This window comes from Trichosurus vulpecula, chromosome 1 (assembly GCF_011100635.1).
Source record: "Trichosurus vulpecula isolate mTriVul1 chromosome 1, mTriVul1.pri, whole genome shotgun sequence".
NCBI lineage: Eukaryota > Metazoa > Chordata > Mammalia > Diprotodontia > Phalangeridae > Trichosurus > Trichosurus vulpecula.
This window is the reverse complement of record NC_050573.1, coordinates 468,807,171-468,879,259: the sequence shown is the minus strand read 5'-3', so window position 1 is coordinate 468,879,259 and position 72,089 is coordinate 468,807,171. Positions and strand designations below refer to the sequence as shown.

General features: G+C 39.3%; 1 long non-coding RNA gene and 1 pseudogene across 3 annotated transcripts; both read right to left on the bottom strand.

The window, feature by feature from the left end:
- Positions 1-35,096: 35,096 nt before the first annotated feature.
- LOC118828786 lies at positions 35,097-64,447 on the bottom strand. Of its 3 annotated transcripts, XR_005008973.1 has the most exons (5): positions 64,326-64,447; positions 54,983-55,327; positions 54,339-54,454; positions 50,116-50,231; positions 35,097-36,509 (listed from the first exon to the last, which is right to left on the bottom strand). It is a non-coding gene; the product is annotated as an uncharacterized LOC118828786 (long non-coding RNA). The 3 variants fall into 3 exon arrangements; XR_005008972.1 differs by lacking the exon at positions 35,097-36,509 and having other exon boundaries at positions 50,020-50,231; XR_005008971.1 differs by lacking the exons at positions 35,097-36,509; positions 50,116-50,231 and having other exon boundaries at positions 51,853-54,454.
- Positions 37,485-38,642, bottom strand: LOC118828779 (annotated as a pseudogene).
- Positions 64,448-72,089: the final 7,642 nt, after the last annotated feature.

Here is a 72,089-nt window from a genome sequence, read left to right as displayed (position 1 = left end):
CACACCTAGGAGGTGTGACTTCAAATCTTGTACTCCAGCATTAAAATACACACTACCTCTACAGAATAAATGAAGCGGTCTCTGGTCACTCAATAGCCCTCTCTATTTAACTCACCTAAAAAGATGACTACTAACACAAGTCTCCCTGCTTTAAAATGAGTATGTACTATCCTGTCCATTTCATTATCTCCCTCTCTTCCTTTTTCCTTTCTTCTCTCTCTCTCTCTCTCTCTCTCTCTCTCTCTCTCTCTCTCTCTCTCTCCCCCTCCTTCTTTCTTGACTTCTTTCCATCAAGTACTCATGTAACTAGGACATACACTGCCTTTATTTAAATGTGATTGAATTTCTTCTATTAACCAAAGATGAGTCCATTTTTACCACTTTGTCTAACTTACTGTGTAATTTTCTGGCAATTATTTGACTTTGTCTCCCATTTCTCATCTATAAAACAGAGATAGTGTAAGCAATAATTAGTTGATAATAATGCCTTGAATCTACAAAGTACCTTTCTTCCAGGAATTCAAAGCATTTTATAGGCATTATTTCATTTATCATTACCCAGTGGGCCAGGTGTTAGTTATTATTCCCCAATTATGAATTATTCCCATTTTATAGATATGAACATTAAAACAACTTAGAAAAGCTTAAGCAATTTACTTAGGATCATATGACACACTGATGGTTTAAGAATATGATGAGCCTATGACTGTACTGTCATGATACATGCTTAAATCATAGGATATGAAAGCTACATCAATCTGTCTGGCTTATATAGAAATCAAGAGTTCACTAATCACCAGTAAGACCAAACAGAACCTTATTATGTAGATTAGTCAATAGGAAAGAAGCTTTTATATCTTCCCATATAAGACAGGTGCCTCCATTTCGTGAAAGGAATGTCCATTGTTGTTTCTGAAGTTTTGCAGATGGCGGGTGTGTTGTACAACGTTGATAATGCACCCAGCTCTAAAATTACTTGCACTGGCACAATAGTGCTCAGACTGAAAAGTACTGTAGATCATAATAGTAAATCCATCAAGGCAGAAACATGAGAGGTAATTGATCATGCAAAGGTCCAAAGGTTTGTGTTGGAACTAAGAAAGCCAAGCATCCAGAATAAAAACAGCCAAGTGGAAAATCTCCTAGGAACAGACTGTCCTGCTGAATTTCCAGTTCATTCTATCTCTAGAAAACTCTTGCAGTTCTCCCCGTCAGTCCTCCCCAGGTTTGGTCTAGGATTCCATTTCTAGTCTCAGGAAAAGCAGAACTGCATACAGCTAACACACCCAAGTAGGGCTACAACAGTTTGTCTGATTTTTTTTTTAACTTAAAACCAAGTTGCTTTTGGTTGAACTACTACATCCTATTATAAGCCAATCTAGTTTTGTTTGCAAGAAGATTAATAAGGATAATTCTTTTTTCCCTTGAATTCTCAAAGCTTATCACCTTTTATGGTCTGAGTATACTTGGCATATAGTCTGTTATCTGTCTTGGGTCCCAACCCAGGGGGACTTTCAAGTCCTACCAGTAGGGTAGGGTTAGGAAAGTAGAGCAAAACACAAACTAAGCAGAACAGCATAAGATGGAATAGACATTGTCATAAACTGCAGAGGACTATGTCAACAAGCAAGGTTTTTGACCTTATCATCCACATACAGTAAATGAACTTTGAAGTCAAATTCCAAAGCCCAAGGCATGATAAAAATAGATCTGCATTATTGGTTTTTCCTCCTAACTTAATGACACACTTAAAAACACAAAAAGAAAGCTCTGAGGCAGTAATTCATAGCATATAAAAATACGGCTTTATCAAAGAAAATTTTCCACTTGCTATAATTTTAAATGTCTCTGAAAACTCTCACTCATTGTGATCCAATGACTGCTGTTCCAAGGAGAATTGTTTCTTCTTGGTAATATCTGTCCCCTCCCATCCTTTCTTATTTGAGAATACCAAGCACTAAGTCCATCTAATCCCAAAGGAAAGTGAAATACCTCTTCTTCTGGGAGGTCCAGGGTGAACTTAGAGAAGATACAAGGATCCCATAGGAGAAAAAGAAAAAAGGAAAAAACCAATGGGGATTTCAAAGAGTGGATCCCAAAGCTAAGAAAGAAAGTAGTTGAGGGGTGGGGGTGGACTTCAACTAAAAGAATTGTAGATGGAGGTCACTCTTGGCTGCAAGATGACTAGCTATTTTCTTGATAATTTCATTCTTCACAACGTGAAGAAATGGAAAATAGCAGCAGAGATGGGCCTAGAACCCAGATCACCATCATGCCACACGATTTCCTTTGAGTAATCTTCATATGTGTCTTTGTGAAATATTAGTGACAAATATTATAATCACTTTGTTAATAGGAAAACAGAAGCAGACAGCAATAAAATCCTGGCATCAGTTAATAAGTCAATGGTAAAGGTGGATTTAAAATCCATATCCAACAATAGTCAAGCCTGTATCTCTACTAGCTTGTCCTGCCTATGAGTCCTAGAGAAATTCAGTGTCCTGTGTTTACTGATTTCCTAACAGGAACACCAGGAGCACTTTGAACTTGGACAATATCTTTCATCTAAAGATGTCAAAGAAGACACTTAACATTACTCCCACGGAAACAAATACAGCCCCCACATTAAATGAATTAAAGAAAAGCTACACAGCTTCTTCAGTTTCCTCAAAGGAGGAATGGAGTCCCTGGCACCTCTACTTCTTGTCTCTAAATTAGGACACCCTAGACTTTGTTTCTTCCCTATCATTATGACTATGAACCTATAAATGATGTTTAATAGTTTCACCCATTCCCTAGTATTCTGGGAACTTCTCAGAAGCTGAAAGAAAATTATCATTGACCTATTATGATGTTATGAAAGCTACCCACTGTTGATCCACATTTAAGGCCCTGAAATTACACAGTGTATCTTATGTTTTAACAAATTATCTTATTTTTCTTTTTTAATTTGTATTCCGATTTGAAAACAAAAAGGAGCAGGAGTTCTGGGGACTTTTGTAGTTCTCTGGAAAATGAAATAATTGTTTACACATTGTGTTTTTTATCTGCATTTTTCTTGGCCCAGACTCCATGAAAATATATCAGTAAGTTTCATTTTTGTTCACAACAGTTTCATTTTCAAGACCTCACAGTAAGAGGGTTATTCACTATATGTGGATAATAGGTAGTATAGGAAATTTAGTTTTGAGCTCAAGAGATTGTACTTTATAAAATCCTCCCCTTGTCCCAAAACTCAATCCTTCTTAGCATGACAGAACAGAAAGAGATCTCAGAAATTAATAAGTGTGACCCCTTCATTCATAATTGAGTAAACTGAGGCCAGGAAGGTGAAGGGACTGGCCTGAGATCAGCCAACATTGGCAGAATTGAGACAGATTAGCTCAGAGCTCCGAATGCTCCTGAAGGATCTGTTCCACCATACCAAGCTCCTTCTCCTTTCCTCCCTAGTCTCGTCATAATTGTAGTGATGCATCATTTACCTGGCCCAGCACATTTAAGATATGTTGCAATCATAATGAATGGCCTGTCTGCAAAATTCACATCTGTTAGAAACCTGTTTCACAGCAGATTTTATAGTAAAGAATATACTTATGCCTTCTAATCTAGGTCAACTCTAGAGGGCAGTGCATGCTTGTTAACCACTCTTCTCTCAGGCTTAAATGAACCTCTTCTCAGGTTTCCACCTAAAATGTTCAACAAAGTTATTAAAAGGCTTAAATTCGCTGCGGCTGTCACAGACTCTCAGATCTTGTACCGTTCCTGGCTGGAATAGGGAGAAGAGACTTAGAGAGGAGGTATAACTAGCATCCTCGTTGCTGTTATTCCATCATTTTCAGTTGTGTCTGACTCTTTGGGACACCATTTGGGGTTTTCTTGGCAAAGGTATTGGAGTGGTTTGCCATTTCCTTCTTTAACTTATTTTACAGATGAGGAAACTGAGGCAAACAGGATTAAATGACTTGCCCAGGGCCATACAGCTAGAAAGTATCTGAGGCCAGATTTGAACTCAAGAAGATGAGTCTTCCTGGCTCCAGGCCCAGCATTCTATCCACTTTCCTACCTGCCCCAATAACTGACTACCTGATAACAATATATATTTTTTTATTTTCTTCTATTACATCTAATTATTATTATTATATATCTATATAGATAGATACTCTGTGTAGAGTATCTATCTATAGATTATGTAAATATATACTATATCTACCCTATCTCATATATCTCAAATATATCTGTATCTATTACAGCTCATTTATACAAGATGCACTAGAAACTTCAGTTATAGTACCAATTTTAACCTATCAACACCAAACTGTGGAGGGCTTATAATGGAATTAAAGTAATTCACTTTCTCTAAGAAATAGCTTAATGTATAACAAAGAAATTGCTCTTTAAAATCAGGCTACATAAAAGTGTCTTATTTCCTGAAATCACCTCAGTGGATCTTCTTACATCGCCCTTCTTCACTCTTGGATGCCACAAACCATGCTAGAAGTTGGATGAAAAAGAAGTCTGGATGGATTGTTCAAGGTGACATTAAAAAAAATGTTGAGACAGGATTCTTAGGAGCACAGAATTGTAGTTTTAATTTGGATGGAACTTCTGAGATCATCTAATCCCAACTCATCCTTTTACACGTGAGAAAATTAAGGCCTAGAGAGGTTACCCAAGGTCACACGAGATTTTACATTAGCACAGAATGAGAGGTGTCCTAGATGAAACCTGTTTCTTCTCATTCTGCCTTCAGTGAAGATGGAAGTGGGATGGAAGCAGTCTAATTTCCTATACCATAACTCAGGAAAGATAGTTATTCTCCTGAACTCTGATGCTAACCACCTCCAAGACACACTGAAACCCCATGGATTCCCTGGTCACACTACTAGGGATTACCAGTCATACTATTCATGTCCAAGGTATTAAATGAAAACTAATGGAAATTCCCACTCTTCTCAACATCCAACTTGTAGCAGAAATCAAGAAATTCAACCCCACCCAGGTCTACAGGAGTGAAGCATGGGGGAGGAGGGCCAGAAGTCACGTAATTATAATCATTTTTGGGTGAACACGCTTAGGCATAAAAGTGAGGGAGTTTACAATTTTCTCTTTAATGAGCTGAGCAAACAGTAATAGTCCTCCCACATCTCTGAGAACCTTGGAGCACTACCTCAAGACCCCTGACAATAAGTTTAGCAAATCAATGAGGCTATCAGGCTACATTCATATTACAAACTTTTCACCAAATGTGCCCTGAAATATGGACCTGGGATACCAAGGTCAAGATCAGGAATTCGACAATTTTGGCTGCACAGTGCAGTGTGTGTGTGTGTGTGTGTGTGTGTGATCACAGAATGTAAGAGCTGGAAAGTGCTTTAGCCAGCACTAAATCCAGTCCTTCCATTTTATAGACAAAGAACCTGAGGGTCAAAGAAACTAAATAATCTGCCTAAGAATGAAGAGCTAATGAATTTTAAAACAACGACAACAAAATCTTTGTGTCAATAGAAAATAAAGGTTTTGAGTGCTAGCTTTTCTCGCTTCAAAATTTATTATTCTAATAGGGCTCTATATCTGATCATATGGACTGTAACGATATCCTTCCCATCATAAAACTTGCATCAAGAATGTCTATAGGCCATTGGCTATTCCAACATGGGCATACACACTGAGGCCAGAAACTTCTGACAAGAACAAAAGAGGCCTGTGCTTCTGACTCCTACTGAGTCACTTCTTCAAAGTGATGAAAGAAGAAAAGGAAAAAAAAGCAAACAATTTGTAATTAAGTGAATGGGTTTTTAATGAGAATGTGGAATGGAAGGAGGAAAGGTCATAAAAGACCAGGGCTCTTCCTATAAAATTGGCAGCCTAGGCCAGGGGACTTCAGGAGAGCCTAGTCAGGGCTAACAGAAGCTGTGACCAAAGCTGGAATGAAAATGTTGAGTGATGGAGGCCAAAAGGAAATCATGTGAATGAAGCCAAAACATACAGCTGGGGCCAAAGTCAGGAAACCAAACTGTGCTTGGAAAATGAAAACAGAGACATGGGAGAGGTGAGAAGAAACCCAGTTCAGTTTGCTATATAGAAACTTTTAGAGCAAATGTAATATTTAGCAAGAAGCTTAAGGCAACCAGCTCATTTCTTCTCTGAGATCCATCAGAAGTTAGCCATGGGAGACTTAAAAAAAACAAAGTGCTTCCCTGAAGAGTGATCTGGACGATGTTTTGTTTTGTTTTTTCCCTGTCTCCATTTCAGCTATAATATGAGAGAGTTTGGAACTCTGGTGACCCTGTCACTGTATCCCAGCATTAAGGGAACCAGACAGAGTACAAGTTCTAAAGTCTTTTCCTTTTGGTTGGATCTGTTATCTTGTCAGTGTGGGTGCTCCCTTCTTTGGTACAACCCAGCCATGCCTGCCCATCTGGTGTGACTCAGAGGAGTTCAGACAGCTTGCTATATGGCTGTGAGTCATGGAATACTGCAATATTTGAAGAATTAAAATCACAGGTCACTCAAAAGGCATGCATCAATGTCCATAGAAGTGTTTTCCTCCATATCTCTTGACATTTCATTAATACCAATGGAACATGAGAGCTGTCCATTGGTTATCCTCACTCTACCAATATGATTGGCCCACCTCCTTTTTTAGTCACAGATCTCTCTGATAACAATCACTTCTCAGGCACAATTCTTTGTTGTTTATATGTTGCAGCCCACTTATGCCTACCATTACCCTCTCTGTTGCCCTCTGAGTGACCTAACAACTATTACAGTATGCCATGACTCAGCCATATAACATTATGGAAAGAACACTAACATTAAAAGGGAGGCCTTTGTTTTAAAGAGAAGCTTGGGGGTCATTAAAAGCACTGCATAGTTTCCCAAAGGAAATGTAGGCTCTGTTCATTTACAAAGTCTATCCAAGACATATGTATTGATTGGTTTTTTCTATGCTTCATCCATCCAACTGACTATCATAGTCTGTACATTCTTCATCCACTTTGTTTTTCCAATGTGGATGGTTAGATCAAATTCTTTTTGAGTTATTAGGATCTCACCTAGGAAGCTCTACGATGTTTGGGAAGTTGATGTAATCAGCAGCATGTCATCCACATATCAGAGCATCTGGAGGAACCCCCACTATCCATACAGAATTCTCCTTCCTTTTGGACTCTATATTGGACATTCTCCATGATGGCAGCAGTCATCTTCATATTAATATAATCGAGGGTTATTGAACAAAATTATCTTTGTTGTTATGTCTTTCAGGGAAATTTGTGTGATTTTGACATATATGTATATAAGATAACTTGTTGGAGGAGGACCTTTAACAGGGTATTTTGATCAACCCAATCAGATGTTTGTGTCATTGTCAACAAACATATACAGTGGGATCGTATGTTCCCTTTCAGCCAATTCAGTTACTGGAAAGATGTGATCTGCTGCTACTGACCTTCTGTGAAAGCTTATCTGTTCCTTTTTCAAACCTTCCTCAAGGATGTCCTTGATATGTTTGTAGATTATTTTCACAAATATTTTGTAGAGATGGGAAAATAGACATATGGGTTGGGAGTTTCATATTCACCGTTTTTCCCTAGAAAAATAAGATTCATGATTTTTTCCAAGCATTTGTTATTCTCCCTCTTTCAGATGTCTTGAGAACTGATTCCTCAAAGTTGTGCTGCCTCCAGCCCAAAACTAAAATCTACCTTACTCTTAGGTGATATGAATTCTATCACTTTTTAGGAATGTGTCATTTTCCCTCGTGAAGATTTCGAAGCACTTAATTGTCCCTAAACATCCCCATCAGACAGGCTGGGAGCAGGCATTTATATTTCCACTTTACAGTGGTGAAACCTAAGGCCCAGAATAATAAAGTGATAGGGAAGACAACAAACTCCACAGTCAAGGGACTTGGGTTCAAATCCTGGATCTACTCATTTGAGCAAATCACTTAACCACTCTGGTCCTCTGTTTCCTCGTCTGTAAAATGAGCTGGAGAAGGAAATGGCAAACCATTTCAGTACCTTTGCCAAGAAAACCTCAAATAGGGTCATGAAGAGTTAGACATGACTGAAATGACTAAACCACAACAACACTGTATTCACTTCTGATTGACACAATCTAGGAAGAATATTGATATGGTGGAAAATCGTATGAGAATCAGTTGAAGGAACTGAAGGTGTTTAGCACAAAGATGAGAAGATGGGGCAGGGGCGGGCGGGGGCTGGGGGGAATAGAACATGACTTTTGTGTTTGTATATTTGAAGGGGCATCATGAGTAAGCCAGATTAGACTTGTTCTTTTGACCTGAGGGCAGAACCAGAAGTAAAGAGTAGAATCTGCAAAGAGGTGAATTTAGACTCAGTTATCAGGAAAACCTTCCTAACAGTATGAGCTAATAATAAAAGGAATGGATTGATTTGGGAGGTAATGAGTTCTCTTTCCATGGAAGTATTCAAACACAGGCTGGATGACCACTTGTTTCATTTGTTTTAGTAGGAATTCATTTTCAGGTATAGATAGGACTGGATGTTTCTGAGGTAATTTTCAAGTCTAAAATCTGTGATTCTGTAAAGACAGATTTAGGCCTATTTGGGACAAGAAAAAAAAAAAAGAATAAGGGAATCATTAAGAACTATAAAATACCCAAACTATTTTAAGTACTGGAGGAAATAAAGTCTATAAACTGGTGATTTTATCACTAGGACACACCCTCCCTCAAACCTGGCTCATACTTTTAAAAGAAATTGATCCAAAAATTTCGTTTCTACATAAAAAAAGAAATTCCTCACTAGGTAACAAACTTACTATGACTATTTCACAGACAAGGCAATTAGGGATCAGACAGAATAAGTGACTTTTCTGTAGTCATACATACAAATAGTAATTGCCAGAACCAGAATTTGAACCAAGGTCTCCTGTTTGGTGGTCCAGGTGGTCCACTGTACTAACCACCTTGCATCTTATTCAGCGGAGAGAGAGGAAGCAGGCAAGCAGGGGCTCAGGGAAGCAGGCAAGCAAGCAGCTACCTGTGAATGTTTGTGGGAAGGTCCTAGCAAGGAGAGGGCTTGGGAATGGCGGTGCCCCCTGCATTGTTATTGTGTATGGATTTCTTTGTTGCTTTGATGGATTCAGTTTTCGTGTGTTGGGATTTGGCTTTCTGGTGTTCGAATAAATGTTTTGGTTCTGTCTTCCATATAGAGAGTCTGTTATATTTTGCAATTCAAAAGCATATTCATAGCTGCCATAGGCGCTGTGACGATCAAATTGGCGCTATATTGGGTAATGAACTTTACCCAAGGGTACCAGAATTAAAAGACTCTAATGACACTTTTACTCTTTCAAGAAGCAGAAAGAACTGAGATCAGCTAGGAGCTAGTAAGAATAATTAGCTAAAGCAGAAAGCTGACAGCATGCTTCTTGCCCCTTTAATTCCTACTTGGTTCGGCCCACCATGCTCTCTTCTATGAGGGTCATGTTCCCAGCAGCAACTTCCCAGTGTCTTAGGGCCTTGGCCATAGAGGGTAGGCATCTCAGTCTCTGTCTCTTCATTGTGAACTGGTGTCCTGGGCTCTCTTTCTCCACAAGACAGAGACTGCACCCTGAGGCTCAAGTTCTCTCCAAAGTCTCCTTTCCCCCAATTGAATTTGTCTTAAAAAGATGATTTGTTGTTGATTGCCAAGAATGTTTAAGGGCATACTTTTCCCAGTGCCAAAACTGCTCTGTTCTGACCAAGAGTCTTGACACAGTCTGCTTTGCCTAAATTTGGTCTTAACTTTAGCTCATAATATATAATATGAGAGTGGAGACCCCCATATCTCGTATTCTCCTGCTAGATGTAAACCCCATGAGAAAAAGGACTACATCTTATGCTTTGTCTTCTCTAGTACTTACGACAGTAACCCTCACAAATAGAGGCTTTCATATTTTTTGAATGAAATGACTGTGGCTCTGCTACTTCATACTTGTGTAAACTTGGACAAGTCACTTAACATCTGTGGGTCTTGATTTTCTCATCTCTCAAATGAGGGGGTTGGACTAGATGACCTCAAAGGTTCCTTCTAGCTCTAAATCTGATCCGTTAATAATAGTCTACCTCCCTTTACTTCCTTGTTTTCACTTCTGGTTTCATTTGTTTTTTATTTCTCCAATGTGTTATCTAGGAAATGAAAAAAGGATTTGTAATTGGCCTTTTCTATAAGATTGCACCCTCCTTTGTTGGATTAAAAACCCTGTGAGAGGAGAAGGTAGTTTTGTTTCTCTGTCTCCATCAGCACTTAGAACATTGCTTCGTACTCAATAGGTCCGTCATGAATGAGTGCTGAATAAGTGAATAGATAAATGGATAAATGAATGACCAGCCTAGAGAAGAATCAAAAGTGCACATTAACAAAGGTCAGAAGTAGAATAACAGATGAGTCATTTTCATTTTTCCATTTCTGATGGAGCCCATGGCTTCCCCAAAGGTAACCTGTAGGGTTCAGAAACCTTTATTCCTGTACCAGTGCTACTCAAAGGAAACGTACAACACAAACTTTTACCCTGATAAAATCATAGGCAACTTCTTTAAATTTCTCCATTTCAATGACCTCCTGCCCTTTCTGTATTGTTTTCATTCATCTTGGTGGAGAAACACCATTCTTACTATGTTGCCCAAATGTAGGATTAGAATAACTGGAATTGTGTGCTAAGGGGGTCTTCGCTTCTTTGGACTATTAGAAGGGTGACACTTGACCACGATGGGAAATTTTTATATAAATGTTATATATATTTTTATATAAATATGGAGATAATTAAAGTCAAAACCAGCCAAATCTGCCAACTGCAGACCTTTGGAAATGATACCCTGTTCCCTTTGCTCCAAACTAAGACAGAGACAATTATTAAGAGGGCAAAACTTAGTTTCTCCCTGAGCTCCCTCCAATGAGTTGAAAGATTCTGCTGTGGTCATCTCTTCTTCCTTTACTGAATCATGTAGCTTTACTCTACTCTACTATAAATGCAAAGAGAAAGGATATTTTGATGCTGTTTGCAAATGTTATGAAAAGTAGGGACTGTAAGTGAAAGCAAGGACAGCAAGGTGAGGTGGGGAGTCCTTAGAATCATAGATATTTAGGATTTGAAAGGGCCTTAGAAATCCCATTGATGCCACTTCCTCATCCCCCTCACTTTACCAGGAAGGAAGAAGAAAGCCAAAGAGGTAAAGTGATTTGCCCATGGTCATGTAGCTAATTAATGGCTGAGCTAGGATTAGAATCCAGTTCTTTTTGACTTCCAGGCCAGGGATCTTTCAGTGCACTTGTGCTACCTTCCTTGGCCCCCCTAATCTCTTCTACAGCCCTAAGCAGGGCTCAGGAGTGTGAAGACTTACAATAAAAAGAGGAAGCAGAACAAAACATCCTCCCTGTCCTCTATCATCGGGCAGGGCCTGACTCCATGTTTAATGACCACGGTCATTTCGGCAGCAAAGCTATTACTGGTTTCAACTGCCCACCAACAAGTATGGCTTGCAAAGTGATTGCTATTTTCTATTGGATTCTTGGGGCAAAGATTTAGCTATTTCTCTTAGAGAGATAAATGCAAGATTAAAGATTAAACTTGAAAATTGCCAGAGGCTTGGTATATGTTTTTTTGGGTCATCAAAACCATTGGTATATAGGTGTAGACAGAGATTATCTGCCTTCAAATTCTGCTCAGGTGAGTGTCAACAAGTTGGTTGGTTGTATTTTGTACTCAGAGAAGACCAAAATAACATCACTATTTCGGGGGTGCAGGCTCTGGGAGCCCCCTTGAACTCTCCTTGAATCTTCCCACTTGATGAGGTATTTGCCTGAGGCCATTTCATTATGGGTAGGCCCAAATCTCTTGTTATTTAACCTAGCCTAGCCCTCCATTGTCCAGCTATTTTCCACCCTTGATCCTATAAAAATATCTATACCCAAATCCTTTACCCTTAAACTAGCCTAGTCCTCCATTGTCTGTCATCTCTAGGTAGCCTTCAGCTATTTCCCACCCTTAATCCCATTCTCTTGGTTACAAGTCTGGCCTCTAGTCACCCCAGTCCCATCAAGATCCTCCTTAGACTCCTCCCCAAGACACTGGCTAAACCCCTCCTCCCATCACTCCCAAACCACCCCTAGATTCCTCCCACAATCTTTCTGTATATAAGATCCATCTTGCCTCCATGAAAGTGCTCAGATCCAATCTAGCTCAGCTCAGATTCATATGGCCCGCTGGCATTAGTGTCACAAATGCTCAGGCTCCCTAAGTGTCTACCCAATATGGTGAAATCTTTGGCTGAAAGAAACCTTGAGTCAAATTCCGGCAGGACCTGGCACATTCAGTATTTTGGGGTCCCTAGCACCCCTAACCCCAACATATGGTTGCCTGAACCTCAACAACTATGGTGCAGTCAAGGTACAATTGTGCCTAACTTTGGCTAATCAGATCAACATGAGTTTGGAAGGCTCTACCACAAGACAAGCACACACATCAAGTTAGAAACCATGAGCCATAACCAGCTCACCATGGAACAAAATGCTTTTGTTCTTGATGGCATGCCTACTATATGCTAGATGCATGAAATTCAAAGAGAAAAACAAAATAGCTCCAGACTTCAGAGAGCTTATATTCTTCTTTGATGATGATATGATGATGAAACAATATTTTCTAGAAGTCTTCAAAAACCAAGATAGGCTCTAATCAGATCCAGAGATTACAAATGACAGATGATATATAAAAGTTCACAGGATTACAGAATTAAAATTAGAAGGGGACCCTAGAGATTTTGAATCAACTTCCTCATTTTATAGCAGAAGAAACTCAAACCAGAGAAGTAAATCACTCAATGTTACCCAAGTAGCAGAACTGGAATCTGAAAGGCAGTCCAGGGACTTGGAATACAGCATTATTTTCAGTGTTCATGCTGCCCCAACAGTTCAACATGGGAGAGAGCCAACATGGCAAAGTGGTAGGGGAGAGCTGATCTCAGAGTCAGGAAAACTCTGAGTTCAAATCCTGCCCACCTCTGACATATTGGCTAGATGTAGGAGTGTGCCCACAAATATTTAACTCTCCTTGAAAAATAAATCAAGTCCCAATTTGTAGCATTTGCTGATTTCCAAAGTATAAATGCTCACACTGAATATTTAGCAGTCTGGCTCCAACACACCTTAGTGTGTTATTCCTAGGCAGATCTCCATCTATCCATCTATCGGTGCCCTAGGCAACTTTTCTAAGACTTAAAATGGCAGAATTGCATTGGTAAAGGGAGTTATTGGAAGTTCCCTCAAAAGACAAATTTATGGATCAAAAACAAACAAAAACAGTTTGATGCTCCCCTTTGAAGAAAATCTGGTGTGAAGGAAAAGAGAAAGTTTTTAAAGAAGATATTATGACCTCAAGAGTGACATAAGAAAATATTCTGGATCCCCAGCTATTTTCTGAAAGTTTCAGACTATGGAGACGACAAACCGACAGAGCGCTGCTAGTTGCTAGGAAGCAATCAGGAAGATCTGAATGTGAAAGAGCTCCAAGTAAAACTCAAAGTCGACTCCCATCCCTGATATAAATGCTATTAGTCTGGAGACTCAGCCCTGATAAGGGCTAGCTAATTTCCCTGAACTGAAGATCAGCTACTGTTGTGTTTTGTTACAGTCCCCAGATTCCCCTGGGAACAGGAGAGGTGAAGCATTGTCGCTAGAAGGGTCACCACTCAATTTTACCACCTCTGTCGGCAGTAATGAGGCTCTCGTTTATTGACTTTCAATGGGAGGCCCATCTGTTTACCCAGGCTTTTCCTGAGGGGCCCTAGGATAGGGGCTTCAGTTTAAAGCCAGCCTGATGCCTAGAACAGGAGACCCTGTGCTATTCATGTGTTCTTGAGCTACACAATTCAGAAAGCAATCCAAGTGGTGTGAGCTTTGTTACCATTTACATTTTAACCTTAAAACACGACATTTGACAAAACTAGCATATTATTTCACTGCTTGTTTTTTTATATGAAGGCCATGATGGCCCTTCTACACAAAGCTGAATTTGGGAAAGGACACATATTTTCAATTGGATTCAAGGAGATTTAATATTTAGTCAATACCAGTATTCTAACCAGCACTGGACTAGGGGCTACCGGGAATACAAAGAAACATAAGGCATATCCTCTGCCCTCAAGAAGTTGATAATCTAGCTGGGAAGACAAAACACAGATTTAAGAAAGTTCAATTAGTGTTACTAGGAATTGTGGAAATAAGTCCTAAAATGACACTGTGTTGGCTAAGTTTGGAGATGAGATTTTTGAAGACACATCAGGTCAAGGAAGTTTTCATTAAAAATGAAGGTTAAACTAGCCCTTAAAATCACACACAGGATTAACACAGGCCAGAAGAGGGAACATTCAGAAGGGGCATAGAGTAAGAAAATAGTGTTTAAGTTACAGAATCAGAGTCGGGTTCAGTTTTGCCTAGATTAAGTCTTTTTTGTATTAACTAATGTTTTAAATCAGAGGTGATGTCATGCTTGTTCCAATGATGGGAGTGGTAATAAAAATTGTTGATAACAAAAACCTTTCTGTTTATTAAAGTAATTGGTGTGAAATCCTTATTGGGTCTAATTACTCAAAGAAAGGGAAGAGCGGGCAAGTTTAATACAGAAACTAAAGGCCAAAGAGAAGCTTAGAGTTTTTGTAAAGCAGGTAAGCCAACATTTCATGGGCACAGGGAACCCCAATGAGGAAACTCCCTTCACTCCTGCACATCAGCCACTCCTAGTTGTAGAGAGTCCCCTAGGACGCTCAGAGGTTAAGTAATTTATCTGGGATCACACAGTCACGGTCAGAGCTAGGGCTTGAACCCGGATCTTCCTGAAGATAAGGCCAGCTCTTTCTAGTCATTACTCCATGCTGCCCGTTGATAGATTATAGATAGCACAGTGTTTAGCACATAGTAGGCACTTAATAAATGTTTATCAATGGATTGATGGTGGCTAGGTCTTCCCTTCTTTGTGCTTCTGGCTAGCAAAAGTAAATCACAAAAGAAAATAGGTATACATTGAGAAACACATCCAAACCCTTCTGTAATATTCCTTGAAGTCTGGGAATTTGCTGAGAGGCTTAACAGGATTGATGGATGCCTGAAGTTCTTCACATTTTACAGAAGAATTAGATATAGCGGTTGCAATCAGATGGATGAAACCCTCAAAGTGAGGACCAGAAAGAAAGAAGGGGGGAAAATGATTTGAAAAGATGATGCTAAGGGAACAAAAGCCATCTGGGACTCATTTAGGAACAGGCTGAGGTTTATGATTTCTGCCATTGATTCAAAAAAGGGTGTAGAATGGTTTTATGTTCAGTTACAAGTGAAACTTAGTGGTTCTTTAGGTCCACTCAGTGATTCTGAAATCTGCTACTATCCCTGGGGGAAGCAAGATGGCAATGAGATAGAACAATAAAAAGTAATGTAGCAACAATGATAAAATTGCCAATGATAATAACAATCAGAATACCCTATATTTGGAAAGTACTGTACATAGCATCTTACACCTATGATCGAAACAAAACTTTATGAGGTCACCTGGAAAGGAGATATTCTCACCTTATTGGTTAAGAAATTGAAAATCAGCGTGCTGAACTGATTTTTTTTTTTTTGTTCAACCTGGAAGTACCACAACCATTCGTGGGCCGAATCCTCCTGCTGTTTGACATGGAAATTTTGACCTACTCCATTTCTAACCCGGGCTAGTTTGACAGTCAGAGTGTCCCACTCTTGGGGGTTCATCATGATGGATTTACTGTAGACAGACAGTTAGTTCAGCCCACTGAAGCTCAGAACTCCTGAACTCCAGTGATCCTCCAGCCACAGTCTTCCCAGTAGCAGAGATTACAGGCATGCACCACTATACCCAGCTGAAGTGATTTTTCTCAAGGTCACACAGCAAGTATTATATTAAAGACCAGAATCCAACCCAATGCTCTTTCTGTTATAGGATAACTCCTTTACATTCTGAAAGTGTATTTTTTAAAATTTTTATTTTATTTTTCATTTATGGAATAAAACAAGAATTTCCATAACATAGTACAGGGTGTTCCTGAAGTCTGGACACATGGGCAATTGATGGCAATGTGGAGTTATTGCATCGAGTTCACATGAATCTTGCGAAGTGCATCAACTTTTGCATCACAAATGATGGAAATCATATTGAAGATATTATTTGTTAATATTTCAATTAAATAAAAATTTCATTCATTTCATTTCTCAAAAATATGCATTTTTGCCTTATGTGTCCAGGTTTGAGGCACACCCTGTATAATAATAAGATTGATTGCATGTGAAACTGTAAATCTGTTATGTAAAACTTGCTATTCCTTTTAAATATATAATGAAAGTGTAAAATCCCATAAGAAAGATGTACCAAAAACAAGGTTTGCTACCCTATTTTGAATAATGCTCAGATACTTAAAACTGTGTTCTGGCTTTAATTTAGTGATTGTGGTATTACATTTCAAAGTCAGTTCTCCCCCTGGGTTTAGGCCCCTGAGCAAAAGACCATGACAAAAGGTTCATAAGGAAGTGCAATGTCCATTCTTAAACTCTTTCTAGAGAGGAACATAGTGGTATGATGGTTTTCAATCCAGGGTAGGGACAAGAAAACGTTAACTGCTAATGAGCTTTCCAAAGTGTTCTAGTCTATATGTCAATGCTGTCTATGTTTGCTTTTAAGGATTTTGTAACTGCAAGGACTATTATCCTTCATTCCTCTGGGAAATATAAATTAATTGATATTACTTCATATGGAAAATATGCCTGTATGCAAACTTTTATATAGAACTATATCCATAAATTAGGCCTTACCCGGATCTGTGTGTATTGGAAGTTTATTCCTCCTCCACAGTGGAATCTGTTAGTATTTATAGTTAGAATCGTGAGGGTAAGAGCCAAAGAATCTCCATAAGGCTTCTGATCCTTTTTTTTTTTTGAGAGAACAGCCTAAGTCTGACACTTGCCAGATCATTTCAGAGGCAGAACTCCCCAGGACGATTCATGCCCAATATCAATTGGCCAGTGTCATCTAAGCATTCTTTCTGATGCTTTCATCACTAAAACCAGCTGAATAGTTCTGTCTTTTCTGTCTTATCTATAATTTATAGATAAGCATCCATGGAAGCCCAGATAAGCTCCTTACCCTTGATAAGAACCTCCACATCTCCCTTGTTAGCAAATCTTGAGTAAATTCCAATGGCATATAATCCCATACTCTCAGTTCCCCTTAACAACTTTTCTGCTCAAAGAACCCAAATTTTAGATCTGGAAGCAGAGGGAGTAGATAACACTTTGCTCTCTACCAATCACCATCCTAGAACCCTCCAAAAAGGAGGGTGTACCTCTAACTCACAGCCAAGATGAGACTTTTTCTATACGATAAGGCAATGCTAGGAGGCCATCTTCAATGCTATCTGTAATGTCCCAATCTAAAGAACGGCTACAGAATAAATCCCAACCTGAATCTCCATCTGTATGTAAAGAATACCCTTGAATAAATCTCTTTTATAGTCATATGGAACACTCATGGGTTTCCTTTTCCCTTCCTTAGTGGGGCTGCAGAGTTATCACAAAATCACTCATTTGTTGAAGCATCTGATGACAAACAAAGGAATTGAAATGGGCATGGAAAACTGATTTAGCTTCTTTTCTCATTTTCCTTGAATTCAAAGGGGTTATTCCAATTCCTATAGTTAGTGGTCATAATTCATCCATTAAGTTAGCTTATTCTTTATGAATCTCTTGTTCTTTTACATATCTTTGTGGAACCTATGAACTCCTTGGAAGAATTGGGTAAATGTCCTTTAGTGGCCAGAAGACTACTATTACTCTCTCAGTAAAATGCTTGCAACCTTTAAATCATATACCAAAACTAGCAGTGTAGAGAGATTGATCAAAGGAGCATTCCTGAAGGAGGCAGTGTGATCCATTGTAAAGATCATGAGCTCTGTAGTTAGAGAACCCAAGGCCAAATCCTACATCTATAACATATTATATGACCTTGGACAAGCTACTCATCCTCATTTGTAAAATTAGAAAATTGGACTAGAAGGCCTCCAAGGCCTCCTTTTGCTTGTAATCTATAATCAACTTGATGAGTTTAAATGAGGTTGGGCTTTGTTCGACATTTTTGAGAGTACCCTAATATGAAAGATGTGGATACGATCTATTGACCAGTCACTGAGAAGACTGCAGACATCTCCTGAGTAAGTCTCAGTGACCTGGGATGTTTTCTAAGATTAAGTGGTTGACTGGTACTTTTGAGTGGCAGACATTGTACAGAAGCCACCCCATTTGTGCTGGTCTATAAAAGTGGGCTGACAAATTGTGTTGGTATTTTTTTTCTGTTTTGCCTTTTAACAGAAGTAGGCACAAACTAGGATTGTAGTGGGGGGAATGAATCGCTGTCCCTCCCCCTCCCCCCCACCCCATATCCATTAATGACTGCCTTGTGATGAAGTGCCTGGAAAACACATGCTTACAACCATACGACAGCTGGGGAGAGGGAAGCCATGTGGCCAAATGTCTCCCAGAATGGCAGCTTTTTGACCCAAGAATTTGCAGCACCAAGGATAATGGGAGTATATTAAGTATATGTGGATCCAGTTCTAGAAAAAACATGTCAGTTCCACATGCTTTCAGTCACCTGACTACCATGTTGAGGGGAACAATGTGGATGTGGTCTGAGAAACTTCCTGAACCTCAAGATTTCCTAGGCACCCTTATTCTGGAATCTAGTGAGAGAAGGGGGATTTTCTTGGTGGTACAAGTCTCAGATGTTGCCTCTAGGGAAATCCCAAATTAGAGAATTCTGGAATCTACCCCTCCATCAAGAAAAGGGTAGTTCCTGGGCAGAGTTACCACCTTAAAGAGAAAAAAGTTATTATTCAAGTGGCTCCCTTGAAGTTGGAAGTGTGGGAAGGAAGGAACCTGGACTTTTTACCCTGCTATTAGGGGACAGGGATAGGAAACGAACTTGTGATTTTACCGGTAAAGGGACTTCCCAAATGAGGAAACCCCCTCTATTAATACAGGTCTATACCTTCTTTGAAACTTATTTAGTCCTAGAAATTTGTCTAGAGCATTGAGAAGTTAAGTGACCTGCCCTGGATAACACAAGCAGGTTATATCAGAAACAGGACTTGAATTCAGGTCTTCCTGGTTCCAAGGCTAGCTCTGTATAAACTATAATACTGTCTCTTATTCTTCTATAATCATGAATATTTTGTAAGGCAAGAAGGATGCATTTAGTTCATTTGTATATATTTGTCTAATAACTTTATATGTATGTTATAAACATTCATATAATTATTTATTGTCTTTCCCTACCTGTTAGAATATAATTTTATTTTTGGTAGGGATTGTTTTCATTCTTTGTGCTTCCTCCCCACCCCCAACACCTTACACAGCACCTGACACATAGCAGGCATTGAATAAACATGTATTGATTAATAATTTTACGTAGTAGAAGGAGGACAGTGATATGGTTGCTAGAGTGACATAGGACACAGGTTACCAACTTCGCCCAACTACTTTCAGCATTGTTTCTGAGGTAATTGGCTTGGGATCAGACTGGTGACTAGAAGTATGATGAGCATTGAAAGGAATCTCTTCTCCAGAAATCTGCCCATCTCCTTTTGCTAAGTGTAATAGCCAAGATTATTTTCAGGGACTCAGATTAGCAACTAGGAGTAGGATGGAAGGTAAAAGAAATATTTTGAGTATGATTTTCTAACCATGATGAACTGAGAGAATCCAAGTGGATATAGAGAGGTTGAATTCAAAAGACAGGCTTAAAAGCCCAAAGGATGCCCCAGTTAACTGTCTGGTAGGGCTGGCCAGAGGTTGGCATCACAAAAGAACTGAAGTAATCCTGAGGGGAGATGTATTAGCAAAAAGGACGGAGAAGCCAGAAGACACAGTTCAGGGAAGATACCAACAGATGGCAACAGAGAACAGCTTAGAAATGAATCATAGACTAGATCAATTAAGCAGAAATACTCACAGAGAGAAGCATGACGACACTGGTGTACTAGAGAAAGTATCTCACAGCCCTATGACATCACCAGAAGACATTAAATCTCTGCAGGGAAACAAACAACGGTAACTCAGGCTCCTTGGAAACATGAATTGCCTTAGGCATGTGTTGTTCCTACATGGGAGCCCTTTCACACATATTCCACGCGAGTTTCCCCTCTTCCCTGCATTTGTGGCAACCTGTGGAAGTGTGTTTCCTTGTATATGAGAGAGAATTTTTTCTGTCATTTATTTTATTCTGTTTATTTAAATATCTTTTTCTTTGACTAGTAAATGAAAAACATTGGTGGGAGTTCTTAAATGATAATTGAGTGGATGCTGACTCACAATATGACCTAAAGCTGTAGGAACTTACAGAAGACCCATATGTGGGGGGGGGCAGGGGGGGGATTCTTGAGCACTACACACATATTAATTCAATTGTCTTCAAAATCTCAAATGGCCACAAACACGAAGGAACTCCCCAACTCTTCTTAGCAGATTTTTATAGCAATCCTAGTTTCCACATTCAAGTTCCCGCTAATCACCAATGTCTTATGTCAACACACTTGTATTTCGCAATAACCACACAAAAGGCGGTTCTAAGGGTGACTCATTTACTCTGTCACCTCTTAACAGTAATACTTACCACAGGGCCAGAAGAGGGATTAGCAACAAGGTCCCTTGTTTGGACCAAAAAAAAAAGACTCCCTTCTTGCCCCCCCAAAAACACTTGCTCTAATACACCTTTAAAGGCTTTCTTTGTACACAGAAGCTCAACCAAAAAAAAAAAGTCTAATTGGACTTCAGGCCCCTAGGGTGCAGCTTACAATGAAACTTTTCAAGAACTGAGGCTCATCTGTGTTTACCCCTCATAATTTACCTGAATTGCCAAGAATTACCACAAAGGAAGTAATTTCTTCTGTTTTAATAGTGTAAACAGTGAAGGTAGGAGGCATATGAACTATTATCTTCTAGATGTGTGTGAACAAATGTGTCAGACTATGAATTGTTAAAGAACAATCTGGTTTGGATTTATAATAAAAACCAGGCCACCAAACATTCACAGCTGCTTCCAGGGTGTATCAGTCAGTATAATGGACAAACTTGAGTTGAAGGTTGGGAGATGTTAGGACTTCTTTGTGACTATTAATCATATTTCTTTGTTAAGTTAGGCTGTTAGAATGTCAGGGGGAGCAGTTTTAAAGTATTTACAATTAATAAGAGAATTCAGAAGTAGAGCCATCTTGAAGAGGAATTAATAACTAGTCTGAAGAAGGGCCCAAGGAACACTGAGAAACCTGTGAAAAAAAAATGATGCCTGAAGAACTTTTATCTATATGGTGTGCTTACTTAGGCTTAACATATTAGGAATGGTACCAGGCATGGTTTGGGGCAAAACCATCTGCCCAAACTCGGCTTTAAACAAAACATATTTTCTTTGAATTCAAGGCCTTATTTCTTTTTAGAGGATAAACGTGAAAGAAGAAACATGGTCCCTTTAAAAGAAAACAAATACATCTGTGTTAGCTATTTGAAATTTCTTGGCTGGAACATACAATATTGGAAGGTGGAGTTATAAGGCAAGAAGGGGCAGCTAGGTGGGCGAGTGGATAGAGCACTGGTTCTGGAGTCAGGAAGACTCATCTTCCTGAGTTCAAATCTAGCCTCAGACACTTACTAGCTGTGTGACCCTGGGGAAGTCACTTAACCCTGTTTGCCTCAGTTTCCTCATCTGTAAAATAAACTGGAGAAAGAAATATCAAGCCACTCCAGTATCTTTGTCAAGAAAACCCCAAATGGGGTCATGAAGAGTGGACACAACTGAAAGCAATAAAGAATGATCTCATTTCTTATATCTTTTGGTTGGAGGTTCAAGAGATGATAGATTTAGAGCTGCAACAGACATTGGAGGTCATCTGGTCTCACCCCTTAATTTTACAGATCAGGAAACCAAGGCCTAAAATCAGCAAGTCACTGGCCCAAGGTCATACAGCAGCAGAACTCAGGACCTCTAAACCTGACTGCAATATTCCTGGGAACTGAAAATATTAAATAAAAGAAACCATGCTTTCCTCTTCTGGGGTTAGAAGGTTCCTGCGCCTCTTTCCCTAACCTAGTTTATTTGCAGTAACCACTGAGGGCAGACAGTCTGAACGTTCAGGCTGCCCCAGTCTCACAGCTCCAATACCAGTTCTTAAAAGCTCCTGAAACCTGTTAAACTGGAAAGAGGCTTTGCTAATCAGATACTATGTGGTTAGGTGAAAAACATCTTTGAAGATAAGGATCAGATATCTTGTGTACACAGGGGGAAGTGGGAAAACAAACACAGCAACCCGGCTGGTCCCAGCTTCACAGCAAGCTTTGGTTTTCAAACCACTGAGCTTCTTTGGCAGAGCTACCTGGAAGAGCAGGTAGTTGATTGGATATGAAAGAGAAGAGGGGAGGTCCCACAAGCATTAATGGATATTGCTCGTTTGGGATCCTTATGCTCAGCTCAGTATCTGAACCTGCTAGTTCCTTATATAATCACTCTTCTCCTTCCTAGGTGAAGAACAGCTTCCAAAGCCAGTTTTTGCTCACCCGGAATAGAAATGCCAAGCACAAAAACCATGTAGAAGGCGCCAAGAAACCAATATATCTAGGCATGGAAAAGTCATTAAGGAAAAATGAACGCAATGCTGAGGCTCAATCCTGGTATTTGCATGAGACTCTCCTCCTTGGTGGAAAGAACAATTTCTCCATGTCCTGAGCCTATGTGAGGAGGAGAGCTGGTGAGAGTTTGGGGGAGGAGACATCCTGGTCAAATCTCTCCACCAATGAAGAGAGTCTTCTGTAGAGGCAGAGCCTGAGAACAGACCAAGGGCTGCTGAATATTGAGTGCTGCCAGCAAACCCAACAAACTGAAGAGGAATTTTAGTCCCGGTTCTTGATTTTATAGAAGGGCATGTATGCATTGCCTTAAGGTGGTCATTTCAAATCAGCAAACACTTAGTAACTATTACAGGCGAGGTGCTGAGCTAGGCCCTGGAGGACCTACAAAAGTGAAAAATGATACAGACCCCCAGGATGGCATAGGGGAGAGCTATATATTGAGAAAAGGTAAACAGATGAGGAAACTGAGGCCCACAGTCAGTAAATCACTGGTCTAAGGTCGCACAGCAGCAGAACCAATAATTGAACCCAGGACCTCTAAGTTTAACAGCAACATTACTGGAAAATAAAAATATTAAATATAAGAATCCATTCCTTCTCTGTGTTTGTCTGAGCATATATGTATATGTATGTATATATGTGTGTATATACATATACATATATATGTATGTATGTATATACATGTATATGTGATGGGGTGCTTGGGTGCCTGTGCTTGGATCCCAGTTCCAAAATCACATCTTTCCCTAGCCTCAAAACACTGTCCCTAGTAGTTTCTCTCTAGCAAAACAGGACAGCATGCCTTAGCAAAACGTTTATTTCTCTTCCTGATATACTAGCTAGCTGCACTTATAAAATTTATTAGCTTGAACTAGCTGTGTACATGTTGAACTGGCCGTGTACTGGGTCATAGAGGTATTTACTACTCACTGACCTATCATGTGTGTGCTAGACCTAGACATATGTATACTCCCTTACATTTATCTTGTCTAACAAGACATTGATGGAAGCAACCTGGGTATTTCCCAGTCAGCCCTGACCATTAGTTGATTTAGTGATGTTTCAGGCCTAAAACCACACCTCCAAGTAGCCCCGCCTTGGGCTATTGCCCAGTGAACTCTGGGTAAAATGCCTGCACAGTAGATACTAAATGTTTATGTTCCTTTAAGAACTAACCACTCCTTAACCACTCTCTAATATCACCCCAAAATACCTAATTAACATATTTGGCACATGTTTTACTATAGAATATCCTATATAATCTATACCTGTATTCCCTTTTAGTTTGCAGGTTCCCTAGGAACTCTTGCCTGCTGAAAAGCCCAATAAATCTTTGCCACCTTGACTTAATGAATGCTTGAGTCTGTGAATTCATTCCAGATGGCCTCAAACCTCTCCAGTACTCTTATCCTTGAGGGGTACCCCACCTCAATGACCCTGTCTGGGAACTTCAGTCTTGGGGTTCCTGGACTTCATCCCTCCCTCAACACATGTATATATGTATGCATGTGTGTATGTGTGTGTGTGTGTATGTATATATATATATATATATATATATATATATACATGTAAGTATGTATAAACAAGGCACCATGAAAAATCCTAAGAAGGAGACTTCACTTTCATCTGAGGGGAGTCTTCCTGACTCCAGGCCCAACATTCTTATCCACTGTATCACCTAGTTGCCCCTTCTTGCCTTATAACTCCACCTTCCATCTTTCATGGAAGAAGATGATATTTGAACTGGCCATTGAAGAAAGAGAAGAATCTTAGCAGAGCAAAATAATGGCTAAATCTCCTCTGGCTATGGGGGATGGAAACTACTGACTGAGACTGGGAACAGCTGGTAATACAGTATTCCTGGGACCTCCAGTCTACCAGCTAAGTACATATCTAGCTGTTCAGTTATTTCAGTGTCTGACTCTTCATGACCCCATTTGGGGTTTTTTTGGAAAAGATACGGGAGTGGTTTGACATTTCTTTCACTAGCTTGTTTTACAGAAGAGGAACCGAGGCAAACAGGGTAAAGTGACTTGCCCAGGGTCACACAGCTAGTAACCGTCTAAGGGAGGATTTGAACTCAGGAGGATGAATCTTCCTGACTCCAGGCCCAATACTGTATCCACTGCATCACCTGACTCCACTAACAACAACAACAATAATAATAATAATATCCGATATCCAAGATATGTAGCAAATAAATATAAGACTGAGAGTTGTTAATCCAACAGGAAAGGCTGAAGAACATGAACAAATAGTTCTCAAAAGAAGGAATTGCAAAACTCTCCATGTCTATGATTGCCGTGCTGTAAATATAGGAAGCCCAGGGACATATGGGAAGACTTGTACGAATTGTCAGAAAGCGAAGTAAGCAGATTCAGGAAACGAACAAACATAACGTAAATGGGAAGAACAAAAATCACCACAAAAAAATTAAAACTGAAAATGGTATAATTATAATGTCCAAGCCTGGTCCTGAATAAAAGATTTCAGAATGCACCTCTCATTCTTTTTTGCAAAGGAGGGGGACTATGGATGTGAAACCCTGCTATATCAGACTTGACTAACCTCAGTTTTGCTGAACTACTGTGATTTTTTCCTTTTTTTTTTAAATCATTGCTTTTTAAAACATTAGGGGAAAGAGATGGACACATTGGGAAATGAAATGATTTTTTAAACAATATGAATAAAATATTTTAAAAAGAATTCTTGCCTAGCCAAAATTATGAAAGATGCCTCTATCCATTTTCCTACAATTAAAAAGAAATGCTGTGACCTTTTGTGTTTTGATCTTTTATCCATTTGGAACTCATTGAAGTATACACAGTAAGATTCTTGTCTGAACATTTTGGTTTTGTTTGTTTGTTTTTTGCCAAACTGCTTTCCAGTATTCTCAATAGTTCTTGACAAGTGGAAAATCAATCATTCCCCAGTTAGTTTATTTTCCTGAGTTTATCAAATATAGCACTACTGAGTTTAACTGTTTCTGATTCTTATAGTTTGCTCCTGTGACCTACTTTCCTCTTTTTTAACTAGTTCCAAAAAATCTTGATGACTACTATTCTATAGCATAGCTTGAGGTCTAAAACTGCTATGCCTTCTTTCACTTTTTACTTTTTAAAAATTTTTCTCTTGAGATTCTAACTATTTTTGTTCCTCTAAATGAATTTCATTATGACTTTGCTAGCTCTGGAAAGTACCTCCTTAAAAGTTTGATTGGTATAGCTGGCTCCCTCTCCTAGGTAAATTCCACAGGGAGAACACCAACAGAGCCAGGGTTTCTGTTGTTCAGTTTTATCCAACTCCTTGTGATCCCAGCTCATTTTACAGACAAAGAAACAGAAGCAAACAGGGTTAAGTGACTTGCCCTAGGTCACACGGCTAGTAAGTGTCTGAGGTCAGATTTGAACTCTGGAAAACAAGCACTCTGTCGCACCACTTGGCTCACTTAGGAACAAACATTTAAAGGTTTCCCCTCTAACCCGTTCTGGACTGTTATGTCTTTTACCTTTCCCCAGGTGAATTTCCTTTATTTTTAATTTTTTTTTTTTACCATAGCCTGGGGTTGTGGGAAGGGGAGATTAGACCGAGTGAATGCAATGAGGGAAACAGGGCAGGGTTTCATACAGTCAGATCCTGAAGTACAAGCCTTTAAAGTTGCTTGTGCTGGATGCATTTACAAAGGAAGAAAGCAAACATTTATTAAGTGGTTACTGTGTGCCAGGCACCGTGATAAGTGCCTTACAAATATTATCTCATCTGATACTCCCAACAATACTTCGAGGTCAGTGCCATTATTATCCTTTTTTTACCATTGGGGAAACTGAGGCAGATGGCAGTTAAGTGATTTGCTCAGGGTCACACAGCTAGTAAAAATCTGAGATTTGATTTGAATCCTGGTCTTCCTAACTGTAAGTTCAGCGTTCTATCCACTGTGCCACCTAGTTGCACTAGTCGTGGGCTAGAAATAGGAATGCTAACTGGAATTCAAGCATTCCCTATAGTTTCTGCCTTGTGCTATCCTGCTGTCTTCTGTCTTCTATATTCAAGCTTCATTAGTTTGGATTTTGCACATATCTGAGTTCTTTTGAAATTTTTATGCTGGCTCTTCAATAACACATTCTAGAATTTTGCTAGGAATCATCATCAATAACTCTATGCTTTTTCCTTCTTGGAAAAATCGCAAAAATGAAACAATTCCTACCCTCAAAAAGCCTACATTTGATTGGGGGAGAAATATAAGCAAAATAAATAAAAGGTGGTTTTTAGGGGGGTGGAAAATGGAAACTGAGGGAATCAGGAAAGGATTCATTCAGAAGATGATGATCGTTGTCTCAATGGAAACAAGGGATTACAGGAGGTGGAGGATTACAGGAGGACATTCCAGCAAAGGCACCAAAACAGGGATCCCCTGACCATTTCTGTGCTGAGCCACCGTAGGAGATTTTTTAATGATAAAGAACAGGGAAGGCATTGCAATACTGAAGAAAGGCAAGGGCTGCAGTCATGGTTCTCATCTCATCAAGAATCAATGATATCTAGGAGGCCAAATTTACCTATTTGAGTTAGGAACTCTAACTGAACTTGCTTAACTGTCTAAAGGAGGCAGCTAAAGGAGGCAGTGGCTAGAGTGCCAGACCCGGAGTCAGGAAGACTCATCTTCCTGAGTTCAAATCTGACCTCAAATACTTACTATGTGACCCTGGGAAAGTCATTTAACCCTGTTTGCCTCAGTTTCCTCATCTGTAAAATGAGTTGGAGAAGGAAACGCCAAACCACTCCAGTATCTTTGCCAAGAAAACCCCAAATGGGGTCATGAAGAGTCTTAAACGACCAAACAACAATAAAGCTTTGTGAAATTCATCCCTCTGTAGGTGACACTTGAAATTCTTGGGATATACGTCCAGTCATGGGACAGCTTGGCCTTCTCTTGCAAATTGAGTGAGGATGTTCTGAACTCACTTAAGCATTTCCTTAACAACTTACACCTTTTTTTCAACCCTTAACAGTTTGACAATCATCCCAACTTCCCTTTTCTTTTCTCAACAACCACTAGTCACAGATAACAAACCTTCTGCCCTTAATCTTTTAATTCATTTTCCTTAACTTTTTTTAACTTGTTTTACCAACTACATCTTCTTTATCTTCTTCCCAATCTTTTGTCTCCAGATTGATTTCTTCCTCTCATTGAATCCTTGTCTGGATCCATCCCTTCTCCTCTTGTTCTCCTTCAACCTTTTCTGAAGTTTTCCCCAAATTTTTCTCCCTCAGATTTACTCTGACCAACTTCAGACATCCAAGGCCCTCTAAATCACCTTCACCATTCATTTTTCTTTATTGAGTCGCTTCCTCTCTAGCCCTCAGTGCCTCACAACTTTCACCATCAGTACCCAGAAGCATAATATCACCAATTTCAAAGAATAATAATATACAGTCAATTTATATTAAGATGGTATCCTATTCTAGGCCTAACTCAGGCCAGTCTAGTAATCCAAGATTAGGACTGGAATGCGATAAAAAAAAACACAGGCAATCAATGGTAATAAAATTTATTTAAAATAAAGGAAAAAGATATGACTACTAAAAACAGATGCTGCTACCCTCTACCTCTGTATTGTTAGGGGACCCTGGGTCAGAAAGCTATCCCACAGAGTAGTGGAAACTCTGCCAAACTTCAGTAACACCACCTCCCATAGACTAAGCTTTTTAATTCTCTAGAAGAAAAACCAAAACATTTCCAAGAATGGCTTCATTTCTTCCTCTAAGGGAAAACATCCCAGTCTACATAATATAAAATCTATTCATAACGCATGTTACCCTTTGGTGTCAAGGCTCCAAAACTTCTCAGTTTGGAGCCCTCTTCTCAGAAGGGGACCTTCTGACAGTTGAAAGACCTTCATACATTTCTTATCTCAGAAAGAAGCCTAGAAAAAGCACTAGAGCACAAGAATGGCTTCATTTCTTCCTCTAAGGGAAAACATCCCAGTCTACATAATATAAAATCTATTCATAACGCATGTTACCCTTTGGTGTCAAGGCTCCAAAACTTCTCAGTTTGGAGCCCTCTTCTCAGAAGGGGACCTTCTGACAGTTGAAAGACCTTCATACATTTCTTATCTCAGAAAGAAGCCTAGAAAAAGCACTAGAGAAGAAGCGGCCTAGTACAAATAATGGAAAGGTTAAAATATAAAACATACACGTTGGTAACAATAAGAGAGAGTGGTCATATCTGAAATAGTTCATAGTGGGTCTCTTAATATTGAACAGCAACAATAAACAGCAGTTGGTGGGCTGTTGTCCTCCGTTCTCAAAGAGGACCAAAATGACTTCACTATGCTAGAGTCAAGTTTCAATGTGTCGGACTGTGGCTGATCAGACCAATACAGGCTCTGAATGCTCTTCCACAGATTGGGCACAAATAGTCCATGTGAACATTTGGGGTGGCTTTCTAAATTTGTGCATCCTGTGCTTCCTTTGAACTGTTTGAAAGAGGAGAAACACCAGGAACACCAGGACCACAGCATCGATAACAACACCTCCAATATGGACATTAATCCACATCAATTCATTTCATGGATTTCAGAATCACCAGTAGCAAGGTAGCTAATCCTCCTGGGTGCAACTCTTCCTAGGATCTGAGTTATTACTAATACTCATCCTACACTGCCACCTACTCAGTGTTCCCTAATCCACCAACCAAAACATCTTCCTATTTGTCAATCCCCATTAGGGAGGATGATACAAAATCAGGGACTACTCCCATCTTCCAAGAACAGAATGGAGACTCCTCCTCACCTTCATCCAGTGACTCAAAATGGCCACCAACACAGCTAAATGATCCTCTTTCATCTGTCCAGGACTGTATGGTGGTCTGACAGGGGAGGTACATAGCTATAGGCTAGAAGCATTCAGGTGGGGCTCTGTTCAAAAGGCAGAATGTAATTCTTTCTAAACTAGGTTAATCACTGGGAGTAGAGTGGGTAGCATAGTTCTAGTCTACCAAACCTATCTCTTAGAAATTTTGCTGTCTCTCTTGACGATCCCTATTGGAACACTGGCTGTACAGGAAATTCATCTTTATGGGGACAGTTACAGCTTAGATTTTAATTATAGTTATACATATACACATAAGATATAACTAAGCACTCTATATATCTATATCTATCTATCGATAGCTATCTATAGACACATATGTGTGTGTGTATGTATAAGTGTGTGTATATATGTACTCTGCAGCCAGAAAAGGTTGTGCTGCTTCCAATAGACCCACACCCTCACTAAGTGTTGTTCTAAAGGCTCATTGTGTTGCTTTTAACCTTCCCCTGCAACCTTCCAAGTTCCTTGGTGGTAAAAGCCTCACCCTCAACCCTCTGACTCCCCAGGGGAAGGAGTCACTCCCTAAGAAATTTTGCCAAACCTGAGAAACACCAGTTCCCCACAGGCTAGGCTTTTTATACCCCAAGTCTTCCAAGCCAACCAAATCTCAGCTTGCTTGGACCTTCCTAAAGGGAAAGCATGACAGTGTACATAAAATAAATGTTTTTCCTACCACAAATGGTTAGCAAACATTAAAATAAAAGTTCTGTTAGCTACAATATATGTGTGTATGTGTGTGTATATGTGTGTGTGTCTGTATGTATACACATACAGACACACACACATATATATGTATGTAAATATATACGCACATGTGTATGACTGTGTCTGTGTGTGTGTATATTTAAAGAAATTGAGCTCCAGTGAGATAGGCTTTGGAAAAGCAGTTGCCTCCTTAGAATAGGCTGACTCAGGATGGTAGCCTTTTAATTCAGGTTCATTGGTGGCATAAAATGAGACAAAAGGAGATTTTCTTAACCATAGCAGCTGAAGGATATTCGACAAGGATAGGCACTGAGGACAACCCAAGCTGATTTGGCTAAATGAAGCCCCCTTGTCTAAACAGACCATTATGATCATTGTGATCTATGAGCTAAGCTTTAGATAGCCCCTGACTTTTTACTTCTGATTGCTTTTGTACTCAGGCAACCAGGAAATGTCAGTAGCCTGAGCTTTTAGTCCCCTAAGTCAACCAAGTCTCAGGAATGATCCCAATAACTTTTAAGGAAAAACTATCCTGAATTGTATGGAAGCAGGGGGCAAGATATTATTCCTACAATGACAGATATGCAAATGTTACATTTTCCATTCGTTTATACCACCAGGTGCCAGTGACCTGGCTGCACATTGGTTTGTACTATATTTTAATATAAGCATTCTTTGCTCTGTTATTGATTTCAGGCCTCAAAATGCAGATGCAGGAGATATCAGACACATTATCCACTAGTACTATAAAGCATTTTGTATTTGTGTACTAGGAGTGATATTCTCTTAACAAAATAATTTTGTTTTCTACCTCTTGACTTCATTTAGAAAGGTCTAGAAGCCAAGATATGATTATTACTAACTGGGTAGGAATTATGATACAGTCTTATAGTGTTTGGTACTTATTATAATGCTTTTAAATCCATTATCCTATTGATCCTCACAATACACCCTGTATGTTGGGTAGGGCAGACAATATTCCCATTTTACAGATAGGAAACTGAGAGGGGACAATTCAATTACCAAAGTTTACCAAGAAAATTAATGGCATAGCTAGGACCCAGCAGTTAAATCTACTGATGTCTAGTCTGATGTCCTTTTCGTTTTTCTTTTTTTTTTTTTTTTTGAGTTGTGGCTCTTCCTATCTTGCTTAGGTTGGAGGAACAAGCAAATATGTTTGTGAGGTGCTGTGCCTAAGAGAAATCTGGACCTCTTAACAGATAAATGTTAGAAAATGAGTTCGTTTTTAGTGCCTCACTACCCCTATCTCCCCAGATGATTCTATCTTACCAATCCATCAAGGAAGTCTCTAAGAAAAATTATGTGAGTGATTATTACTCAATCATACAATATATGCATTACATGTGCTTTTCAACTTCTAGCAGAAGGGCCTTCTTTCTCTTCTGGGCCTTGAACATGATGCCAGGTTCGAAGCATTATGAATGGAGGTATTTAATTAAATAGCACACAAGAAAGAATTTCCCTATATATACAGGGGTACGTTGTCCCACAGATTACTACACCATCAGTGGTAGAAGGGACCACAAGAGACACATGGAGCCAGGGAACACACATGGAAACCCATATGCCTAGGTAACATTTGTGTCCAAGGCAATTCCTATCTTCTATGCCCAGGAATGTTAATATCTTCTGGTATTGTCATTGTGCTATTGGCTGCTCTTCCTGAGCTGGCATCTTCAGAGACTGCTTCGTTCTTTGGGGCATCTTCACTGTGTTCTTCCCTACTGCATCTATTGCCAGCTACTGTTTTTTAGCTGACATGGAGCCTCTCCCCAAAGAGCCCCTCCCCAAAGAGGGCTTATTATTTTTACCCATAGTCTCAGGGGCTATTACGGCTATGCCTAGCCATCAGCAGAAGCCCTCAGGCTTAAAGAAGATCTACCCTTCAATTGCTTTGTTCTGCCTTTCCTCTTAAGTTCTCAGTCCAAAGTCACATCTGAGTTACAGTTCATAATTTCTTTTAATTCCTATCTTACTTGTGGGCTGCTGGGCTGTTCCTCTTCAAAGCCTGAGTGAGACTTCACTCAGAAAAAAGTTACAAAGGAGAGCAGCAGGAGAAGATGCAGTTCTTCACCTATTATGGCTGCCATGCAAATCAACTAGGGAACAAGAATAAAAAATTCTGGGTAGAACTAGTAAAACTAGTGGCTGTTGCCATACTATGAAAAGCACTGTATAAATATTATTTATAAAGTAGCCTTCATTTGCCTCCCAAGACTCACAAAGCTCTGCAAAGCATACAAATTAGCCCTCAAGCCAGAATCATTGCCAACTCTCGCTCTAAAGAGTTATATGTGCGCAGTATTTGGTATCCGTTGATTGACCAAAGGAGCTAATTGTTTCACCAAAAAAGGAACTAGGGGGCAGCTAGGTTGCGCAGTGAGTAGAGCACTGGCCCTGGAGTCAGGAGGACCTGAGTTCAAATCCAGACTCAGACACTTGACACACTTACTAGCTGTGTGACCTTGGGCAAGTCACTTAACTCCAATTGCCCTGCTTTCCCCCCTACAAAAAATAAAAAGGAATTGGTCAAGCAGGGAAGATAACAGAAGACAAAATGAGTCAAAGTTTAGTGATTACTTGCAAATGACTTTTGTACTCTAAAAATTGCTGTGATTTTTAAGTTCATCCATCTTGATATTACTGTAGAAAACACCAAGCCAATGAGATATTGTTATAATAACTGAATGTACCACTAGAGCTTCTCATGATGATTTTTCCTTTATGCCATCATTTATTGATTAGAATCGAGTCTACGCCCTTGTTAATGTGCTCCCATAGCATATGGAATATTGGTTCTGAAGGAGACATTAGATTGTATACTGTGAAAGTATAATAAGGATAAGTCCGGGGTATAAATATTCTTAAACATATAAATATTTTTATACATGTCCTCAAAAACCCTTGGAGGGTGCTCCCAGGCCCCCACTCGGCCAATCTGAGAACTCACTTGACCTATTAAAAATAATGCTCACGGCATGCAGAGTCAGTGTTTTTCCCAAAGTTATAGTATACAGGGGCAGCTAGGTGGTACAGTGGGTAGAGCACCCAGCCCTGGAGTCAGGAGGATCTGAGTTCAAATCCAACCTCAGACATTTGATGTTTATTAGCTGTGTGACCCTGGACAAGTCCCTTAATCCCAATTGCCTCAAAAAAAAAATAAAGTTATGGTCTATAAATAGGTGATGACAGTTTTCAGAAATGGTTGGTTTAAGAGTTCTGTCTCCTTTGGAGATAAGTTCATTTGATACAAATTAGTAATAATCTTGATTTCTATGCAAATTCATAAAAGTTTACTTCTTTTTGAAATACAACAATAACTTTTTGGGGGAGGGGAGGGATGGGGAAAGTCCATACCTGTGACTTAATTGGCATGGAGAATTCCTATAGCCAAGCTAGGTGGTAAAGCAGACAGCTAGATGGTACAATGGATAGAAAGCTAAACCTAGAGTCAAGACCTGAATTCAAATTAGGCCTCTTATACTTATTGGTTGTATGACTCAAGGAAATCACTTTACCCATCTGCCTCAGTTTTCTCAACTATAAAGTGGTGATAATAATACCACCTACTTCAAAGGGTAGTGAAGATCAAAGGCGATATTTGTAAAGCACTTAGCAGAGGGCAGAGCACACAGTAGGTACTTAAGAAATGTTTGTTTTCCTTGCTTCCTGGTGATGAAACTTTCACTGTCAATACAGGTCAGCAAGTCTGAGTCTAAGTCTGTAGGAAGGAAGACAGTGTAGTAAGAATACTGATGTTTTAGTAGTTATCATTTTGTAGTGTAACTGTATTGAGTGTGACATAAGATAGTCTTAAAATTTGACAATATGTGCAACACACTGTGTTAGTATTTTTCAAGGGATTATTTGGCAGGAGAAAGGTTGTGGATTGCTTTCCCTAGGAACCAGAAGGCTGATGAATGAGTACTGGATTTAGAGTCAGGTGACTGGGTGTACCAGTAAGGCAATAAACACAACATCAGCGATAATTGTGAATATGCCTATGTAGTTCTGCATTGCAAAGCATAAGAGACTCTCCATAAAGAAGGTAAAAGAAGTATAACATTTATTCAGACACCAGAAAACCATATCCCATAACCAAATGTTCAGTTCCCACAGCTAGTCAGCCCACTTTATCATAACAGCAAGGAACTTAAAACACCATATAACAGCCTGGAGTCTCGCCATCCCCAAACCTCTCTGAACCACTGCTGGAGTCTTCCGCAAAACAAGCTCACAATACAGCTAAGTCAGCCTTTTCAGTTCTAATAATCATGAGAGTAATAATCATGAGAGTGGCCATTAGCAGCCTTTAGGAGCCATAACATCTCTCTTTCTCCCCCTCAGCATTTCCTGTGACATTTCCTGGCAGGAAGCTCCTCCCATCACATGTAACTTAGGCTTCCTGTGACATTAGCAGGTCACATGACCTATTAATGGGTGAGAAAGAGCTTCAAATCTAATTGCTACTACACTGGCTAAGTCATTAGTCCTCTCTGAGCTTCAATTTCCACACGTGAAAAATGAGAGGACTAGGTTTATTGTTGTTATTTTTTATTTTGGTTCTTTCAGTCATGTCCAACTCTTCATGATCGCATTTGGAGTTTTCATGGCAAAGATACTGGAATGGTTTGCCATTTCCTTCTGAAGCTCGTTTTGCAGATGAGGAAACTGAGGCAAACAGGATTAAGTGACCTGCCCAGGGTCATACAACTCATAAGTGTCTGAGGCCAGATTTGAACTCAAGAAGATGAGTCTTTCTGACTCCAGGCCCAGCAGTCTATCCACTGTGCCGCCTAGCTGCTCTAGGACTAGACTAGATGACCTTTAATGTGCCTTTCAATTCTAAACTGACTGTCTTCTCATCCTTTTAGATCTGCAGGGAGAACAATGCAAAACCAGAAGAAAGATGGGTTGAAATGGAGTAGGCCTGGAGACGAACAAAGAAGTTGAACCTATGAAGAGTCAACTGCCAGCGTCTTAGAGTAATCCATACGGTCTGGCAAAGACAGACTGAGAAAAGGTGGTACAGACTCAAAGGGTGAGCAATAATAACAGTGGGGCCAGCCTCCTCAGCCCTACCCAGGATTTAACTAGCTAAGCTTAAAGGAATCAGCAGCACAAAGGCAACAGGAAAAAGGAGGGGAAAATAGGTCTGCACTGGAGAGAGTTTGAAGAAGAATGGCCCTATAGTCCTCTTGGGGCAGAAGCCTTGGCTGAATCCAGCTGTTTTACTTACTACTTCAAGACTCGAGGGAAATGACCAGAAAAAAAGTCTGTTCCTTCCTCAGTTTATCCTGAAGATTAATAGAGACTGTAATGTTCTCTGATAACTACTTTATCCAAACAATTCTGATAGCCTGAATTTTGTCTCAAATATAAAGACTTCAGGGACACTAGAGATAAACATAAATTTAAATTGAGAAAGACGACCGAACCTCTGCCTACATGCTAACTTTTAGGACTTTTCCAGTCTGGGGGCTCTGGGTGATTGTGAGTGTACTTAAAACTTTTCATTTAGTATGAATGCCGTACAGGAAGGTACAACATAGGCCAGTGCAACCATTATATTGCCCCAGGCTTTTCAAAAAAATGAGCTGTAATTGTTGCAAATGAGTATGGCTGATTAAATCTTTTGAGACAAAGGGGACAAGGAGTGGTGAGGACTATCACTGGTCACTTGCATTGTCTGCAGTAAAACCCATATTCACTGGGGGCTTTTTTTTAAAGCACAAAAGCATTATCAAACCCGTACTACACTTATATGAAGCCAAATTTTGCTTCTTGGATGTGTTACTCTCATTTCTACCCTCCGGGGCTGAGCAGAAATCATTGGGCAACCTTCAAATCTTCAAGATACAATTTTTACAAATATTTTAATAAACTTGACAGGGTAAGTATAATTTTTACAAATATAACCGTATTCCACTAACAGTATTCCTGCAGCCAAAAATAAAAACTGGAGCATACATATGAGACACCAGACTGGCTGGAAGGAACACCAGCTGATCAAGCTACATACAGATCAAGGCAACAGGGACAAAGTTCTAACAAGAGAAGAAGGGAAGTAGCAGCATCTGGTGCAAAGAGCGCTGGTCTGGTACCCTCTTCTCTGATGACTGGTCAGATACCATGTCAGCTCTTCCACTTACTTGGGAGTAGCTTGGGTAAGCTACTGCCCCCTCTGGGCCTTAGTTTCTTTACCTGTAAAATAAGAAGGTTGAATCTCTAAGGTGCCTTCCAGGTCCATCATTCTACCACCTGCCATCCTTATGCTGCCGTGATAGAAATATCATTGTAGAATAGTGATTTTTATCCATTGATAAAAGAGGATATTTTAAACAAAACCGTGGGCATAAAAGCAGAGTTCTGGGCTTCAGAAACTCCTGGCGTACTGTATAGCCTTGGAGAAATTAACTGAACACTCTGAACATCTATTTCCTCATACGTAAAATGAGGATAATAATACTCCTACTAACTTCACAGAATTGTTGTAAGGAAAGTGCTATCAATCAACAACCATTTATTAAATGCCTATTATGTGCCAGGACCTGTGCAGTCTCTCCCCTCAATGAATTGGAATTCTATTGGGAGATATCATGTACATGTAAAAATTAGAACTCACTGCGTCCTCTGCTACCCCACTAAATTTGACCTAAGCTCTGATGTGTACTTTAGCTGTCATATGTATGCAGTTTGCCATTTCTTCTGAGGTGGGTAAAAGCCACCAGTTGTACTCTAGGAAAAGACTCAAAGACTCCTGCTAAGAAGGCAGCCAATGACTGTCATTTCATTTTTAAGATTCACTGAGTTGGGGGATTTGACTTCTTATCCTAAAGCTTCTAAGCCTTTCAGGGCTAAGCTATTCTCCAAAAGTGGCCATGGCAAAAGCTTAGCACCCCATAGGAGTACATATAATCCAACTCTAGATACATATATAAATAAATATATACAAAATAAATGTAAGGTAAACTTTTTTAGATACTAACAACATTGTAAAGTTCTTATAATACCATAATATTACCCTAAGATTATTATCTGTAAAGCAGAATTGTTTTCTAAGGTAAATCTATATTGTACTATATACAAGGGGATATGGTAGAGTCATGACAAAATGATCTTATCCTCTCTAAAAAAAAAAAAATTAATGATTCTTTTTTTATATCACAATCGTTTCAACAGCAACACTACTACCCAGGCTGAATGTTACCTTGGGGCAAAGAAAAACAATTAATCAAAAATAAATTATACAGGACCAACTTCCCCTATATACTCTTCCCCCACAGTTAAACATTTCCTGTCCCCAGAAAATCAACCTAGATTCTTTTTACAAAGTTCATAGTCCCACCTTCTGGATACTTCTCTTGTCACTTGGGAAGGTTTAAGAATTGTCCTCCTAAGTTTCTTGTACTAAAGAATCTCAGAAATATCTATGTGGCACACCTCTTAAACAATCTAGAAATAAACATTTTTTGATGAGAATGTACCAGAGCTGACCAGCTTGGAGATTGATTACACTCATTTCCAAATTCATGATTATGCATTTTTTAAATTTTCATTTTTAATTACAACTGTACAACAGACCATTTTATTCTTGCATCTTTTCAATGTTTTCTTCTTTATATTTGCCCTTCTCCTTTCCAACTTGTCAGGATTTGGCTTTACATTCAAGAGTCTTTTTGCGATCCTTGTCCAGTTTTAGTCTGGTGATAACTACCTTACTAGGGTGAATTCCCACATGGATAGTTGTGCCATTAGCTTTTTCTTGTTGCACACGTTCAATGTAGATGACATATTTTTTTCCGCGAACCTTTGTTGACCTTTGTAGTGTCCACGAACCACCTGGACCTCGTCGTCCTTCCGGATGGGCATCGAGCGGACGTTGTATTTCTGCCTCAGCTCCTTGGAGAGCGGGGACAACATGATCTTGTGCCAGATGTGCGAGGGTGCGTTGAAGTGCCTCTTGCGGTTCTTGCTTCGGTCTGAGGTCACGAATGAATTGAACTTCATTTTGGCAAGCGGGACCACCAGAAAAAGAGACACATGCACCGCCTGGTACTGGAAATCTAGCCTCCATGATTATGCAATTTTAAGAAGTACAGGCATCACTTTGTATAATTCTCTACTAAACTATGTTGGTGCTAGCAAAGGCCTTCCCTCAGCTCAGAAACAATAAAAGAAAAAAATTGAAAAAATAATCAAACCTTCTCCCATGACAGAAGGAGAGTCTGGTACCTACAGAGCTCCCTATAAGGATAGAGGACCTGTGGTTGTCTGAAAATCACCACCTTACCTTCTGGTGAGAAACCAACTGTCCTAGGTTAAAATTCTTCTGGGTCTCTTAAACATATAAGCCACCTGAAATTTCATCAGACACATAGGATATGCCAAATTCAAGTCGAGACAAAAGATTCCCAATGGGTACTTGCAAAACACAGAACAGCCCAAATTTCCATTGAGGGTTCCAAATTAATCCAAAGCAAACATGATGAGACAAAAAAAATCAAAGCTGATCATTGCACAATGTTACTGTTACTGTGTACAGTGTTCTCCTGGTTCTGCTCCTCTCACTCAGCATCAGTTCATATAGTTTCTTATAGCACAATGGTATTTCATTACATTCACATACCACAACTTGTTCAGCCATTCCCCAATTAATGGGCATCCCCTCATTTTCCAATTCTTTGCCACCACCAAAAGAGCTGCTATAAATATTTTTTGTACGTGTGAGTCTTTTTCCCTTTTTTATCATCTCTTTGGGATACAGACCTAATAGTGGTACTGCTGGATCAAAGGGTATGCACAGTTTTATGGTCCTTTGGGCATAATTCCAGAATGTTTGGATCAGTTCACAATGCATTAGTGTTCCAATTTTCCCACATCTTCTCCAACATTTATCATCTTCCTTTTGTGTCATATTAGCCAATCTGATAGATGTGAAGTGATATCTCAGAGTTGTTTTAATTTGCATTTCTCGAATCAATAGTGATTTAGAGCATTTTTCATATTACTATAGATAGCTTTAATTTCTTCATCTGAAAAATACCTGTTTATATACTTTGACCATTTATCATTTGGGGAATGACTTGTATTTTTATAAATTTGACTCAGTTCTCTATATAGTTTAGAAATGAGGCCTCTATCAGAAACACTGGTAATCTTAGCTCTTCTCAGCAACACAATGATCTAAGACAATTCTAAAAGACTCATGATGGAAAATACTATCCATATCCAGAGAAAGAACTATGGAGTCTGAATGCAGATCAAAGCATACTATTTTCACTTTTTTTGTGGTTTTTTCTTTCTCGTGGTCCTTCTTCTCTTTTGTTCTAATTCTTCTTTCACAACATGACTAATGTAGAAAAATGTTTAATATGATTGTACATGTATAACCTATATCAATTGCTTGTCCCTTTAGGGAAGGAGGTGGGGAGGAAGGAAGGGAGAAAAAAAAATTTGGAACTCAAAATCTTATAATAGTGAATGTTGAAAACTATTTTTATGTGTAATTGGAAAAAATAAAATACTGTTAAGTGGGGGGGGGAATAAAAAGAAATCAAACAAACTTGGAAAGGCCCCAAAGAGTTTTGAGGCTCAAAAACAAAGTTAAAACACTCAATGTTGATTAGTTGGTGTTTCTAGACCGCTGATCAACTTGGTAGTCCATAAGGATGTAAAAAAGCTATCTAGACTTATGTCATAGTAATTGAAACATATGCTTAAAAGTAGGGGGAAGGGGCAGCTAGGTGGCACAGTGAGTAGAGCAGAGGCCCTGGAGTCAAGAGGACCTGAGTTCAAATCCAGCCTCAGACACTTGACACATTTACTAGCTGTGTGACCTTGGGCAAGTCACTTAACCCCAATTACCCTGCCTTCCCCACTCCAAAAAAAAAAAAAAGCAAAAAAAGGAGGTGGAAAAGGTCATGAATGAGTTTCCATAGTATGCTCTAGGTGAACTGCTACACTAGTATTCTAAGGATGTGACAACTATACCATTCATATCAGTTACCATAGTTTAAAGGGTACAGTAATACAACAGATATTAGTTCTTAAGCATTCAGCTATGCAAAAGTTGGATAAAGAAATTGTGCTGACTTAGAAAACACATCAGGAAATGGATTGTCCAATTATGGTCTAAAACAAAAGAAGGAGAAAAAACCACTAATTTTTCTCCAGTTGATCTCTGCAAAACCAGGATACCAAGAATGAGAGCCCCATATAAAGAATCTCTCTAGTTGGTCCCTACATTATAAGGGACATATTTGGAAATGAAGATGATATAAAAAGAAAATGTTTGTTAAAATATCCCTGTCAAAAAAACAAAAACAAAACACCAGGGACAGGAAAGGTTTTTTTTTCTTGTTCTTTTTCTAAGAAAAATGACAAAGGTCATCAATGGAAAACATACAAAATGTGTCCACTCTGATTACTTCTTCTCCATATGATTGGATTTTGACATTCTTCACCCTATCCTGAACCCTAACTGTGTTTAACCCAGTCAATGAAATAATGGTAAGTAAGGACTAGAATCCTCTTTCTCTAACAACCACAATGAGGAGAGGAACAGCAGACCTAGGTGACAGAATGACAAGCTATAACTGGGGAAGCAGAGCTCAGGTGAAATGAAGGATGGGAGGGCAATAAACCTGGTAAGCAAACAAAAATCAAAAGCACATAGATATCAGATGGAGACAGACAGTCCAAAGTCCATGTGAATGGTCAACTACTGGGAGATTTCCAAAAGTTTTAACAGAAGTGCACAGTAAGTGGTCAAAGGGTGAATCAAGGAATCAGAACCCAGAAGTGTGGTCAGTCATAAGGCAGTAATGGATGGAAACATGTATTAAACCCACCAAGGAGCACTCTGTCCAGTTTACCTGACAGTTTTTAGTAATAAGAACCTGGATGTGAGCAATCCCATGTTTGCCTTGATGGTTATGCATTCAACCCAACACCAAGGGGGAGAGTACCAATATATCTCTGGTTCCCAGAGAACTGCTACCTTTCATTACTTCTGCTCCCATTGCAGGTGGCAATTTCTTATCTGTTGGTAGGAGTAGGATGGTCAGTCTGATTTTATCCAACTAAAATCTGGAGTCTAGCTCCTTCACACACTCCACATTCTTCTCTGATCGATTGTATTTCAATGAAACCTGGCCAGAAATATGGTACAATGGAGTCAACTTTACATGATTGCTTAACTATAAATTCCTTTGTTGCTGATAAAGATGTAAAAGGACTAGTGTCTATCTATCTATCTATCTATCTATCTATCTATCTATCTATCTATCTATATATCTATATATATATATCTGTATGTATGTATATATTTAAACTAACTACCATGTGATCTATGCATCCACAGCCTTTCCCAGACCCAGACTACCCATGTTCAGTCCAGGTATGCCACAAACCCAAGAGTTCCAAGACAGGTCAGATGTAGCCACACATCATTTTCTTCTCTTACCATTTGTCTTGTCTCTCATACCCCACCCCACCCCCACCTTGGAAGCTGAAGTTTATTCACTCCCCTCCTTTTCCTGAATTATTTTAGACATAGCCTGAGGAGGAATCTGGGGCAACGGTGCTATATTCTGCCTCTCCTCACCCCACTAACGGAAGAATTTGCAGTCTTTGCAAATTATATGAGTTCCATTTGATTATCTGTGAACATACATCATAACTACCAATCATAATCATTCCAATTATACAGTAGACTACACATAAGCATACCTAATACATGACAATCATCTTAGAATTACATGCAATTACCATTAGTGACTGAAGAAAGTACAAAATATGGTACATAATATACAAAAGTATGTGACATCATTATATATGTTAAATTAAGAACAAAAATCTCGCGCAACACAAAATAGTTGTAGCATCACAGACACATTGCATTTTATTTACACATATAGACACATACTATAATCACATAGAGCAATTACTCATACATAATGGCATATTTTCATATGTAACAAGGGAACATATCATAGCAATAAAAGCATATTACAGCAAGCATATTTTGTTTAGTCTACTTACGAGTTCATCAGAGTTGTGAATTCCTGGTTTGGAAACTCTCTTCACTGGCAACTTCTCTGTAACGTACAGTCTAAGAGACCTGTCTAGGGCACCTAATAAAGAGCTTGGGTAATTGATTTGCCCATGGCCACACAGAGGTAAGACCTGAACTCAAGTCTTCATGACTTTAAGGCTATTCTTCTATCCACTGTACTATCTGTCAAGAAACACATGGGCATACAAAACACATAATATTGTGTGTTGTAGTTACCTTCAAAACACACATTACATTCACATTAACAATAAATGTCTTTTGACTACACTGGAAATAATTTCTCTCATTTTTCCTTTAAGCACCCTACATAAGCTTGGTCAGTGACTTACAATCTTGGCACTTCTACTGTGACTTCTTGAGCTCAGGAAACAGACCATGTGTCCCTAATGTTGACCTCTGGCACAATGTGGTTTCTGTTTCCCTAGGTGGCTCCACAGCTAGAGCATTAGAATGAAAAGAGACTGATCAGGTGTTCATCCATTCCTCTGTATCCAGACCTATTTGTGTTCAAAAGACCAATGCTCATTTTCTACCTTATCTGAGTTTTCATCTGAGTCATCTGAGCTCCTTACTCTCAAGATCATATAGTGTCTCAGAAAATATTGAACAGGGGGCAGCTGGGTGGTGCAGTGAGTAGAGCACTGGCCCTGGAGTCTGGAGGACCTGAGTTCAAATCTGGCCTCAGATGCTTGACATACTTACTAGCTGTGTGACCTTGGGCAAGTCATTTAACCCCAATTCCCCTGCCTTCTCCCCTCAAAAAAGGAAAATAGTGAACAGATTCTTTTTGGAATTAATTTATTTTGTTACTATCCATCATTCCTTTTGCTTCCTAGAGACCGAATAATTCCAAGAGACAAAAGGTAGCTATGATGCATAGTCTAGTAACTAGCAAAGTGCCTGGAAAACAATAGGTGCTTAATAAATACATGCTAACCGATCAATAGATTGCTTTTTTAGGGGCTGGACAAGTCTCTGGGTCTATTCTGTAGAATGGTATGTTACTCAGTCTTTCAACTACTTGGCTCTCCATTGATCCATTATCTTGTATGTTCTCTACTCGTTGAGTCTTTAGTTGTTTGTACTGTATTACCTTCTGAAGATCTTACAATGAATTGTAGCATCGTATTTCTATCAGAGCTTTTATAAGCTGACTCTAAGTGACAAGTTTCCTTGAGCCAATGTCTCACCTGAGAAATTGGTATATATGAGTCTTGACCTTTTGAAACTCTAAAGCACAAGTCAATAGACAACTATGGCTCTTGCTCAAACATCAGCAGGTATAATGTAAATACAACTTGTAGCATCATTCATAATAGCATTGCATGCATGCATTAGAAATGCCAAGTGTTGGCTCTACTGAGTCCTCTGTTCAAGCCTCTGGGTCTCCAGTATTTTTTGCAGTGTGAAATTAAAACATTCAGGTTCTGGGTCTCCCCAGGGGTAGTATGGTGGTTCTAGACTTCCTGATTCCTGCCAATAATAACACTTCTTTGGGTGGTTTATTTTCAAAGTCTCTACCTTGGCTACAGTGGATCATGGCAAGGAAGTCATTTATAAAGAAATACTACTGTCACAATATCCTAGCAACTGAAGAAACTTTCTGATTCTTGGTTGGATATGCTCATGCATACCAGCTGAAATGGGCAGACAACACAAGAATATCACTTGTATTTTTCCATCTCATTCCAAAAATAAAAATTCTATACATACAAGGTTCAAAGGCTTGCTAGTCTCCAAATATTCAGCACAAGTTAGTAACATTTTTCCCTTTAACACATCTAACATAAGCCTCATTTCTTATAAACATCTGCTGCCACTTGAACAGAGTAAGATCTGTCTCTTACTAGCTGAAATGTACTCTCTTGACCGAAGGGTCCAAACTATCATGTACCATGGTCATGGTGACAGACTGAAGTGCTCTGAGTAGCACTATGTGTTCCTTAGTACCATGTGGGATCATTAAACACTATGACCCATCATTGTAATACAGGACTCTGCTGAATATAAGCTATTGTCCCAAGAGTGAGGTGCCCTCTGGGTGATGATGTTATTCATGTACCTGTGCATGCCTGAGGCAATTGACTAAGGACTAAAAAGTTTGTTCATATTTCTCATTCCAGTCTCTGAATAGTGTGGACTGCCAGATTGTCCTTCCTAGCCCTTCCTTTTTTCATTCTTCCCAACCGCATATCCACTAATGAGACCAGTGATAGGCTTAGCAATGATAATATAATCCTTCATAAATTTTTGATAGTGGCCATCAATCCTAGAAAAGTCCAGAGACTTTTCTATACTTCCACAGTTCAAGTAGTTTGGATCTTCAGACAAGTATTTGGATTTTTCTCTGAATTAATACTCCCTCCTGTTGACACTATGTAAACCATGTATTTGACTTTGATTTAATAAAACTGGCACTTGTTAATTGACAGCTTCAGATCAGCTTCTTCTAGCCAATTTAACACTTTTATTTACTTTTTCTCACACTCCTCCAAAAACTTTTCAGAGACAATGAGGTTATCCAGGTACTCCAACAACTTCCAGGTAGTTCATTTCTTCAAATAAATATCTCCATGAGTCTTTGAAAAGTGGTCAATATCCCCAAGAATCCTTGGGACATACTCACAAATTAGTAGGATCCTGCTGGGCAGACAAAGGCTGTCTTTTTGTCTTCTTCTATAGGGATCCGATAGTATTTAGTGTACACATTAGTCCTGAGGTAGGTTACCTAGTCAAGCAGTCTAAGGCATCATGCATTAATGTCATGATATCCTGATCTATTTTTATTCTCTTGTTCTAAGTATGATAGTCCACTAAGACCTTCCACTCTTTTTCCTTACTCCCATTATGATGGAGGCATATGAACCACAAGATTCTGTGATTGTGTTATTGCCTGCAGTTCTTTTAGGTGATTTTTAAGGTCTTTTATTCCTGATAGGCAGTCTTCCAGGATTGTCCTCAAAAAAGTACTGTGACCAAATCAGGTTGCTTTTTCCTATTACCTATTGCTCTGTTACCCTAGTGAGGTTCAGTCCCAGGGAAATTATTTGAAGACATCTGGGGTTGGAAGCAGACACACATAGTTCTCTGGCGGAAACATTCCTCTGATGCTGTCTGATAAAAGTTGCCATGTACTCTTAATGATTCCATAGTCAATATAGTCATAGCAAGGTTTCAAGTAGGGTGGAAAGCAATGTGTCCCAGCACCAAAGCTGCATAAATCTGTGAGTTGTACTTGTAGTTTGTGTTCCACGACAGCCACAGAAGCCAAATTAGCTTAGCTAGAATTAGTCCCACCGGATGTCTGATTATCTCTCCAATTTTCTGATCGAAGATTTTGTAAATTCACCTTTCAAACTTGAAAGGCAGGGAATTCTCTGGTGTTCTGATTTGCGTTGACTATTAACCATCTTTGGAAATGTATGTTTTCTCTCAGCTGAACTTTGGTTTGTTGTTGAATACCTCCCCCCGCCACCGCACCCCCACACACGCATTGACATTGACTGTTTCTAAATGTTAATATAAGCATAGATGCATATAAATAGATTATCCAATCATAGTTTTTAAAATCTATGCCAACAAATAGAAATAAGATCTTTCATATTTCTTATTAAATAAGTCTTTTGTCAGCAACTTTTCTATATACTCCATAGTAGGACTGAACACTGCATAAGAAACACTGTTTTAATGCTATTTTATTGATTATCTTTTGCTTTTATATCACTTTTTGTTCTGAATATCCTTATTTTTTCCCTACCCAACAAACCCCCTGTTGTAACAAATACTTTAAAGGGCAAAAAAAGCAGTTAAGCAAACATAAATCAATGTAACAATTGTGTCTGAGAGTATATGTAATATTCCACACCCATAATCCCCCACCTTGGCAAAGACAGCAGGGGAGACATGCATATTCTTGACTCCTTTCCCTGGGGGCCAAATGAGGGGGGTTTTGCTCCATTTTTTTCGTTCTGCTTTGTTTTCTCAGTGACTGTATTGATAGAAAGGTGCCCCAAACCATAAAACCAAGATGGATTGTGAGGAATTTCTATTCTTTCTCTCCTTGGAACAGGTTGCTTATCTTTCTCAGTTTGATGCCCTACTGAAGGGACATAAAGTTCCCGTGGAGCTTCTCAATGGGCAAGGCCATGTTTCTTTCCTGAACAGCTCATTTAAGTCAATAAATTGTTCCTCAAAGAGGAAAGGGAAGAAATCAATGGGTCTTGAGAAACAAAACAGAGAAGTGACCCAGAAACTAATTTTCTACAGTGACATCTGAGGTATTCCAAGAGACATCTGGCACTGAGTTTATACCCCAAATGCCTGTCCAGGGACAGGGTGGGGAAGGAAGTGAAGTTTGAAATCCTGATAGGATTAGTGACGAAATATATTTCTATAGATGGTCTTCCATTGCCAAAACAAGATTGTGGTGACACCAGTCACACAGTTAGAACAGATTTCCTTTTGTATATTTGTGGGTTCATGGTTTTGAAATAACATTCTTGTTTTCCTTTAGGGCTTCTGATTAAAGAACATTGATTAAATTCCCATCCCCCTCATGGAAGATGTTCATGCTCTGGGAGTGGATCTGGGAAGAGGATTAAGTCCATTCCCAAAAAGGGGAAGTACTGATGTCAGCAGAAAGCACTTTTTCTAAGGGCCAAACTCCTGCCTTCTTTCAGGGAAAATTAGAGGAATGTTAGGGTGGTTCCAGTCTCTGGGCCTCCCTAAGTCAATGTTTGTATTAGCTACTGGAAATCACCAGTAGTCACTTTAAGGAGCCCAGACAGAATATTTTACAGTATCCTAATGCTTCTTATACTGCCTCGGTTATTGATAGGGGACGCACTTACCTGGGCCTCTGCCATAAATTCAAACCTCTACTGCTTTGTCTTCAAGCTTGAAAAAAATGGACCACTTAATAATGATAGGTCTCCAGAGGCCTTAAGTTTTTCTGAAGTTTACCCTGGTCAATAAATTGCCAATGTATCCCTGCTCTTTCCTTTATTCTGTCATTTATTCTGGTTTTTATTTGTTTAAATTTTGATGAAAAACAGCACCCCTAAGGTGTCATGAAATCCTCATTGTCCTAAAAAGTGGCCCACAGCCATCTTCTCTTTGCAGGGAGAGTATCAATCACTACATTCACAGTCTGTGCAGTTTGTCAGCTCCATCATTATTTCTATTTACTAAAAATAAAATTGCCAGTCACTTCCCCATCCTTTCCTGTAACCCAAACCCCATCCACTGAGCAAGGTTTTCTAAGTAACCATTACCGTGTAGCCCTGCAGACACTATGTAGCAACACTGTTGTGTGTACATTGTTATGTGACGCAGATTCAACGGGAACCCAATGGACTTTCAACCTACTTTCTGAACCCCAGGTGCCTCCACGTTCCCTTCACAACAGGGTCATGTTTACTAGAGAGAACTATAAGTGATGACTTTCAGCAGCCTGCAACTCACCTGCAAGTTGTTTCTTTGAAAATGAACACCACAAGGTCTTAGACAGAAATACAGGTCCCATATACAACAAAATAGTCAAAGAAGTCCTCTTTGTGGTAATAAAGAACTAGGAACAAAATGAATAAGTGTCCATTGATTGAGGAATGGCTGAATAACCTGTGCTATGTGAAGGTCATGGAATACGATTATGCAGTAAGAAGTTTTAAATATGAATAATTAAGAGAAACATGGCAGAGTGTGTTTGAACTAATAATGAAAGGAGAAATAAGAAGTACAATACACACAATGGCTATGATGACAAGTGAAAAGATTACTAAAAGGAAGCAACACTGTATAACGGGGTAAAAAAAAACAAAAAAAAACAGATAATGAGACAAAAAAATATGCCTCCTTTCAACAGAAAAGCAAAGGTTAACTTGGGCAGTATACATTCTTGTGCAATCCCTCTCTCAGTTGGTTTTGCTTAACAGCTATAACAAGGGAACTATCTAATATGAATGACAGTTCTTTGAGCGTATTCAGTATGCTCTGCCTGGTATCAACCCATAAAGAGGTTTGTTAAGTGGACATCAGGAAGTGCTTGATGGACAGGATACCCTTTACTTCCCAGATTCAGAACATTGGTCGAATTTGCACACAAACTGTGGTTTCCATTGGCCAGTTCTCCACTATACTGTTTCCGTTTGTTACAAGGGAGAGTCCTACTTGACCAGGGAGGAATAAATCAAGAAATGATTGTGATGTAAAAAGAAAAGGGATCATTTAATAAAATTAATTTTTAGGAAGAAAAATAAAGTCTAGAAACAACCTCCTAGACTTATGCAGACAAAAAACTAAGAGAAAGATCCTTTTTGTGAAACTTTTAAGGCTTAGAAATGGCATCCCAGCAAATACCTTCTTCTCCCCTTTGACACTGCCTCTACCTCAGGTCCTCCTCATCTCATGCATGAAGTACCCTCTTGGTTGCCACAAGTCTCTCCACTCCATTCCATTCTCTGCTAAGTTGTCAAAGAAATCTTATTATATTTTTTTTGGTTAATTTACTTATTTTTAGTTTTCAACATTCACTTCCATAAGTTTTAAATTCCATAAGTTTTAAATTTTTTCTCCCTATTTCTCCCCTCCCTCCCCAAGATGGCCTGCAATTTGATATAGGCTCTACATGTACATTCCTATTAAACATATTTTCACATTAGTTATGTTGTAGAGAAGAATTATTAATAAACTACAGATCTGACCAGGAACAAATATAAAATCCTTTCTCTAGTGCTCAAACTTCATAACCTGTCCTCCCCTTTACCATTTTTTTAACAACTCCTTCCCCGCAATATGCTTTGATCCAGTAATATTGGTTTCCTTGCTGTTCCCCGATCAAAATATTCCATCTTGTGACTTCAGTTATTTCCACTGGCTGTCTCACATACACGGAATGTTCTTCTTCCTCACCTCTGCCTCCTGACTTCCTTGGATTCCTTCAATTCTCAGCTAAAATTCCATCTTCTATAGGAAGCCTTTCCCAACCCTCTTAATTCTAGTGCCTTCCCTCTGTTGATTATATCCAATTTATCCTGCATATAACTTACTAATAATACATAGCTATTTGCAAGCTATCTCCCCAATCAGATGATGAGGCCCTTGAAAGAAAGGACTGTCTTTTGTCTTTCTTTGTATCTCCAGCAGTTACCACAGTGCCTGTAGAATTTACAAATCTCTCAGTCCCTTTGGATTTTAAAAATTTTGTCTTTATTTTCCTGAGGCATTTACAAATGTCTCTTTGGCATTATATTAAATACAAGGGATAAAGTATCGGATTTAGAGTAAGGAAGATCTGAGTTTAAATCCTACCTCAAATATTTACTAGTTGTGTGACCCTATATAAGTCACTTAACCTCTTTCATTTTCAGCAAAATGGAAATTAATAATAGAATCTACCTCACAGGATTATTATAAGGCTCAAACGTGATAATACACAAAGTTCTTTGCCAACCTTAAAGCTCATAAATGCTAGCTATTACTGTAGCCAGCTTTTTTGGTAGTAAAGAACTGGAAACTGGGAGGGTATCCATTATTTGTGAAATAGTTGAAAAAATCATAGTATAGGAATGTAATGGAATATTTTAATATAAGAAATGACAAAAGAAACAGTATCAAACAAAACTAAGAAAACTTGTGTGAACTTAAGAAAAGTGCAATAATATTATGTCTGACAAAACAATGTATATACTTTAGTTTAAAAAATATTTGATTGCTAAAAATGTTAACCATCACCTGAGCCTTCAGCGAATCGTAATCTTTTTGATGGTGAAGGGTCTTGCCTCAATGTTGATGGCTGATGACTGATCGGGGTGGTGGTTACTGAAGGTTGGAGTGACTGTGCCAATTTCCTAAAATAAGACAACAAAGTTTGCTGAATGGATTGACTCTTTCTTTCACCTAAAGACTTAGAGGCCATTGTAGGGCTGTTAACTGGCCTAATTTCAATATTGTTGTATCTTGGGGAATAAGAAGGCCCAAAAAGAGGGAGAGAGATAGGGAATGGCTGGTCAGTGGAGCAATCAGAACACACACAACATTTTTCAGTTAAGTTCGCCATCTTATATGGGCATGGTTCATGGTGCCCCCAAACAATTACGAGAGTAACGTCAAACATCACCCCACATAGATCACCATAACAGATGTGAGCACATGCTGATGGCAAATGGTTCCAATAGATGAAAGGTTGCCACAAACCTTCAATTTGTTTTTAAAAAATCCACAACATCATATCTATGAAGCTCAATAAAGCAAAGTGCAACAAAATGAGGTATGCCTGTAATGACCAACTATGATCCCAAGAGACCTGTCATGAATCATGCCACCCACCCCTGAGATGACGATATCAAGGTTTAGAATGAGACAAAATGTTTGCATCTGATGGAAGCAAGGCTTTCTTTTATTTAACTATGCACATATGATAGAAGGATTTTATTTTTCTTTCTTTCATTGGGGGAGGAACATTTTGGGAAAGAAGATTGTTAGTGGTGTGGTTACCAATTTGAAAAAAAAAACCAAAAAGAATAAATGAGCATATATAAGCTCTGAATTTACTATTACATCTCCTGATTACAATGACAAGTTGGGTCCGCAAAGAACGGCTGTTGTTTCCTCAGAGTTTTAAGATTATCCTGGAGAGGTTGGAAAGGTTTTCTTTACTAGTGCCCTAGACCTCCCACTGGTGTGCTTCCCGCCATGACTATTGATTAATATCAGTCAGTTAGACTTAGCTTTTAGGTATTTACTATGGTGAATTGTCTATGACACATTTTCCCAGTACATACAAAGTCCAGAGAAAAGTGGGCTCAAGCTAGAAAATACAATATTGCAAAGTAGTAACTAATAGCTTCTGAGTCTTTTTACTGGGGTCTTTAAGATGTTCCTTTTAGGGATCAGCAGCATGCTGGTAAATGTTTAACAACTGGCTCTGTGATATTAAAACTTGATATATGCTTCTTTATTTTATTGAAGCTTAATTGATATATTACTTCCCCCCCCCCCACTCGTTATGTGAGTTTAAACTGCTTAAGCCTGCAACTTCAGTTCATTATTTCACTCTTGTAAGTCATCTGCTGTCCACTTTTAGAAGAAACTTACTTAAGATAAAGGTCAATTTATCTCATAAAGTGGTGATATTCTGTGTAAAAATCATAAAGCTGTGAAAATCCCACTCCCCTATAATTTAATACTGTCCACAGTGCCAATGATGTCAGTTTAATATAAAAGAACTGCTTTGGCTGTCAGGGGTGTCCTTGCTTACTGGGGAGCCTTGGACCCCGTTTGTTGGCGATTGCTAGCTTTGCTAATAAATGGATCATGCTCAGAATTTTGCTACTTCTGCTTCTTTTGTTCACAGATTTCTATCATGACAGTTGTGAAAAAATGCGCACATGGAATATTTTTAAGTTTAATCTTTATTATTAACATTTTCTCCATCACTTTCTTAAATTTAGAGAATCAACAAAGCCTTGATTTGTAATATCTGTCTATTTCCAAGTTGTAAATGCTCAGATTGAAAATTTAATAATCAGCTCTCACTGGTTGGAAATGATCAAACTGGCTCCAGCATGCCCCCTCAGCATTATTATACCTTTCACTACAGGTTTTTGTAGAGCTTTGAATCCGCTTTCCTCATCTCTCTCGTCAAGATTATTCTTAGCTTCTGATGTAGACACCGCCATAAGCTCTTCTGAGGAAACTGCTCCAATTGGCAACAGGAAGGTGAGAAGTCCAAGATACTTCGTAGTCTTAGGAGCTCACAAGGACCTCCTCCAGCCAAAAAGAGGATGAGGTAGAGACCCAAATGCTCTCCTCTACAGCAAGCAAATTCATTATTGATAGTCATTTGTTTAAATCTCTGATTGCAACTAGCTCAGTGGTTTTATACAAGCCCCAGAGGGCCCACTTCCTTCAGCCAATCAGAACAGACTTCCTATTGCACGCAGGGAGATATCCAGGCCTTGTTTTCCTACAGAGAACAATCATGATGCTTTCTCACCTGATAAACATATCTGTGTCGACCCTACCCTTCTGTAACAAAAGGAGGTCATTGACACATTATTTTAAAAATGCACGGGAAAGAACAGAATGAAGGTAAGTAGGAAAACCAGACAACCAAGACATCTTTGGAAATAACACTGAATTTATGATATATTTAAAAATAAAAGCAAGCTGTTCATGATTCAGAACTACAGCTTCATGTATAAAATATAAATAAATATATCCTATGTCTTATAAAAAAGAGATATTGACTTAGGGTTTCTTTCCCCTGTCCCCAAACAACAAACATGTTCATAGAAAGCAGCCAAAAGTCAATTCCTTAGATGTTCTACTGATGGCTTCTGGGGGTGAGCATTACTCAGAGCCCCCGGAAGCTGCAAAGTGTGGCTGTGGGCTATAGAAAGAGGCTACCAATATGAAGAACTCCAACAGAAATGGATTTTCTCAGTGATCCGGAAATGGCTTTTGTCCCTCAGTCCACCATTATTACTGGAACCTGGAGCTATCACTGCATCAGGAGTAGCAACCTGTAAGTTCTATCTTTCTAGCCCCAAAGGTTTCTTACAGTCAATTCATGGATAAATTGTTGTGTAAGGAAATAGTAAAAATCAGGAGATTCAGAACAATATTTGGGGGGAATGTCAAGTTTTCCTGGATTGATGGTAGCTATCATTTGTGGTAAAAATGGTTTCTCCACATTAAAATTCCTTCTCTATAAACCCTTCTGTCCTTATTCAACTTTATAGCAGTTGATAGTGGCATGAGTCCTTTCCAGTGATCTTTATATATACTTGGCTATGGAGAACGCAAACAGGAAACATCTACCTGTCCTGTCAGGAAGTCGACGGATAGAGCCTGAAATCTGACCATCTGGGTGTTAAAACTGGAGGGGGTCTGTGTGGTGTTGGCTATTCTAATTTGAGTTCTTTCTGAATGTTTAAATGGGACTAGAACAGATTGTTGTGATTGGCATAGAGTGAAAACTCTTTAGCAGCTGGTGCAGTCCACCTAGAATGATCTGTCGCTGCTGAAGACCTAGAAATCTGTGATATTCATATGGAAAAAAAAAAACTTCTGAAGCATTGAACCTCATCATGTGTATATGGGTTACAAAATGAATGTGTTGAATACAATGGCCAACATGGTTCATTTTCTGGTATGCTCACTGAATAAGCTGGGAAAAAAAAAAACCCAGTTGGTTGCTTAAAACCAATTTGTCACTTCAGGTTGAAAAGTCTAAGAGGATATAAGTAATATTGTTCTTTTGAGGGACTACAGGGATTTCATGAGTCATCCATCTACAATTGGAAATATACAAAAACACCCAATACCCCTTGTTTCATGACACACAATAAAAGAAGATTATTTTATTCTTCCCATGGCAGTATATTTTGTGTGGTTCTGTTAAGCCTCAGGGCTTTTTTTTAAAGGCAATAGATTACATTCTACAGATGGTGGGCAGCTAAGAGGCATCTCTTTTCAGATGGAGGAGTAAGCAGAGGACGGGTGGAGAACTGGCTAAGGGAAAGACATTTCCATAGCATACTTACTGGTATGAGAACAAAGCTACCCCAATGGCAGCTGGACCTAGTGGACGTGAATCACTTTTTTGAGTAAAGTTTTAAGCCAATGAATGCAACAGTCAGGTAGGCTAGAAAGATGTTCAGAGCTGACCTTTTGTCCATTTCCTATAAATCATAGGTTTATAGATACTTGTTTATAAATGCTTGACAAACTATGAAGTCACAATAGGTAAAAAGATATACTTAAAAAGCTCCCAAGTTTCCTTTAATAGCTGAGAAATTTGGTCCTGTGCCCAAATTTTTCCCTTGAGGAATTAAAAAAAATCTTCCCAGGCATCTCCTTACCATGCTATCTCTATTCACAGTACCCTCTCCAACCCACCAGAATATTGGACTTTGTCCCTGGGTCTCTCAGTTCTGATAGATGAGCCTTACCTCACAGAGGTCCAGGCCTCCATGCTGGTTTCCTCTTGTTTCTTAAATATGCTCCTCCTCTTCCCCGTTCCAGCACCTCTTTTATATATTGTTTTCCTCCATTAGAAGGCAAGTTCCTTGAGGGCAGAGACCAGGTTTTTATTTTTTATTTGTAACCCTAGCATTTAGCACAGTGCCTGGAATACAGAAAATGTCTAATATTATGCTATCTACCTGCCTATCTCTAAAACCAATTTAGCGATCTGCCTCCTGGCTGTGCTGACAGGTATGAGAGAGGTCCAGCTTTATGCTCTCTCTGCTGTTAGAACTCTCTTTATTAGGCTTCCTATATTTTCTTTTTTTCTTTTTTTTCTTTTTTTGGAGGGGGGAAGGCAGGGCAATTGGGGTTAAGTGACTTGCCCAAGGTCACACAGCTAGTACATGTGTCAAGTGTATGAGGCCTGATTTGAACTCAGGCCCTCCTAACTCCCGGGTCAGTGCTCTACTCACTGCACCACCTAGCTGCTCCTAGGCTTCCTATATTTTCATTACTTCATAACTGAAGCCTCTGGTTTCTGACACGAGTGTGGGTAGATATAAGCTCTGAGAAGGGCTCAGCAAGTCCTCACACCAGAGGTCTAGTCATCCCTGAACACCCTATATACCTTTGGTGTCACCCAACTTTCACTTGTGGCTCCAAAAAGCTGTAGCATGCAGAGAGGCCATCCTCTGGTATAACTGTCTCAACAGATGGGCTGAGGGCTGAGGGTAAGCTGCAGGCCTCAAACCCTTTGGTGAGTTAGGGGCTGTCTATCCCAAACATGTGAAGACTTCCTCTAGCAGAGTGGACAGACGAGAACAATTTGTTCCAATGGCCATTAAGGCTGCTGAAGCAGGCGCCGTGGAGAGCTTAGAACTTGGTGAAGCATGGACAATGCCAAGGTCATCCTTTGCACCCCAGCCATTGACAGTCATCTTGATTTTTGTTCTGCCACTGGACTTGGATGACTCTAGAGAAAGAGAGGAAATTTGATGACTTTGTGCCACTCTGCCTCACTTAAATCCAATCCATGTGCAAGTCAAGACACCACCCATCAACCACCAATGAAGAACACAGGCAGCTAGGTGGCTCAGTGAGTAGAGCACCAGCCCCAGAGTCAGGAGGACCTGAGTTCAAATTTGGCCTCAGACACTTGACACATATACTAGCTGTGTGACTTTGGGCAAGTCACTTAACCCCAATTTCCCTGCCTTCCCTCCTCCAAAAAAAAATGAAAGAAAAAAGAAAATGAAGGACAAACAATAAAAACAACAGGTAGATATAATTAATCATTAAAAGGGTAAATGAAACTTTGTGGAAAAATTTCAGACTACATAAATCTTGGCAACCAGGGACATTCAGTTCCACAGCAAACCAGACACAGAACCAGTAAGTTACACAGAGACAGAGGATGACAATTGTTGGTGCAGTACCTAGACACACTTGGACTCAAGAAACGCTGAGTTCACATCCTGCCTCAGCCTCTCTCTCCGGCTACATGACCCTGAGCAAGTTGTTTGATTTCTGTCCAGGCTCATTTTACTCATTTGCAAAATGGGGATAATAAGGTTGTGATAAATATCAAATGAGATAATATATGTAAAGCACTTGTGACCCTTACAGTACCATCTTAGTACTAGCTATCATTATCAGCACTCCTATTGTTATCTCCAGAAATCTTATTTTAGACTAGCAATGGTGAAGCTGAACCCAGTGAAAGGACTGTCTGGGGTAGTTATATGTCAAATTTGGACTTTGGGAATGTCGCTTTGGCAGCTGTGCACAAGGGAAATTGCAGAGGGGAGAAACCTGAGTCTGTGAGACTAATGAAGGGCTGTAGCAATAGTCCAAGCAAGAAAAAATGAGAGTCTGAACTAGGGTAGTAGCTGTGCGAGATACTGTAATCTGGTCATTGTGACATTATAAAGGCTCCCCAAAGCAGTCCCTATCATAAAGCAGATGAGACTTTCCAGGCTAGAGAGAGTTACATGCCACATGTTCCAGAGAGTCAAAAAATCAAAGAGTGACAGAAGTTGGAGTCTCTCCACTTAAAATGATGTCCCTTCCACCCCTCTTCCCCTCTCCCCCTTCCCACTGTCATGGGAGACCAAGGGCTTCTGCATCCCCTGACAGTGCCAAGTCTTTAAGCACTCAGCCAGAACACATGTGGCCCATTGGAAGTAGCGCAGTTCATCAAATTAGGGAGCAGGAAGGGTCTCCTGTCTCTCCTCCCTACACACATTCTCTCTCTCTTTCTCTCTCTCTGTCCCCCTCCCTCCCTCTCTCTCTCTCACTCTCTCTCACTCTGTCTCTTTCTCTCTCTCTCACTCTCTCTCTCTCTCACACACATACATACTCTTTCTCCTCTCTCTCTCTCTCTCTCTCTCACACACACACACACACACACACACACACGCACACGCACACATTGCATACTGGAAGCTAGAAAATTCATTTGAATAATGAATAACCAATGCAATCCCCAGTTAACAACATACTTTCTAATATAGAGAAACAGGAAAGCACCAGTTAGTGCTGAGAAAGAAGTGAATATGCCATTAGGAAACTTGAAAATGGACCAATTTCCTAGGAGTTCATGTCCTTGACAATTTGCCAGTGACATATAAAATGGGGATCATGAAGCCAAGATGCATTTTCTTCAGATCCAAGGCACTGCAATAATTCAGGAGGAACAACCGCTCCTGAGCGAGCATCAGTGGAACGAGCAAATGCAATCTAAGGGGACTATAAAAGTCCAGTTTGCCCAGATACCATCGTTCCATTGGCCATCCTGAAAAGGCGGTGTCCCACTTCCTCTTGGGGTTCTCAATGTTCCCTGCCGTTGCTGCCAGAGTGGGGAGACATTTCCCTAGTTTGATCGCACTAAAGCAGCTCCTCATTGAGCCACTTACTGGGCTGTACGTGCAGAGTCAATCTACTGGATGATACTGGGAAATAATCAGAGCTAGCGATGGCAGCTAGCATTTATCTTACACTTTAAGCATTGCGAAATTCCTTACAAATGTTATCTTATCCTCATGACGATCCTGGGAGGTAAGTACTATTATCATCCCCATTTTACAGATGAGGAAACTGAGGCAGATTAAATTTCTTTGCCCAGGGTACACAGCTAACGAGTGCCTGAGGCTATGTTTGAACTCAGGTCTTCCTGACTCCCAGTCCAGATCTCTGTACACAACACCAACTAGTTGCCTAGAACATGAAAGAACTAGAAAATGTTATCCCCGTTCTGTGGGAATATACAGTCTTATCTTAAAAACGAAAACTGGCACAAAATGACTTAAGAATAATTACAAAGTAGCACATCAGTAGGAGCTAGACAATGTCTTGCAAACTAAGTACATATATGCTAAGTGTTTGTAACATAAAGAGAGCATTTCCTGCTCAATCAGTGTTAGTTGCCCTCCCTCTGAGATTGACTCTAATTCATTGCTGGCGTTGTTATTTTTCAGTCATGTCTGACTCTTCATGACCCCATTTGGGTTTTCTTGGCAAAGATACTGGAGTGATTTGCCATTTCCTTCTCCAGCTCATTTTACAGATGAGGAAACTGAGGCAAAGAGGGTTAAGTGACTTGTCCAGGATCATACAGCTCATGTCTGAAGCGAGATTTGAACTCAGGAAGATGAGTCTTTCTGACCCCAGACTTAGATCTCTACCCACTGCACCACCTAGCTACACTGCCTCTAATTTACACTATATATTTTACAGAGTTGTTTGCATGTTGCCTTGCCCTTTAGAATGTGAGCTCCTTGAGGGCAGTGAAAATTTTCCCTTTCTTTAAATTCCTGGTGCTTAGGACAGTACCCAGCACATAGTAATCACTTTTTATAGAAAATGCTTGTTGATTTGACTGAAAAATGAGTGACCGATGAAGTGATCTGATGGGGTAACCATATTCACTCTTTGAAGGAACTTAGATTATGTGTCATTTTTAACTTTGCATCCCAAGCATTCAGCAAAGTGGTTTGTGGGTCCCCTCTCCTACACACACACACACACACACATTTTTGGTTTGAATTTGTGATTTTACTGATGAAAGGACACCCCAGTGAGGAAACTCATCATATCAATGCATGCAAATCAGCAATTATTAGGCACCTTAAAGTCTTAGAGAGATGAGTGGCTTGGGTCACTGAGAGGGAGTTGTGATTCACCCAGAGTCACAGAGCTGGCATATGTCAGAGATGGGACTCAGATGCTGGTACTCCTGACTCAGGCGCCAGCCTACTATCAGCTACTGGACTCAAATGACTTCTTGCTCAATATGCCTCTTGTTCCTACACTGAGTATATGCTTAATAAATCTTTACTGAATTGAATTGGGATCATGTTCATCAGAAAGGCCACAGAATCATGGAATGACAGAACTGGAAGAAACTTGGAAAACAAATTTTACAGATGTACCAATTGAGACCCAACGGGGTAAAATGATTTGCCACGTTGTGAGTGGCAGAGCCAGGACTTGAACCTACTTTTGGGTTTTGGTATGCCACATTTTCCTCTTCTCAAAGGGAGCTGATTTTATACAGGGGTGTTCAGGAGCTGGCTCAAATGGGCTTCTAAGATCTTTTGTTAAATTTTCAGCATGAGCATTTACACCTGGGAAATCCACAAATGCTATGAATCAGGATTTCATTTATTATCTCGTGCATTGTCTAGACTTAAGAAGTTGTTAATAATGCAAATTAAATTTAAAAGTGAATGGGTACTTTTTTCCCCCTAGAAAGCCTGGTTGTTAAATATTTACCAGCATACCCCTGTATTGCTCTATAAACATTGCTTGAGCTCAGCAGGAGTGCAGTAGGAGCTTCAATAATGGAATGAAATCACCAGGCTGGAGTCCTGGTGATTGCAGGATAATAGTAACTGGCATTTATATAGCACTTTAAGGTTTGCAAAGTGCTTTACATCCATTATCTCACCAGAGAGTCTGGTTTTATGCTGTTTCAAAGGACGTGATAGACATGAATCCTTGAGGCGAAGAAGAGAGGACATAGACAAGGCATTAACAAATAGTGTTCAAAAGTCACTAAGCAGATTTATCCTGGTTCAAGTGGAAAGTTTCAACTGAGTAATGATGCAAGATGAAGTCAAACTTGGAAAAACCAGCAAACTGTGGAATAAGATACTGCAATGTGTATTCTTCAATCAGACTACAGCGTTGTACTTGAAATAATTTTGCAGCTGAAACAATATAGTGCTTCATTGATAATAAAGTGGCAGAAAATATGGAATCAGACCTTGAACTTTCATATAAATTGCTTTCTTTTAAAAGGTGAGCTTACAAAGTTAGTAGGATTTGCCTCCCTCCCTTCATTACATAGATTAGGGACCAGGAACATGGAACATTGCCTATGCTGCCACACCCACTTGATGGAGTTGGTTAGTTTTGTTGAATCGTTTTTCTTTTTCTTTTAAAATTTTGTTTGTTGGCTGGGTAGGTAGGAGACAGGGGAAAGATACATTTGGAAATGAAAGGGACATGAAAATTAAAAAAAAATTTTAATGTGATCCCACACAAAATAAATAAATTAGAGGTTACTTAGAGAATGTCCATGTGGTTTGGTTTCAACAAAGGGCATTGGGGGGGCATCTTAGAGGGATTCTTCATTATAGATAATAAATAATTGTCTGGGAAGGACTACAAAAAGTAGAATTATCTTGCCAGAAATGTCATCTATAGAATTTGTTCCGTACTTTGTTTAATATTAACATATTTCATTTTGCTGAACAGATAACTAAATTGGAGACAGCTACCCTGCTTTTAGTGGGACACATGGGGCTAAACCCCTAATGGCTTGCTGAAAATTCCTCCCTCTGGCTCTCATTTGCTTTTCTACTCAAAAACAGCTTATCTTACACATGCAAAAAATCAATAACTTATTTTTACTGTGTCTCTGTAGGGTGCATAGAGCTCAAAAGAGAGATTAAAAAAGCAGTCACCCTGTAGCTCCAATATGTAAAATATAACTATCCTAGATAATGACATTTCTGTTATCTTCTTTAAAAAAATGCTAGGTCCATTATACATTTGAGTCACCTATTAGAAATGTCACTTGCTTCAAACATCACCATAGTAACAGAGGTCCTGAAACACATCTTTTCCCTTTTAATGGATGTTCAGATGGAAAAGTCCAGCCTATGGAAATATTTTGCTATCAACCAATTAAAGTCTAATTAAGAAGCTGTTGTCTCCAAGCAGCCTGTATTAGGTTTATATTAGCTAATAATCAGCTGTACGCATTTCTTTGTAAAATCAAAGCAAAAGAATGATGGAGGAAGGGCAGGATCACAATGGAAATGAAAATGACACCAAGTGAGAAGGAATTTAATCTGGAGTCAACAGGTTACTCAGCTTCCACTTCTGAGTAGGATGGAGCCATTCCTCTAAACCTGGCTGTCAGGAATGATCTCTGACAAATTGGCAACTGCCCCTGACAATGGAAGTCGTTTTTAGAAGTACAGCTCTCTTCCCTTCCCCCATCTACTCGCTGGGCACAAATACCATTCAAGGTAAACTATTTTGGAACCGTGAATAAGTGCTTGAAGATTATTGTGTTAAATTAGTAAGATGGAAAATTATGAGGATTACTAATCCCTTCCTGAATTAACAATGCTCCTTCCACCTGAATGGCTAGAAAAAGGCGGTTTTATTGTTTTCTATAAATTTGCTGGATGCTAAAAGTAGATTTGGCTCAATTAAACCTGTGCTAGAAAAAATACTTGTGTGTGTGTGTATGTGTGTTCATGTGTCAGCTATGATTCCATGTTTGTTTTTTCCAGTGGGTTAGGAGAGTTATCCTATATTTGTTTAGGCACTACTGGTGTGCATGTATTGGTCCAATACAGGAATTTGTAAGGACTGAGGTCTGTATCAGCCCATTAGACTGTCTGCTTAGCCCTGATACGTTTTTCAGGTAATGATACAACTTATTGAACTAATCAATTCCAAGAGTGAATTGGGTGTGAACAAGGCCTAGCATTTCAACTAGGTGTGACCCAAAGTCTTTTAGGATTGGCTGAAAAACCTCATGATACCTGTGGATCCTCGATACAATAGCAACCCAGTACAAAACTGAGAGATTCAAGAGAGACAGATGAAAGCAATTCCATCCAAGCAACTGAGAATGAGTTTGGGTAAAATAAAGCCCCTCCACCCTGGCCTCAGTTTCTTTCCTCCACCCCCTTTTAACTGGAGAAGGATCTCATGAACCTCAGAGGATCCACAGGATAGGGACTTTTTAAGAATCAGCATCCTATTCACGGCTCCAGAATAGCTGATGCCATGTCTGCACTGGGAAACAAGGAAAGCGTGAAAGTGAGGAAAAAGCCAGCAAAATTGTTTGAAGAATGACTTTCAGTGAATAAGTCATTTTGCCTATTATAAATACCCAAATTAAATACAAAGGACATATGAAGGAAGACACTATCTACATCCAGAGAAAGAATGATAAATATAAGCATGTATAGAATGATTTTACACATGCACACATTTGCATACATGCACACATGCACACCCATGCACACAGACACACATACATGTATACATACATACATACATACATACATACATACATATTTGTGTCTAATGGCAGCCATTTCTGGGGGGAAGAAGGGAAGAAAAAAAAGAAATTTACATGATTATTATATATTTAAAAGAAACAACAAGTTGTACATAATAGATTTGCAATTTTGTGTGCAATCATCATTTTCATTATACTATGTTATAGAAACACTTGTTTAATTCCATAAAATAAAAAAATAAAGCTATTATTATCTCAAAAAATAAAAAAGGAAGAAAAGAAAAGGCTGCTTTAAGACTCGACAGGCAATCCAGCAAAGATGCATACAGGGAACTTCTTGAATACCCCATAAAAGGGAGAAAGGACTTCCAATAACCAATAACTACAAATTACTCTTTGATATATGTGTTCTATGAGCCTAAGCTTACCTTCCCCTAGACTGTATATGTCCTTTCAAGAGAGTGTATCAAAGACTTTGGGAACGGATTTTTTATGCTAATTGTTCTTACTGTATCACCTTGATATATACCTTTTTCTAAAAGCTAATTAAGTTTATTTGAATAAGTAGTATGGTGCAGTAGATATACTAGCGAAAATGAGAGGGGATAGGATGAAGGGTACAAGTACAAGGACTGACCTCAGTATAGAGAAGGGCCACATTTTTAGGACAGACTGGAGTAAAAGAGAAGAGAATGAGGGCTGATGTCAAGGGATTTGAGGATAGAAAGGGAAGAAAATGAAGCTTACAGCAAACAGTCTCTATTTTCCCACTACAGTATAAGGCAAGCTTCTCATCTGAGGTTGTAGGGCTATGGGAGGTATGGGAGGCTTAAGGGGAGAAGGTTTGGAACAGTTTTTTGGAGGAGTGAGACCAAAAATAAATAGGGGAGGATTAAAAGGATCACCTTGCCACAGCAAGGGCCTAATTGGGATTAAAATAATATAAATTTGTAAATGGTCCCATCGGTTATGTGACTTCTTCCAGCTCCATTCAGCAGCACCATAAGTAGAAGCAGAGCTGGAAGGAACAATTCACACATGGAATTTGTCAAGGCAAAAGTAGCGATAGGACAAGGGGGAAAGGATCCGAAAGCAGACAACAGTATAGAATCAGACTGACTATGTGGTCAAGATTGGAAAGGGAGGATACTGAAGTCGGAGCAAGGAAGATGGCCAAAGAAAGTCCTAAGAAGTCTAAGAACTGAGATCCTGATGAGGCTGAAGAATAGAGGGGGTAAGGCATGGGGAGACACGGAAAGGTAGGAGGTTCTGATCAGCGAAGAAGGAATTTCAGTGTCACGGACGTGGAAGTCAAACTCCTGTGGGTGACGGGGAGAACAAGTCCCTGACCGTGCCTGTGCATGACTGATGTCCTGGAGCAGCAATGGGAATTACACAGAGAGGATCTCAAAGATGAAGGTGCTTGAGGGTATGTTGTAGTCCCCTAAAACGAAGGCAAGAGTTAGACTGGAAAGGAAGACTGAGTCAAACACTGAACTCATCGAGTCCTTCATGGTCCTATTTCCCCGCAATAATTTTTAAAGCACACTTTTCATCATGCACAGTTTCTCCTAGGCAGCCCTGGATCAACCTGAGCTTGAGCACTCCTGACTGTAGGCTTAGAGTTCTGTGCCATACTTTTATGTTCATTTTCTGTTGTCTGCCCTGTTTCCACCCTTCCTCCCCCTTCACTGTCAGGGATGTCTGTGACTTAGGTATTCCTGGACCAATGGGAACCTTTTATTTTCCCCTTTTTGGGTCACTTCCCAAGCAAGTCAAGAATACTTGGGTTCAAATTCCATACTTTGGCCCCGGGCAAGTAACTCAGTGTTTCTGTGCCTTGATTTCCTCATCTAGAAAATAGAGGTTGGATTTCATGGTATTCTAACATCCCTTCTGGCTCTAATTGGACAATCCTATGAAAAGGAGAAACGATACTAAGGGGAAAGGGAAAGGAATGATTTACCCTAAACCAAAGAGACCTCACGTCTTCTCTTACACTGATTATTTTTTTGGGGAGGCAGGGAGAGAAGGCAGGGCAATTGGGGTTAAGTGACTTACCCAAGGTTACACAGTTAGTAAGTGTGTCAAGTGTCTGAGGTCGGATTTGAACTCACGTCCTCCAGATTCCAGGGCCGGTTCTCTACTCACTGTGCCACCTAGCTGCCCTCTGATACTGATTCCTAACATTTGGGTGCTGGTGTACTTGGAATTTTCTTTGCCCATCTGGAGAAGCAGGGAGGTCCCATCCCATGACAATTTTCCTGGGTCATGAATCTAACATTTTTAGAGATATCTTATAGCAGTTCCTTATTCACCTTCTCTTTCTCACCAGCTTGGGGAAAAGGGATAATAAGGGCCACAAATGTTCTTTCCCTCCCCCACCCCTTTCTCCCCACAAAAGAAAGGAGTGAGTCCCTACCTTTCTTCCATAAAAACTCCGCCAAAACCAAAACAAGACAAAACTCCATTATTAGCAACTGGCACAGGGTATAGAGGAACACAACTGGTGTTATGCACCATGGATTAGCCTCAGGGGCTTCATTCATACCTAGGATAGTTTTAGGCAAAAAGTCCATGTTTAAATTGGCTTTGTACTGCCTTTAGGGTTGGTGTCCTATTATCAGAGCAATTCATCTTTTACAAAGTTCAGAGTGCAGTGTGTAGGAGAGTGGGGAAATACACAGCCAGTTAAGATTCCAAGAAGTGAGCAACAGCTGCTTTGGGTTTTCCCTCCTCTCTCCCTCACTCTTGTCATATGTGTCCTTGTTTGCTCTACCACTGTGGAAGACAGGAGCTCATTTAGTGTGGCTCCATTTCCCTTGCATCTTATTTGGTATAGAGTGTTCGGAGAGGACTAGCACCTCTAGTGTGAGGGCTACTGAGCCCTTTTCAGGATTGCTTATTAACTGTGGTGTCCGTCCACCTGTCACTCAGTTCTTACCTACGGCTTCAAGAAACTATATAGCATGCTCAACAGCCACACCCCAGTAAAAACATCTCAGTGGATGGGCTGAACCAGACTGAGGGTAACTAATGGGTCACAAGCCCACCAGTGCATTAGGGGGGTGTCTACCCCAAGCATGTGAAGACTTCCCCCAGCAGAATGGGCAAATGAGAACAAATTGTTCCAATGGCCATGAAGGCAGCTGAAGCAGGCACTGTGGAACACCTACAGTTTGGTCAGACATCAAAGCCATCAAGGTCATCCACTACATTGTGGGCTATTGCTGGTTGTCCTGACTTATGTCCTGCCACTGGACTTCCATGATTCTGGACGGGACAGTGAGGCTGATGAATTTGTGCAACTCTGCCTCTCTTAAGTCCAATTCACTAAAAAGTCCAGATGTGATGTCATTGGTTCTCTTCAGAAGCAAAAAACAAACAAACAAAAAAAAAAACCAACAACAATTTACTCCATAGTCAGGCTCTGAGATGCTTTGAATTGAGGACACAGAACATAAGAGAGAGTGGATCTGATTGGCAACAACAGATTTAGACCTAAGAATGATCATTAATCTGATCTGTCAGTCCCTCATCAGTGGGAAACATTGTCTAATAATGTACATCTACATGGTTTCCTACCTAAAATCCCACCAAAAGATATCATTTGAGTCAATAAGCAAAGACATGTAAACCTTATCAATCCATTTACCACTCATGGGTGAACCTGTCTTAAAACCCTGCATCTAACACATGTGACCTATGTGGCTTTGAGCAAGTCTCTTAGTCTTTCTGGGCCTCAGTTTCTTCATCTGTAAACTGAGAAGTCCGGACTAGGTGTTTCTGAAGTCTTTTGCGGATCTATGGGTCCATCTATAAGTAGTCCTCAGTGGGGCTTCCCAGCAAGAGACTTTGGTCAGCCATAGAACAACACAAGGATATTGGGCTCCTTAATAACCAGGGAGGCAGGAAGCAGGGAGAGAAAACTCAACAAACTGGAGTGAGGGGTGGGGGGAGTGGGGCAAATTTCAACTATTTTGAAATGTTGCCTAGAGCTGATCTTGACAGATTCCCTCTCTTTGAAGGTCAATTACACCTGTCATTTAATTTTTGCTGGGTACTATCTGCCTCCTCCATTCATCCACCACCCACATACCTTGCCCTCCCTAGAAGGGTAAAAGGTGGGGCAGGGTTGGACCACTTGTAATGAAATGGTCCTATAGTGGCCCTTACAAGAGCCTGAATAGCCTTTTCAGCAATGGACCTAAAACTATATCCCAGCAAACAGAAGATAAAGGCACAAGGGTATAATAATAACAATATTAATAATAATAATTAGCCTTTATATAGCACGTCAAGGTTTGCACACTGCTTTACATATGCTCTCCCAATTGATCCTAACAACTTTATGAGGCAGATGTTATCATCCCAGTTTTATAGATGAAGAAACTAAGGCTGAGGGAGGTTACGGTGAAGGAAGCTGGGAAATGGAGCGGTATAATAACAACAACCAGCCCCTATATAGCACTTTAAATCTTGTAAAGCACTTTACTTACATTATCTTATTTAATTCTCATAACAAGCCTGTAAGGTAGGTGCCATCATTATATACATTTTACAGATAATGAAACTGAGGCTGAAAGAGGCTAAGTAACTTTCTTAGGTCACTTTTCACAGCTAGTCTATGTCTGAGGCATGATTTGAACTCAGATCTTTCCTGACTCCAAGTACAGAGGTGACCCAATGGGTCACCTAACTGCCAATTAATATTATGTCATAAAGAGCTCTCGCTGACAGCCAAGGCAGAATTCTGATAAAAAGACAGTCATATTGTCAAGTCAAAGCAAATTAAATGCCTAAGAGAATGGACCAATGAAGCCAACCAAAAGAAAAAATACTATTCTTGATACTTTTATAATAAATTTCTTTCCTATATTTTATTCATGAATTAGCTATTCCTTTTGCGAGAACATTAGTAATCTTAGAGTAGTAGCAAATCCAGTACATTCTTGAGAAATACGAGCATGAATTTCTATCAAATAACACTGAAAATACTGTTTTATGTTTTTGTTTTAAATAGGTTAGGACTCTTAAATCTTCACAATGATTAAATTGTCACCATGGCATTATAATTTGTCTAAATTTCATTCAAAATTTGAAATTTGAGGTTTGGGGATTTGAACAACTCTTTGTCCCATCCCACCAGTGTCTTAATCCTTCAGCTGATCTGTGGTATCAGTGATGGCTGTATTCTCTCCATCACTGTAGACCACATCTTTCTTCCAAGGAAGTGTCCACTGTAGGGCTGTTCTGGGATCCCTTGAGGATGGTGGGACCTCCTATAGAAAAGGAGGAATGGCTTGATTTCCTCTGGTTTCTTTATGCTTTTGTAGATAGATCAGCATATATAAGGAGTCCCAAAAATCTTAGTGCAGTAAAATTTAGAAAAGCAACAAAATTTTGGGGAAACCTGGAAGGAAACTTAGAGGTCAATGGCTCCAACCTCCTTCATTAACAAATGAAGATACTGAGTTCCAGAGAAGTGAATTGACTTGCCCAAAATGAAAATAGAAGTGGCAGAGTCAGTATTAAAACTCTGTTCCTCTCACTTCATATCCAGTATTTGCTTCATTACGTCTTGGATCTTGTTCTCTCATTACCATGAGTTACTCAGACTGTGTAGGTCAGATGGGAAAGGATTCACCTCTCTGGAACCTCCAAGTGTATGATTTCATTCTGGTGAATTCTCAACCACAAAGTGGTACAAAGGCCCTGGGTATGGGGGATAAAAGTGGGAATAAACAGGGAAAGGTATTGTCTTGATTGGTTATAGACTCCTTTAAGTCCTTTCTAGCTTTGTGTGGATATTTGCATTTTTGTCTGTGGTGTGAAATAAACGTAGTCCTATATTTGATATGCATTGTTAGCCTGAGTGCTTGCACAGGGGTTGATGGCCCTTTTATTGGCATCTGTAAAGAAGTAAATGATATCTTCATATTTTTGGTGGAAAACCGGAGTGGAGTAAAAACCAAAGAGTGATATAGGAATAATATCTGTAATATTAAAACTAGACTGTGTACCCAGAGCTTGGGGTTCCAGATCATAAATTACAGGAAGAAAATGCAACAAATTTATCTGCTTTTCTACAGGGGTGAATTTTTAATATAAATATACAATATAAATATTCAATATAAATATGATGACCAAATTGGACTTTAATAACTCAGTCCTCAATGTTCTCTTTGAGGAAGGTGAAATGGAACTTAAGAAGAAAAATGAATAAGAATAGTTGGATCGGAATAAACATAGACCAAGGGAATCTGTGCTGCAGTTGACTTGGGAAGGAAAGAAAGAAGGAAGGGATTTATTAAGCACCAACTATATATTAGGCATTGTACTAGGTACTTTACATAAATTATTTGATCTGATCCTGACAATGACCTGGAGGGTAGGTGCCGTTAGTATCCCCATTTTATAGCTGAAGAGACGGAGGCAAGCAGCAGTTAAGTGACTTGTTCAGGGTCACACAGCTTGTAAGTGTCTGAGGCCACATTTGAACTTAGATCTTCCTAACTTGAGGTCTGGAATTCCATCCACTGTGCCACCTAGCTGCAAGGCATTGGGGGATTGTTTTGTAATGAATCACAGAGGGGAAAAGATAGCTAAAGAAAAAAAAAAACTCAGGCAATAATTAACTCTGAAGGTCCAAAGAACATTGTAATTACCAACTAGTTTGCCTGCTTTCTCATCTTTATAAAATTTATATGAAAATATAAATAGATAAGCATGATTTTAATCAATCAATAATTAATGATTTACAGTCAGGAAGACATGGGGTCAAATCTTATCTCTGACACATACTGAATCTGGGACATTGGGAAAAACTTTTATAATAACAACAAGCTCATAGCTATGTGACATGGAGGTCAGTCTCTTTTTTTTCCATTTATTTAAATCTGATTTTCTTTTTCTTTTTTTTTTGGCATTTTTCAAAATTTTATTTTAATTAATTTATTTTTATTTTTATTTTACAACAGATGGTTCTGCATAATTTTGAGTTCCAGATTTTCTCCCCTCCCTCCCCTCTCCCTCCCCAAGACGGCATGGAATCTCATATAACTACCACGAATAACTTCGCATTGAATTAATTTATACACTAGTCAAGTTGCGAAGAATTACAACCAATGGAATGAATAATGAGAAAGAAGAAACAGAACCAAAAAAAAAACCCAAAAACAAAACAGAAGAGAAAAAGGTGAGCATGAAGTGTACCTCAATCTGCATTCAAACTTCATAGTTCTTTCTCTGGATGTAGATAGCATTCTCCATCGTGAGTCCTTTGGAGTTGTGCCTGCACCTTGTGTTACTGAGAGGAGCGAAGTCTGTCAGGGTTGGTCCTCACGGAATCCATATATCTGTGGTTGTGTACAGTGTTCTCCTGGCTCTGCTCCGCTCACTCAGCATTATGTCATGTAGGTTTTTCCAGGTTGTTATGAAGTCCGTATCATCCCCATTTCTTATGGCACAATAGTATTATTCCATTACCTTCATATACCACAGCTTGTTCAGCCATTCCCCAGTTGATGGGCATCCCTTTGAGTTCCAATTCTTGGCTACCACAAAAAGAGCCACTATAAATATCCTTGTACATATGGGTCCTTTTCCCACTTGTGTGATTTCTTTGGGATACAACCCTAGAAGTGGTATTGCTGGGTCAAAGGGTATGAACATTTTCATAGCCCTTTGGGCATAGTTCCAAATTGCTCTCCAAAATGGCTGGATCAGCTCACAACTCCATCAGCAATGTAACAATGTTCCAATTTTCCCACATCCTTTCCAGCTAAAATTTTAAATAAAATATTAGCAAAAAGACTGCAGCAACTCATCACGAGAATAATACACTATGACCAGGTAGGATTTATTCCAGGAATGCAAGGCTGGTTCAATATTAGGAAAACTATTAGCATAATTGACCATATCAACAACAAAACTAGCAGAAACCATATGATCATCTCAATAGACGCAGAAAAAGCCTTTGACAAAATACAACACCCATTCCTATTAAAAACACTAGAAAGCATAGGAATAAATGGAACCTTCCTTAAAATTATAAATAGCATCTACCTAAAACCATCAACAAGCATTATTTGTAATGGGGATAAGCTAGATGCATTCCCAATAAGATCAGGGGTGAAACAAGGATGTCCATTATCACCCCTACTATTAAATTTGGTACTAGAAACGTTAGCTGTAGCAATAAGAGAAGAAAAAGAAATTGAAGGAATTAGATTAGGAAAAGAAGAAACTAAATTATCACTTTTGGCAGATGATATGATGATTTATTTAGAGAATCCTAGAGAATCAAGTAAAAGACTACTTGAAATAATAAACAACTTTAGCAAAGTTGCAGGATATAAAATAAACCCACATAAATCCTCAGCATTCCTATACATTACTGACAAAGCCCAACAGCAAGAGATAGAAAGAGAAATTCCATTCAAAGTTACTGTAGACACTATAAAATATTTGGGAGTCTATTTGCCAAGACAAACCCAGGGCCTATATGAACATAACTATGAAACACTTTTCACGCAAATAAAGTCAGATCTGAATAAATGGAAAAATATCAGTTGCTCATGGTTAGGCCCAGCTAATATAATAAAAATGTCAATTTTACCTAAATTAATCTATCTATTCAGTGCCATACCAATTGAACTACCAAAAAATTATTTTACTGAGCTGGACAAAATTATAACAAAATTCATCTGGAAAAACAAGAGGTCTAGAATATCTAGAGTATTAATGAAAAGACATGCTAGAGAAGGTGGCCTAGCCATACCAGTTATTAAACTGTACTACAAAGCAGCAGTCATCAAAACTACCTGGTACTGGCTAAGAAATAGAGGTGTGGATCAGTGGAATAGGATAGGAATACAAGATGGAGAAGTCAACAACTATAGCAATCTACTCTTTGATAAACCCAAAGAGGCCAGCTTCTGGGCTAATAATTCACTATTTCACAAAAACTGTTGGGAAAATTGGAAAATGGTAGGATAGAAACTGGGCATAGACCAATATCTTACACCATATACCAAAATAAAGTCAAAATGGATTCATGATTTAGGAGTAAAGGCTGATACTATAAGCAATTTGGGAGAGCAAGGAATAATTTACTTATCAGATTTATGGAAAAGAAATGAATTCATGACCCAACAAGAGATAGAGAGCATTACAAAATGCAAAATGGATAATTTTGATTATGTTAAATTGAAATGTTTTTGTAGAAAAAAAAGCCAATGCAACAAAAATTAGGAGGGAAGCAGAAAATTGGGAGAAAATCTTTACAACTAGTATCTCTGATAAAGGCCTCATTTCTAAAATATACAGGGAACTGAGCCAAATATATAGGAATACAAGTCATTCCCCAATTGAGAAATGGTCAAAGGATATGAACAGGCAGTTTTCAGAGGAAGAAATTAAAGCTATCTATAGGCATATGAAAAATGCTCTAAATCACTACTGATTAGAGAAATGCAAATCAAAACAACTCTTAGATACCACATCTCTCCTGTCAGATTGGCTAAAATAACAAAACAGGAGGCCAGTCTCTTAATCTTTGCCTCAGTTTCCCCACCTGTAAAATGGGGATAAGAATGGCACTTACCTCGGCAAGATTTTGTGAGGATAAAATACAATAGTATTTGTAAAGTGCTTTGCAGACCTTCTCAGTAACCTAGACAACTCTCTGAGACTCGAAGATTCTAATCTACTGTGGCAGAGGAAGTTCAACACTGGGTGCTCTCCAGCCTCAAAAAGTCACAAATCTGGCACAAACAAACAACAAACAAGTCAATAAGTCTACATTGGTGCTTAAATGCAAGACCATCTCAACAATATTTTGTGTATCCTCTGTCACCAAACATAGAACTCTATACAGAGTAGGTGTTTAATAAATGTTACAGGAGAGGAGGTGCGTTGATTGTGTTCAATCTCCCAGGTACTTTTATAAGCTAGTTCCTTGCCGGTTGCTGAGCTTTGAATGGACCTAGAGGTCCTGAGGGGCAGACGTGAAGCAGGAAAGCATGCCAGGCATATGGGAGAGTTCACACAAAGACAAGGAGGTGAGAAATGGAATGTTGTGGACAGGAAACAGGAAGCAAGGCAGTTTGGCTAGAATGTTGTGTACAAAGGGGAGGACGTGATCAGAACTGTTGTTTTAGAAAAATCCTTTTGGTGACTGTCT